We start from the raw sequence: 72,089 nt of genomic DNA on the forward strand, positions 1-72,089 counted from the left end.
GTCCTGGATGTCTGTAAGCCTACACTGCAGCTCCGTCAGACACCAAAACAGAATTATAGTTATGCTTTAGATTAGACCTAGGCTTGGAAATTTATGCCTATCAACTTGTATCTGGACCCAAAATGCAAGGGGTCATGATGGCAGGACTGTCCCTATTATTTAATTTGCTTTTATACTTTAATAGCTAATCGTTGTAACTCTTAGTGCTCCGATCCCAAATAAGTAGTGCATAAACCTAGAATACCACAAGCAAGACCTACATTTGGGTCTTGGCTAGGCCAAGGTGGAGTGAATGCATCCAGGCATCTGAATGTATTTCCCTGCATTGCAATGGCAAATGCTATCATCTTAGATGACCTGGAGTTTAAGCTCTGCCCCTCCCTCACCACTGTCCATCCTTCTTTGGTTCAGCTCTTATCCAGCCTCGCCTCCCAGTATTTTCTACACCCACCTGCCATTCTAGATCAACTCATACTCTTGATGTTCCAACTCTCCACCCTTGAGTCTTTGCAAAAACATTTCCCCCAACCATGAAGATATCTCCTCTGCAAAATCTACCTGTCTCTGAGATACAATTTGCTCTTGACACTTTCTAACAATGGAGATCCACATTAATTACTCCTCTTCCTACAGCACTTGGCCATCTGTACCACTAACGTTTGATCTCCTTCTTTCCCAGCTCACCCAATAATTTGTCTTTTTCCACCAAGACTAGGAGTTCCTTGAAAGCGGTATGTATAGCTCTTTCCGTCCCTGAAGCTAGGTGATATGGTCAGAATTGGTTTGATACTATTGCCAAGCTATGTAGGAGGCACTAGACAGAAATGTCCCATTTTTGTGGCGCTTAGACTGTATTGGAGACTCGATCAACCAATAAATGCATCAGGTTAGTTAGTGGTGAGTATTGTGAAGGAAAATGGAGGGTACAGGTGTAAAGAATGAGGTGGCAGATGTTATTTTAGATAGGAAGGTCACGGAAATCTTCGGAGGCGATAGTTACCTGATAGGCGGTCCATAAGTGCTGTACCTGCTGCATTCACCTGAATTAAATCTTTTGTGTTACGGGTGGTGGAGGGCAAAGCTAGAACTCAGCATCAAAACTAGGTTCACCTGGTCTGGCTCTGCTTCCCTCAGTTGTAATGACAGTTCCAGGTTTTTGCCTTGGGAGCCTTAAAGAATTACAGGAAGGATCAAACATAATGAATGTGGACGTGTTTCGATATTGTAAATCTGTGCACAAAAAGGGACACAAGAACGGAACTTCCGCTCGATTCACTGTTTACACAAGGGCCAACTTTTTGCCCGTCCCGAGCACTCAGGATTCAGAGGGATGTGAAGGCCCGCGAGCTACTTCAGGGACCTCCCCTCCGGGCGTTCCGAGACTATCGGCCGCCTGGCAGCTTCTCCGCTACTCCCGCTGCTCCGCTACTCCCGCATCCCAGCGGTGCGTCCGCTCGCACTCACCAATAGGCTTGTCCAAACGCATGAGGCGCAAGTAGGGCTGCAGGGGGCGGGGCGCCGAGTTCACAACCGCGGCGGCCGACAGGCTGAGCCGACGCCTGCGCGGTCCCGGCCCGGCAGAAGGCTGCCAGTGCCTGGCGCGGGGCGTGCCGGCCGCGCGCGCGAGGGCCAGCGCGCCGGAATCCCGCAGCCACGCCTGCGTCATTACCCGCAGGCTCCGCGCGAGCCCCGTGCCGCGAACACCCAGCATGGCGATCGGGAGGGCGTGGCTCCATACAGGCCTGAGGTCGTTCTCTGGCGTCAGGTCGCGGCAGGCTTGCGCAGTGACGTCAGTGGATGACGGTCCACGCCTGCCGGACTGGGTGGGGTTGCGGTCTGAGCCTTTCTAGTTATGGTGAGGTAGGGATTGTCGTGGTCGCTTTAACCCAGGGCGGTTTCTTAGTTAAGGGGAATTCCCATTATCCGCTTTCTCAATAAATGAACAAGGATGGTGTTCATTTATTGGGAACGGTTATACCAGGAAAAAAAGAAAGCCTCGGAAAACCTACCAAAACATTGATTGCGGGCAGGTGTTTTCTTTTTAAAGCTAAAAGGGCGCCAAACGCCAAATGTAAGAATGTAAATTAAAACCGCACTCAGAGTTAAGGGACATTCATTACACAAGTGAAAATCCTAACTGTGACAGTCAATTCAGAGGACTTTTCTGTAATCAAGAGGCAGTGAGCCTTGTGGGATGGTAAGAGGCTGCCGCTAGAACATCTGGTGGTGCTCTTAATTACAGCCAATTCGTGGATAGCGCTGTCTGCCAGGCACTGTTACGGGCACTATGCACGTATTATCCCATTTAACCACTTAGTGACCATGGGTAAGTCACTCATCTGCATTGTAGTATTGTAGAGAATTGCGTTAGTCTTTTTTTTTTTTTTAATGTTTATTTGTTTTTGAGAGAGAGAGAGAGCACAACCAGGGGAGGGGCAGAGAGAGGGAGACACAGAATCCGAAGCAGGCTCCAGGCTCAGCTGTCAGTACGGAGCCCGATCCCGAGCTCTAACTCACAGACCGTGAAATCATGACCAGAGCTGAAGTCGGAGGCTCAACCGACTGAGCTACCCAGGCACCCTCAATTGCTTTAGTCTTTAAACCCCTTTCCTTAAAACCAGAACAGTGATTCTGTGATATCGTGAGGATCCAGTGGTGGTGGGGAGGGGACAGTCCTTGATAATTCTACAAAACTAGCTCACAACTTGTTCACTGATTGCCGACAGAGGGATCAAGGCATCAGGAAGTTTTACTATATAATTGTAAAGGAAAAAACACACTTCCTCCTGTATGTGTTACCTCTACTCTCAGTACTCCGCTACAACACTACATCACTTCTGAAACCAGATGTGTGGGCTTTCCGCATATCAAGTACTTCCGTTACAAAATGTGGACTCCTATCATTTAACTCAATTCTGGCACCTGCTATCTAAAGATACCATCAGATCCCCCAGGTTAAGGGCTTGGCCCCACAGGACAGTTCCTTGCCCCACTTCAGATGCTAAATGCAAGTCCAGGTTATGACCTGTGCTTCTGACCTATTGGCTGTAGATTGGAGGTTCTGAAGACCCCTTCTTCTCTTTGATTAATTTGCTAGAATGGTTGACAGAAGATAGGAAAATATATTACTTACTGTATTACTGGTTTATTATAAAAGTGTGTAACTCAGGAACAACCAGATAGAAGAGATGCTTAGGGCAACATATGTGGGAAAGGGCCCAGAGCTTCCATTTCCTACTCTCCCTAAACTCTCTTCATGTGTTTGCCAACCCTAAAGCTCTCTGAACCTTGAGGTTTTGGGTTTTACTGTGGACACTTCATTACATAGGCATGATTGATGAAATCCTTGGCCATTGATGACTGAACTCAATCTCTAGTCCCTTTTCCTTCCCTGGATGTTGGATGTTGGGCTAAAAGTCCCAATCCTTTAATAACACGCAGGTTGGTTCCTCTGGCAACCAGCTCCCAGCCTTCAGGACTTTCCAAAAGTCCCCTTGTTAACAAAACCTCAGGTGTGCTCAAAAGGGGCTCCTTATGAATGACAAAAGACACTCCTATCACTGAGGAAGTTCTAAGAGTTTAGGAACTTTGTGCCAGGAACTAGAGAGAAAGACCAAGTATATTTATTATACCATAGTTATATATATATATATATATATATATATATACACATATATATATAATATTATATATATAATATTATATATAATCTATAAATATTTATTTAGAGAGAGCACAGTGGCATTTTGAAGCCTAACTTGTACCTGCTCACTTTGCAGCTTGCTCTCAGAAGTTAGAAACAGATAAGCTCACTTTTAAGAACAGGTAACTGGAGCATATTGATGCACAGTAACCCAGAGACTGCCAGTCTTTTGAAGCCAAAATAAATACATTAAGCACTTCAGTTAGGTAAAACAGATAAAGCACTTCAATTAATAACTTGTAAACCTGCCTCTGGGGATGAGGAAAGCTCTAAAGTGACAGCCCTTGCTGATCCAGCCATGTGGCATCGACTTTTCCTACCTATTCTCACCCAGTTATAAAAGTTACAATATTTTGCTGGATCAGATTTGTGACAGAAGGACAGAAGGTCTTGGAGGTTATTGGAGGACAGTGAAAACCGTCTGAGGCTGCATTAGTCCTGGGATAAGGGTGCTTTTGGGGGATCTGCATCTTTGTGGGATGTCTTGGGTAGTTGGAAGACAGGGCCAGCATTACTGGAGGGGAACTCCTGGCCATTCAGCCATTCTTATACACGTCTTGCTAAATTAATTAAGCAAGGAAGCCATTAAATGGATGTAGCTCCAGTGCTGTGACAGCCAAAATGTAAGCCTATAAAATGCCATAGGATTATGAAATCAAAATACTAAGAACAACCAATCACAGATAGCCAATTAGGCTTTAAGCTATAGCCAATCAAATAATTTCTTTGCTTCTACACTTTTCCCATGTAAGACTTTGCCCTGGCTCCTGTCCAGGGAGCTTTCCTAACCACTTGCATTTGGAGCTGCCCGATTCAAACCAGTAAAGGCTCAAATAAACTCTTAAATATTTTAATGTGTCTCAGTTTCTCCTTTAACAGTTTCAGTGCATTTTACATCTGAATTCTTAAACTCAAGCCCAACAAAGACATTGCTTTGGCCTTTGGAAAGATGGGTTTCTGTAGGCATATCAAGGACTTAGATTGTCCCTGAAGCGGAATATACCAATATAATGTGATCCTTAGTTATACGTCTTAGAAGCCTCTCAGTATATATTTAGATTTGGGGGAGAAAATCCCACCTTTTCCTTTCCTTTTCATCATTTTTAGGAGATTTAAATTTGGAGTGAAAATGATACACATTACCCTGTCTTTGATGAAAAGAACCCAGGGGAGATACAAAGAAAACTGAAGCCTCCAGACAGTCTTTTTCTTGCAGCTCAATGCAAAAAAGTGCTCACTGCAGATGTGGTCCCACAATTGTCATCATCAGTGAGTGCCCTCATCTGGAGCTAGGCTTCCAGCTTGCTTGGTGGGCTCATTGCTCTAGAGCAATCATTAGACTTGTGAGCAGAGCAGGTTTTATGTTTGTTGGAGAAACAGCCCTAGAACTGGATTGGGGTCCGGGGGAAGAGATGAAGGGGAAAGTTGAGTTTCTGAGTTTTCTATTTTGTTTGACCACACTCTCTACCACTGAAACTCATGTGAGAGAGCAGTGACTTTCCATTACTATCACTCTGGCTTTCAGAGTTATAGACCTAGTCCTTCAGTTATATGCAATTGTTCCCTCCTTAAACACCGGGAGAACTTTGCTTATTATTAAATTTACAGAATTTAAGTAATTTTCCTTTGTATTATACTAATTTTATGTTCTCATTTTGATTGTAAACCCCTTAAAGTTAGGTATTTAACAAAATTTAACAAGGTGTTTATTGAATTCTTTTTTTATGAAAGCACTGTGCGTAGCACAGGGTATGTCAAGGGGGAAAGCGCTATTGTCAAGGAGAACAGACTAGAGGGGACAACAGACAGCATTTGATACTAGGTGGCAGTGCTGTGTTATATAGGCCCAGGGCACTGTAGGCGCGCTCGGGAGGAATATCCTGTTGAGCTTGGAGTGGTGAGGTCAAGAAAGTCTTCCAGAAGTGATGTGTGGTCTGAGATCTGAGGTTCAGGTCCAAATTAACTAAGCCAAGATGGATAGGAGGAGGAGAGGAGATGGAGGCGGGACGTGCTAGTCTAACAGCACATACAGGGGCGCCTGGGGGGCTCCGTCGGTTAAGTGTCCAACTTCGGCTCAGGTCGTGATCTCACAGTTCATGGGTTCGAGCCCCACATTGGGCTCTGTGCTGACAGCTCAGAGCCTGGAGCCTGCGTCAGATTCTGTCTCCCTCTCTTTCTTCCCCTCCCTCGCTTGCACTCTGTCTCTGTCTCTCTCTCTCTCTTGAAAATAAATAAACAATTTTTAAAAATAAATAAAATAACACATACAAAGTTCTGAGAAGTAGGGAAATAGATCCTCCTGAATTTCTCAGGGCTCCTATGAAAAGAACTGGCCTTCTGGGCTACAGAGATGTGTATAGTATAATGATAGAGAATGTTCACCTTCATCCCTCCTAGAAATATTTTACTTTTTATGTACCATGAAGATCCAATCTATAACCCTTTGTCTAGTGAATTGCTCTGATCCAGAAAGATAATAAAATTTCTTATCTCCCTGAAATGGACACATGGTTAAGCCCAAACTAGGCTCCTAGGTTAAGCTCTGTGTTGTTTCCCCAATAATTCCCAATTCTATTCTCTGAAACCAACTGTGTGTCCTAAATTCAACTCATTTCTGTAATTCACTAGACAGAGTTAGTGCAGACCCCATTATTTAAGTCAGTCCCCCAAGACTACCCCTACTTCAGATGCCAGCAACAAAGGTCTTCAGGATAACTCTGCTTCTGCCTTATGGATTACATATTTAGGCATTCCTGTGATCCTCCCTCAGGTTTGAAATCCAGAACTCAAGGAAGCATCACATTTATGATTATATTTTATTGTAAAAGATATAAATGAACAGCCAGATAAAGAGGCCTACATAGGGCAAAGTTCATAAGGGTTCAAAACACAGAAATGTCCCTATGGAGTCAGATTGAACCACTCCCCCACCATATCAACATGTCCAACAACCAGGAAGCACTCTGAATCTTGCTGTTCCAGAGTTTTTTAAATCAATTCTTCACTATAAAGGCACTATTGATTAAATCATTGATCATCAGTGATTGGTCTTAGTCTCCAGCCTCCCCCCTCTCTCCTGTCTCCTGGGGCTCTTTCCTGGGTCTCTAGTTTGCTGCCCTACTCTGCAAATGTGGGACTTGCCAGCCTCCATACTCATGTGAGCCAATTTCTTAAAATAAACCCTATATATATGTATATCATGTATATCCACATATATAATCTGGTTTTATTTTTCTAGATACTTAAAACAGGAGCATAATACCTAGTAGATAGCGAATAATTCATTCACTCCACAAATATTTGTTTAAATGATGAGTTAACCAGAACACTTCATTTTATGGTAATCTGCTCCCCCTCCAACCCCTCTGTTCTCCATGCTTTCACTTTCCAGTGGTTTCACTTACCTGAGGTCAAATGTCATCCAGAAGCAGATGATTTTCCTCCTGACAAATCATCAGAAGGTCAGCCTCTGATGTAGCCTCAGGCTACATCACAGTGCCTACATAATTTACTCCATTTCATCTCATCATGCAGGCATTTTATCATCTCCCAAGAGAAGGGTGCCCTACAAGAAGAAGAGTGACTGCAGTACGGTAAGATATTTTGGGAGAGAGAGGGAGACTACATTCACATAATTTTTATTATAGTATATTGTTATAACTTCTATTTTATTATTCGTTTTTAATATTAACTCTACAAATTTTAAATTAAACTTTATCATAGGCATATGTGCATAGAAAAAAAAAAAACAGTGTATTTAGGGTTTGGTACTACCCATGGTTTTAGGCATTCGCTGGGGGTCTTAGAAAACTATCCCCTGTGTATAAGAGAAGACTACTATATATGTATCCTTTATTTTTACAGATTTACCTATTTTAAGTACTTCTATGTTCATCATAATATTTGATCCTTAGACCAATTTTTACTTCTCTACTACATTTCATCTGATTTTGGGGTGAGTCCTAGAGATGTTTTAGATTTTTTAAAAGATATCATTTGACTCCCCAAATGGGACAGGAAAGTTGTGAAAGTGACTTTTGAGCTTAAATAAGTAGAATCATTATCTGTAATTGCTTCAGGCCTTAAAACAATATTACTTGAAGTCGATATTCCTTACAGAAATTGTAACTGGCAATTAAGGGACTATAAAATGATAGCTGCTGAGGAATATGAGAACAATAAAAGAAAAACCCTGGGATGCACCCCGTGTGCTTCTCACCAGTACTGGCAGACCTGTGCTCTTATTGCATAATGTAGTAAACTCAGCAACAAACCCTAATTTCCATCTTTCCCCCTCCACTCTCCCTGATCTCTCACCCCTGCTTCCTGAAATCTCCTCCTTAAAATTACCTACCCTAAGTCCTCATCTCAGGCTTTCTTTGGACAATCCCAGCACCTGACACCTAAGCATGAGAAAGGGCTGAACCCAATATACTAGTGGTTCTATATCCTGTTTCTAGACTCTCTAAAAAGCTGATTGTTGCCTTACTCGGAGCAGTGGACCTGAATTGGTAATTCTGTTAATTCTGGCCGGCGGAGTAAGTTTATAACTTTGCGATAGAGAAATGATATTTTTATCCAAGATGTAGTTATATAGATTTTACTCTCATTTGGTTTTCTTTTTTAATATATGAAATTTATTGTCAAATTGGTTTCCATACTACACCCAGTGCTAATCCCAAAAGATGCCCTCTTCAATACCCATCACCCACCCCCCATCAACCCTCAGTTTGTTCTCAATTTTTAAGAGTCTCTTATCATTTGGTTTTTAAAGATGTTTACATGTTTAGGGAGCTTAAACAAAATAAATGCTTAGGACACTTAAATCTACTAACTTTGTGTGTGATTTATTAGATGTGTAAGAATTTTAAAAATGTGTTTGAAATAATATGTTAAATATGTGAGTTTGCCTTACTAAGTTTGGAGTGCTGTAGAATGGGATAAATTAGCCTTGTTATTGTCCTTTGAAAGGTCTATGGGAATTGAAATAGATAGGTAAGTTGGATTTAACAAAGTAACCTATCCCCGAAAAAAAAAAGTAACCTAAAACCAATTAAAAAAAACCAAAAAAACCTAGCTGGCTATCATCAAATGTATGAAAATAAAGAACAAATCTGATTTAAATCAAAAGTGTCATAAAAACCTATGCATTTAATATTATGATAATAATGACAATAATAGAAAAGGTTTTTTAAATAATGCTAAATTTTTAAGTATCTAAATTTCTCCAGGGTTTTCCAAGCCATAAGTCTGTAAAATTGAGAATGTTATAAAATTGGAAAAGGACAAGACCAGAGTATTTTATCCTTGAAAGAAACCTAAGTCTCTAACCCAAACATGGAGTGTGAGTTGGTCTGCACCTCATCAGTAACATTTTCTGAAAGATCACTAAAGATATCTGCAATTTAAAGGAGTTATTCGTGCTGCTATTTAATTTTAAACACTCCTGCTTTGATTTTGTATTGCACTGTCAGATTAGACAAGTGGGTGTTTGTGTTAGTTTTGTTGGTGATCAAATTAAGGCCAGAAGGACAATTAAAAGATTGACCAACCATGAGGTGATTCAACAGATTGATGACATACATCAGAGTTTTTAAAAGAGAAAAGGAAAATGAGTAAGTACCATTACTGAATGGACAAGCGCTGAGCACGCAAGTTTCACAACAGGACTTAGAACGTACCAATATCAGGGAGATGAAGTGATAAAGGACAAAAATATGTTTGAACCAATATAAGAAGATGTAGGAAATAAACGTATTTGATTAATTAAATACCAGTGAAAGGGCGTGGGCTTAAAATGTCTCACTGACACTATAAGCAAGAGTTTCCTCTAAGGAAGCTTAAGAAAACCTTAATGTTAATACATTTAATATTCATCAATATTTAAGAGCATTCCTTTCCTCACATAACCATGTCCCCATAACCATCTGCCATTAGTAAGAGCTCACCAGTAATCATTTTTAAAAGACTCTCTTTTTTTCAGATTTTTAAAAAACATTTATTTATCTTTTGAAAGACAGAGTGTGAGCGGGGGCGGGGCAGAGAGAGAGGGAGTCACAGATTCCGAGGGAGGCTACAGGCTCTGAGCTGTCAGCACAGAGCCCAACATGGAACTCAAACTCATGACCATGAGATCATGACCTGAACTGAAGTCAGATGCTTAACCACCTGAGCCACCCAGGTGCTCCTTTAAAAGACTCTTGAATGTTAGTAGACAATACCTTCTCAGATCAAAGTATCATTAACTTTTTTTGCATATTAAAAATTAAAATGCCTAGGCTAGTTTCAAATTTGTTCTTTTCTGTCATTAAGGAAACATCTGAGTGGCTACTGTGTGCCAGATAATATGATAATTACAGGAATGCAAATATGATTTAGATATTGTACCTCTTTCTTATAAGCTTAGAGTCAAGTTGGAAAGATATATGGATCCAATAAAATGCATCATAAGTGACATAGTAAATGTTCAACTGCCAAAGGAACAGAGAAATGGGACTAAAGCTTCTTAAAGGACAGGGGAGTTATGGAAACTGGTGTTTGAGAAGGTCTTATTTATTTATTTATTTAGTCCATGCGTGTACATGAGCAGGGGAGGGGCAGAGAAAGAGGGAGGGAGAGAATCCCAAGGAGGCTGTATGCTGTCAGTGCAGAGCCCAATGAGGGGCTTGATCCCACAAACCATGAGATCATGCCTTGAGCCAAAATCAAGAGTCAGAGGCCTGACTGAGCCACCAGGTGCCCCAGAGAAGGTCTTAATAAACATGAAAGTTTGATTTAAAGAAGAGTTAACACCTATTTTCTTGAAGCTGTTCCAAAAAACAGAAATGGAAGGAAAACTTCCAAACTCTTGCTATGAAGCCAGCATTACCTTGATTCCAAAACCAGACAAAGTCTCCACTAAAAAGGAGAACTATAGACCAATTTCCCTGATGAACATGGACTCAAAAATCCTCAACAAGATACTAGCCAACCGGATCCAACAATACATTAAAACAATTATTCACCATGACCAAGTGGGATTTATACCTGGGATTCAGGGTTGGTTCAATATCTGCAAAACAATCAATGTGATGCATCACATCAATAAAAGAAAGGACAAGAACCAGATAATCCTCTCAATAGATGCAGAGAAAGCATTTGACAAAATACAGCATCCTTTCTTGATAAAAACCCTCCAGAGAGTAGGGGGATAGAAGGATCATACCTCAAGATCATAAAAGCCATATCTGAAAGACCCACTGCTAATATCATCCTCAATGGGGAAAAACTGAGAGCTTTCCCCTGAAGGTCAGGAACAAGACAGGGATGTCCACTCTCACCACTGTTATTCAACACAGTATTGGAAGTCTTAGCTTCAGCCATCAGACAACACAAAGAAATAAAAGTCATCCAAATCAGCCGGGAAGGTCAAACTTTCACTCTTCACAGATGACAGGATACTCTATATGGAAAACCCAAAAGATTCCACCAAAAACTGCTAGAACTGATTCATGAATTCAGCAGTTGTAGGATATAAAATCAATGCACAGAAATCGGTTGCATTCCTATACACCAATAATGAAGCAACAGAAAGAGAAATCAAGGAATCAATCCCATTTACAATTGCACCAAAAGCCATAAAATACCCAGGAATAAATCTAACCAAAGATATGAAGAATCTATACACTGAAAACTATAGAAAGCTTATGAAAGAAATTGAAGAAGACACCAAAAAAAAAAAAAAAAAAAAAAAAGGAAAAAATATCCCATGCTCCTGGAAAGGAAGAACAAATATTGTTAAAAAGTAATCTACATATTCAATGCAATACCTATCAAAATAATACCGACATTCTTCACAGAGTTAGAACAAACAATCTTAAAATTTGTATGGAACCAGAAAAGACCCTGAATAGCCAAAGCAATCTTGAAAAAGAAAACCAAAGCTGGAGGCATCACAATCCTGGACTTCAAGATGTATTACAAAGCTGTAATCATCAAGACAGTATGATACTGGCACAAAAACAGAAACTCAGATCAATGGAACAGAATAGAGAATCCAGAAATGGGCCCACAAACGTATGGCCAATTAATCTTTGACACAGCAGGAAAGAATACCCAATGGAATAAAGACAGTCTCTTCAGCAAATGGTGCTGGGAAAACTGGACAGCAACATGCAGAAAAATGAACCTGGACCACTTTCTTACACCATACACAAAAATAAACTCAAAATGGATGAAATACCTAAACATAAGACAGGAAGCCATCGAAATCCTAGAGGAGAAATCAGGCAAAAACCTCTTTGATCTTGGCCGTAGCAACTTCTTACTCAACATGTCTCCAGAGGCAAGGGAAACAAAAGCAAAAATGAACTATTGGGACCTCATTAAAATAAAAATCTTCTGCACAGCAGAGGAAATAATCGGCAAAACTAAAGGCAACTGACGGAATGGGAGAAGATACTTGCAAATGACATATCAGATAAAGGGTTAGTATCCAAAATCTACAGAGAACTTATCAAACTCAACACCCAAAAAACAATCCAGTGAAGAAATGGGCCCAAGACATGAATAGACCCTTCTCCAAAGAAGACATCCAGATGGCCAATGGACACATGAAAAAATGCTCAACATCACTCATCATCCAGGAAATACAAATCAAAACCATATTGGATACCAACCACCTCACACCTGTGAGAATGGCTAACATTAACAACCCAGGCAACAACAGATGTTGGTGAGAATGTGGAGAAAGAGGATCTCTTTTGCACTACTTGTGGGAATGTAAGCTGGTGCAGCCACTCTGGAAAACAGTATGGAGGCTCCTCAAAAAATTAAAAATGGAACAACCCTACAACCCAGCAATTGCACTACTAGGTATTTATCCAAGGGATACAAGTATGCTGTTTAGGAGGGATACATGCACCCCAATGTTTATAGCAACACTATCAACAATAGCCTAAGTATGGAAAGAGCCCAAATGTCCATCAATGGATGAATGGATAAAGAAGATGTGGTATATATATATATGATGGAATATTACTCGGCAATCAAAAAGAATGAAATCTTGCCATTTGCAACTACATGGATGGAACTAGAGGGTATTATGCTAAGCGAAATTAGTCAGAGAAGACAAATATCATATGACTTCACTCATATAAGGACATTAAGATACAAAGCAGATGAACACAAGGGAAGCAAAAATAATATTAAAACAGGGAGGGTGACAAGACATTAGACTCTTAAATATAGAGAACAAAGGGTTGCTGGAGGGGTTTGGGGTGGGGGATGGGCTAAATGGGCAAGGGGCTTAAGGAATCTACTCCTGAGATCATTGTCACACCATGTGATAACTAACTTGGATGTAAATTATTAAAAAAATAAGTAAATTACTAGATTAAAATAAATGAATAAATTTAGTGACTAAACAAAACAAAAAACATGAAAGTTTGCCACACAGAGAGGAGAGTTAGGAGACTGGTCTGGGTGAAGAACAGAAGGAGCAGCACCAAAGGTTCAGACCCCCAACCAATGCGTTGGCGGAAGAACAGAATTCATGGTCAGAGTAACAAGAGTTGAGGCTGAAGAAAGAGGCAGGTGCCAGGTTATGGAGCACCTTATTGTGACTATATGAAGTGGGGAACTATTTAAGAATTTTAAGCAAAGTCAGGGAGAACAATTAAGAGATTATTATAATAATACAAGTGAGAGCGGGGCGCCTGGGTGACTCAGTCGGTTAAGCATCTGGCTTCGGCTCAGGTCACGATCTCGCAGTTCGTGAGTTCAAGCCCCGTGTCGGGCTCTGTGCTGACAGCTCAGAGCCTGGAGCCTGTTTCAGATTCTGTGTCTCCCTCTCCTTCTGCCCCACCCCTGCTCCTGCTCTGTCTCTGTCTCTTAAAAATAAATGTTACCAAAAAAATAATACAAGTGAGAGATTAGGCTTTAAATTTATTAAGTGGCAGAGGGGACAGCAAAAAGAAAAACTGGACATGACTTTGTTCATGATTGAGTTGACATGATCAGGGAGGAAATGGTGTTTGTGCCTGATGAGCTCTTTTCTTCAAGGTCAGCTCTTCTGATGTGGGGGAAGCTGAAGGGACAGAAAAGTAGGAGGTATAAACAAAGTGCTGAACGAAAATAAGGCTTGCAAATGGAGGGATCTGCAGGCTTTTTTTTTTTCCAGGCTTAAGTTTTATTAAAAGAATAATCATGCAATATTGAGGTTATAAAAATTACTTTATTTCAAATGTGAAAATATAAAAAACTACTTATATATAAAATCTAGGGGTATTGAAGCATTCAGACTCTGGGTTGTCTTTATCTCTTTATAAATGTACTTAAATTTAATAGAGACAATATTCATAGCAGACATAAATATAAAGAGAATTCTATCTCTAGAAATTAAGATATAGGAGAAAACAATACCTTCTGTCACTGATAAAAGCACAGAAACATAGTGGTCAGTGCCATGGACTTCCCAACACGTTCTCCATTCCAAAAGACCACTAGGAGACAATTACAGGGATCTCACTGATGTTGGAGTAACTGGGGAGAATGGCCACGTGACCCATTCCTGACCAATAAGACATGAGGAGACACGAGGTGAGGTTCGCTGAGAGAACCTCTGAGAAAGGGTTCTGCAAGTCTATGAAGGAAATGCAGAAAAAGTTGCTCATCTTCTTTCTCTGGCTGCTGCTGGGTCCGAATGGGTCTATGGCATGGCTCCAGCCATCACGTCACCAGCTGGAGAATGAAGCCAACACTAAAGGTGACAGACCAGAGATAGAAAGGACCTGATTCCCGGATGACATCCTGAGCCCGCCCTACTTCAACTTCTTGTTATGTAGGATTATAAATGTCCTCATGGTCTAAGCCATTTGAATCAGGGTTTTCTGCCACTTGCATCCGAAAGTTTCCCAACTAAAACAAGAACTAAAGGTGGATTAAAAGTAAACATCGTGGGGCGCCTGGGTGGCTCAGTCGGTTGAGCGTCCGACTTCAGCTCAGGTCATGATCTCACGGTTGGTGAGTTCGAGCCCCCCTTCTGGCTCTGGGCTGATGGCTCAGAGCCTGGAGCCTGCTTCGGATTCTGTGTCTCCCTCTCTCTCTGCCCCTCCCCCGTTCATGCTCTGTCTCTCTCTGTCCCAAAAATAAATAAACGTTAAAAAAAAAATTAAAAAAAAAAAAGTAAACATCAACAGGTAGTTATAATGTATCGAATTACATTTTCTCCTCTTGGTAAGTAGGTCAATTTCAATTACAGTCGCTTTAAAATTTCATTTGAAGTTTACATAATCCAGTCCCTCTGAATTGTCGTTAATTCTTTTTTTATACTATCACTTCTAACCATCTGTCCTCTCACGCAGTATTGTTGACAAAGAACAGCGAAAAGAGAAGCAGCAGATAAATCTAGCTCTCTGTTAAGGTGAAAAGAGACCCTCTCATTTATAGACAATTTGAAGATTGTGGCAGTAAACTTTTTCTGACGGGAGCCCATAGAAACAGCATATAAAGAATCCTGCAGTCTTTTAATAACTGTTTTTTAAAATAAAAACAAGGAAGCACTTTCTTAAAAATAGTGCTGTATCCCTCACTTACTTGCCTCCTGGCTATATTGGGAGCATCCATATACCTTTTTAATAACTTTAAGTAAAAATAGAACATGCAAAGCACTGAGCGTAGTGTTTGGCACCAGGTATTATTATTAGCAGTGGTCTACTTAGAACAAAAGACTGTGCTAAATCGAGCACCGGGAGTGTCCTGGTGTCCCTAAAGCTTCCCTAGTTGATCTGTAATGTATCTGCTTGCCTTCCTATAGCTTGGGTTTTGCTTTCCTCTTATCAATACACTTGAAAAATTCAATCTCAGGGATGGTGTATGCCTTTCATTTTCAGAGGCAAGCGGTAACTTTGGCATTTCTTATCACAAAAAATCCATATGAGAAAGCTGGCAAGCCCAGTGTACTTCCTGGGCGGAGAGGTTTTTCTGTCAAAGCCGGGAGGGTATGATCATCTACCATCTTCAGAGTTTGACCGTTGAGTTGGACAGATCTGCAAAGGGGAAAGATAAACCCAGGTTAGCCAAGTGGTGTATGCTCTACCTTCTTTGCAAAAGTTGTGACATCTTTTTAAGGCCAAAAAAATGGTGACAGCCTGTATTATATAACTTGTTTCAATTCTATATTGGGTATTTGACCCAGATGATCTTTAAGCTACACTGGGAGAGCTGAGTCATTCTGACAGAGACCATATGGCCTGCAAAGCCTGAAATACTTACTATCTGGCCCTTTATAGAAAATGGAACACACATAATCTATACAGTAGGCACCACTATGGTGGTCTAAAAAGGATAAACATGACATAACTTCTGGATTTGTGGCAATTTTATTTGATGGTAAGTAATTGAAAACATTTTTAGATAAAGCAAATAGGTAGAAGGGAATGTAAATATCACAAATTTAACATGCAAAATGACATAAAATTTCCCACTTGTCACCGTGCCCATAAACCTTCTCACTCCCTTTCTGCCAGGCGATATGCATTCATTTTGCATTTCTTATGTTGTTAAGATATTCTGGTAGAATATATATTGCTGGAGTGCAACAAAATTATTTTGTAGGTTAGGGTTAGGTTTAGGGTTCACTAAACCAAAAGCTTCCAAAAAATAGATGTTTTCTTTGCATTCCACTGTTAGAATTCAAATTCAAAACCAAGTCAAGAAATGTAAAAAATATCTTGAGGACAAATGTTATTTTTTATGCACATTTACTGTTGTTTAAATCAAATTAATACATGCTCACAGCAACAGATCCAATATAAACAGAGACTTAAAAAGAAAACCTTCAGTCTGCTTTTAGTTCCACTGATAGTTAATTCCATAATTCTAAACATGGCTTACATTTCTATGATCTTGATCTCAAGTGATTTTAACACTATGAAGTTTTTACAATACGAAAATAATTTTTATTTTATATTATTTTCTTTTTGAAAATATTTTGAGAGAGAGAGCAAGCAGGGGAGATGCAGAAAGAGAGGAGGACAGAGGATCCAAAGTGGGCTCTACACTGACAGCAGAGACCCTGATGCAGGGCTCGAACTTATAATCCATGAGATCATGACCTGAGCCAAAGTCAGACACTCAGCCGACTGAGCCACCCAGGTGCCCCCCTCCCCCAAATTTTATTGTTGAAAATTGGTTAATGTCAGAGTTATATGTATGTAATGCATGTAATATATGTAGAACACTTGTAAGATTGCCTTGCATATAGTAAGCACTACAAAAATATCTATGATCACCATTATTCTGATAAATGTAACTGGTTAATTCATCATAACCATTTTTTTCTTTTTCTTTTTTTAAGTTTTTATTTTGAGAGAGAAAGAGCAGGGAAGAGCAGAGAGAGAGAGAGAGGGAGAGAAAGAATCCAAAGCAGGCACCATGCTGCAGCACTGAGTCCAATGTGAGGCACAATCCCACAAATCTCGACATTATGATTTGGGCTGAAATCAGGAGTCGGACACTTAACTGACTAAGCCACCCAGGTGCCGCTCATCATAACCATTTTTAATATATCCTTCGTCTCTTTTATGTATGTACACCCATATTTTCATTTAAACAAAAATGAAGATATAATACGTAGTCTCTCCCTCTTTTTTTTTTTTTATGTTTATTTTTGAAGGGGGTGTGGCAAAGAGAGGAGGACAGAGGATTCAAAGTGGGCTCTGTGCTAACAGCATAGACCCCGATGTGGGACTCAAAATCACAAACCCTGAGATCATGACCTGGGGCGAAGTCGGGACACTTGACCAACCGAACCACCCAGGTGCCCCAGTCTCTTAAAACTTGATTCTTTTTCCCTTAGCACATCTTAACATTTGCTCACACCATTAAACATTCATCCACCACATCATTTTAACAGCTGTACAGGATTTCACTGTGTGAGCATATTAGCTTGTTAGTTGTCTAGTGTTTGGTTGTTTACAATTTAGAATTATCAAAGATCCCTCAAACCCAGGGCACCTGGGTGGCTCAGTCGATTAAGCATCCAACTTCAGCTTAGGACGTGATCTCACAGTTTGTGGGTTTCAGCCCTGCGTTGGGCTCTGTGCTGATAGCTCAGAGCCTAGAGCCTCTTCAGATTCTGTGTCTCCCTCTCTCTCTGCCCCTCTCCTGCTCGTCTCTGTCTCTCTCAAAATAAACACTAAAAAAAAAACAAACCAAAAACCAAAAAACAAAGATCCCTGAAACTCTATCCTAAGTATCAGTCAGCAGAAAAATTAGTTTCCATTTAACCTTTGTTAGGTGCCCCGCTCTGGGGGCTGTACCTAAAGTCTTAAATAAAAGATAACCATGATTGTGCTAGAGGCCATCAAGCCTGCACTGCATTTACACTCGGTCCACATGCGCATGAGTTTTGTTTTAGTACCTATATCACATCAATTTTTAGAGGAGATTGGGGAGGAAATGCCATGACCATCATCAGGAAACCACAAACAAAAATAGGCCTTGAAAACATCTCTATGTCAGTAGTAAGAGCTGTTCTGCACGCAATTGAGAACCATTTTCAAGGGTACATAAAAAAGTTTCAGAAATGCTTTAGGGAGAGGCCATCAAGCTTAAAGGTAAACTTCATCATTATAAATTAATACTGCTGTGGGTTAAGATGATAAAACATGGGCAAGATAATACCCTATACCATCTGGCTATGTTGTTTAATCGGCTGTAAAAATCACTAAAGTATGCTATCAATATATTGAGTATAAGCTTAAAGCATGCTGATTATTTCTGCATCAGGCTGGGTAAATCAGGGTAGGATTTTATTCAAGATTAGTATCTTGTTTCATATTTTGAAGTCAGTAACATGATGATAAGAAATAGAAGGCATGCTTGTCAAGTTTCAGGTGAAACAGAGCTGAACACAATTAGCAAGCAAAAGTAATCTGAATTAGGGATTCTGGACAAAATTGATCTGAGATAAATATAGGATACTGCTTTTATATTAAAAATATATTCACTCAACGCTTACTATGGAGGACCTTCTGTCGGTATTATACAAGTTGTTCAACTAAAAAATGATTTTTTGGGGGGCGCCTGGGTGGCTCAGTTGATTAAGTGTCCGACTTCAGCTCAGGTCATGATCTCACGGTTGGTGAGTTCAAGCCCCGCATCAGGCCCTCTGCTGACAGCTCAGAGCCTGGAGCCTGTTTTGGATTCTGTGTCTCCCTCTCTCTCAGCCCCACCCTGCTCACACTCTGCCTCTCTCTCTCTTTCTCTCAAAAATAAATAAACATTAAAAAATGATTTTTTTTTTTTTTAAGATGATCATCGGGGGCGCCTGGGTGGCTCAGTCGGTTAAGCGTCTGACTTTCAGCTCAGGTCACGATCTCGCGGTCGGTGAGTTCGAGCCCCGCATCGGGCTCTGGGCTGATGGCTCAGAGCCTGGAGCCTGCTTCCGATTCTGTGTCTCCCTCTCTCTCTGCCCCTCCCCCGTTCATGCTCTGTCTCTCTCTGTCCCAAAAATAAATAAACGTTAAAGATGATCATCGTTTAACCCTCTGAGGTCATTAGAATGCACAAGTGTACAGACTGTATACTCATCAAAGTTATCTGGGGTACTTTCGCAACATTTTATTTTATTTTTTGCAACATTTTAAAGAGATAAAAGTATAAGTAATATACACTCATCACAGAGAATTTAGGGTAAAAAAACATAATCCATAATTTCACGAATTTTCCATTAATAATTGATAAGCATGAAATGTGTGATCAGAATGCAACAGGGTCTGATAAACAAAGAGAAGAATCATTGAAGAAATGGCATATTTAGCCTGGAGAGACGACAATCCAATTGTCCTTCAGATATTGGAGTTATTCTGGAGGAAATGAGGTATTTGGTATTGTTCCAGATTAAGGGTAGCAAACTCAAGGGCCCACAAGAGCCAAGGAATTTATATGTGCAAGTGCAGTAGGACAGGGTCATAGAGGTAACAGGATCATGGAGGGACTGTGAAGAACCTGTCTCAAGTAAACAACCCCAATTTAACTCCATCAACTTGGGGAAATAAGCCCAGAGTTGCTAGAGTATCTATCTTTTATTTTTTATTTTTTTATTTTTTTTAATTTTTTTTTTTTAACGTTTATTTATTTTTGAGACAGAGAGAGACAGAGCATGAACGGGGGAGGGTCAGAGAGAGGGAGACACAGAATCCGAAACAGGCTTCAGGCTCTGAGCTGTCATCACAGAGCCCGATGCAGGGCTCGAACTCACGGACCGCGAGATCATGACCTGAGCCGAAGTCGGACGTCCAACCAACTGAGCCACCCAGGCGCCCCTAGAGTATCTATCTTTTAAAGAAAAGATAGAAATCCAGATATTTTCATAGTTGTCAATTTTAAAATGTTCATAATTTAGTAAAAATAAGAATACGGAGCACATGCCAACCTCCCCTACCACGAGAAAAAGAGGGAGAAAAAGCTCTCTAAACCCACTTGTCCATAGGCATGAGGTGCAGTTTCCAACCTCTGCTCTCCAGGACAGAACTCAAAACAGGAGATGAAAAGCAGAGAGAGGCTCACATTACCCTTGAGAGGACAGCTGCCTGGAGAGGCTTCGAGATCCAACAGATGAGCCATCAAACAGCTGAATGGCTTAAACTACCCATCTAAGGTTGGACTAAAATATCTCTTAACACACTTCCAACTCTACAACTATTATTCAGTTACTTCAGAAAAGCTTTTTCCTTGTCAGCATCAGATACAAATATGCTAAAAATACCCATTTCCAAAACTTAGAACCCAAATAAAAAAAAAAGTATGGGTTACCCAAATATGTATTATTTACTTTACAAAAAAGAAAAGGTTTAAACAGCAAGAAAATGGGTAAGTAAACCATGATATTTCATAAAACATGTAGCCCATTAAAAATGTCTACAAAGGCTATGTATGGAAAGACATTTTGGAAAACTTGTGGGTGCCCTCCCTTTTTCTTTTCCCATTAGGCATTGTGTGATTACAGTTGTGGTAAAATAAAGCATAGGGGAAAAATAAACAATGGTACCCAATGTTAATGATGTTTGCCTATGGAAGATAGGTCTTTGTAGAAAGCATGCTTACTGTCCTTTGGCAGGTTCTGATGCTAATTATCACTGAAAACATCACTCATTTGCAGAGACAGGAGGAGATGATGAGAATGTTGTTAAACTCTTATAATTTTTTATTCTCCAATGTGAGAAGAGTCATGATGAAAAGAGCTCCTTCCAACACACATTGGACAGAATCTTACAATGGTTTTGGGCCTGACTCTTCAAGGGTCATAGTTATTTAGGGTATTCTGTTGAATACGGTCTCTTATAAGACATATCCAATGACTGGCTTTTAAAACCATAATGATTATGACCAACTTCAAATAATTCACCTCAAAGCTATACTTCTGGACATTTTATTTTCTTACTCTAGCCAATATAAAACTACTTTAACACGGTAAGAGAGTGACACTCAGCTTACATGGTGTAATATTGTGCCCTTAGTACAATCATACTTAGGTATGTTTTGCTTTACTGACTCTGTTACCAAGAATTATAACTCTTTTTTGAGCAAATAATCTCAATGTCTTGAGGGGATCTTGAAGTATCAAGTTGTTTTGAAATGCAAAATATTCCCTAAGTTAACTGCTAAATGTTTTCATATCCTTCTGTGTTGGACTCTGAGTGAGTTATACCTGTATGGATAAGTATTCATCTATAAACTTCATGAATATTAAGAATTGTTAGAACTTGAAATCATTGACATTTTTTTTTGCTCCCTATCAACACTCTCTATTCTGATAAATACCAATGAATTTTGTGAAAGTTCGAAATGAAGAAAGGAAAATTACTCACTTAGAAAGTAATCCATCAGGCCCTAAAGGTTTTACGAGGTATTTGTCCACTTGTTTGTCAAATAAATGATACGGCAACTGCAAGCGTTTGGTGACATTATGGAGGTTTAAGGCATACAGGGTTAAATCTCCTTCTTTATACCTTGGGCTAAAAGCAAATAGATTAACTCAATAAAAATAGTTATCTAACTTAAGCAATTAAAAACTCAATTACAAACATAATCATGGAGACTAAGTATTAGTATCTATAATGATGATGGGCCCTCTTTTTATCCTTCCTTTCATGATTACATTGGACAACTCATGTGGTCCTATTTGAAAAGATAATTTAATTTTTAAAAAAATTTTTTCTTAATGTTTTTATTTATTTTTGAGACAGAGAGAGACAGAGAATGAGCAGGGGAGGGGCAGAGAGAGAGGGAGACACAGAATCCGAGGCAGGCTCCAGGCGCTTAGCCATCAGCACAGAGCCCGATGCGGGGCTCGAACTCACAGACTGTGAGATCATGACCTGAGCTGAAGTCGGACTCTCAACCGACTGAGCCACCCAGGCGCCCCTGGAAAGATAATTTAAACAATATTTTTCTTCACACTACCATTTTCTGGGTGACAGCATTCTGAGATCTTTGCTGCTTAGCCAGACTGAGTTGCCAGGAAGCTGGTCAGCCCACCCATGCTCAGACACAGAAAGGTTAAATAATAAAGTGAATTTTGTGGGTTCCTATGAATTCAAATTATAAACCATACAAACAGCAGCTTTTTCTATCATTACTTTAAAAAAAACTAAAACAAACAATAAAATTAAATCTATTGACACTTTTCAGAATTTCCATCCAGACCCTTCCCCTACTTCCTAGTGGGTCCTCACTATTTAAAGAGTTCTCATTCACCAGAAATGACAGATGGCTTTTTTTTTTTTGTAGCTATAGTTATTACTTTATTATCATCCTATCAGGAAGGACATATTACTGATTAAAACTTGACTGGAAAAGGGTGTGTTACATACTTACTGGTTGATGTTGGTACAGTGAAGGTATACTCGAAGTTTCCTGCTGTCTGGACCTTTCACGCTTGCCCTTAATACACTGGTGCCCACCAATTTCTTGAACAGAAGAGATAGCCAATAATCCTAGTTGGGTGGTTGGGGAGAGGAGGGACAAAAGTAGACCTTTACTTATTTCTTTATTTATCAAAAACAGTGTGAGCAAATAGTTAACCTTACAAAGACTGTGACTGTTATCCTAGAGGTATTTAAATGGAATACATCTTTTGATCCATGTTCCCACCATGAATCTGAGGGCAATTTCTTGTTCGCTGATTTTTATCACGGGAGGACTGTATTCCCACAATTCTGAAAGCCATGACCACTAGGGAGTTATATCTTCAAGAATGCAATTCATTGCTGAGAGAGTTTAAATGTTCTTTATTATCTATCACCAAGAATTCAAAGCAAAGCTCAAAGCAGAACTTTTAGGTATGCACATGTACACACACACACCTACACACAAAGGCAGGTTTTTACAATAAAACTTCTATCTGCTTAAGAGATTAAAATACTTTATTTCTTTACTTTTTTTTTTTTTTTTGGTTTTTAAGCAATCTCTACACCCAATGTGGGGCTCAAACCCACAACCCGGAGATTGAGAGTCACACACTCCACGGACTGAGTCAGCCAGGTGCCCGTAAAATAATTTCTTTTAGAACCTTATAATCCCCATTCCTGAATGGGTTAGGCAACAATCATCGCTAGCTATCAAGTTTCTTAAAAAAAAAAAAAAAAAAAAGGAGAGAGAGAGAGACAACCAGAGATCATGTGCCTGTTGATGGAAGCATGCCACATCTCCTTTGAAGAATTATTGCAGGGGCGCCTGGGTGGCTCAGTCAGTTAAGCGTCTGACTCTTGATCTCAGCTCAGGTCATGATCTCACAGTTCACTGAGTTCGAGCCTCGTGTTGGGCTCTGAGCTGACATCATGGAGCCTGCTTGGGATCCTCTCTCTCCCTCTCTCTGTGCACCTCTCCTGCTCTCTCTCAAAATAAATAAATAAATAAATAAAACACATTTTAAAAATTCTTTTAAAAAAAAGTTTTGTATTGCAAAACAAAACAAAAACCAAAAATCTGAATAAGCTCAAGCCTCTAGATCTAACTGCCAGTTTACAAGAAACAGAGGAACATACTAAAGGACAGTGCAGGAAGAAATGTAGCAAAATTCAGAATGTGGGAAACACCACAGAACAAATTGCCTGCTCCCTTTCAATAATTAATTCCATAACACAAAAAAGGAGTGGGAAGGGAAAATTCAAGATTAGCAGACTTAAGAGATATTTCAACCAAATGCAATATATAGATGTTGTTTGCATCCTGAAGTGACTAGGCCAACTATTAAATACATTTGAAAAATAAATAAATAAAAACATTTGTGACAGTAAGGAAAATGTGAAACACCCACCGACTAAACATTTGATGATATTGAGGAATTATTGTTAATATTTTAAAGTGTGATAATATTTTATGTTTGTCTAAGGGAGATACATACTGACCTACTGATGGATAGTGATACATCTGAGATTTGCTTGAAAGTAATCCAGTAGGTGGGAGGTGAGGAGTGGGTAGAATTATGGATTAAACAAAACTGAGGATTAAATGCTTTTCTCTCTACTTGAAATTTTCCGTAATAAAAAGTTTGTTGGGGTTTATTTATTTATTTATTTTAAGAGAGAAAGAGAGAGCACACACATGAGTGTGCACACAAGGGAGGGGCACAGAGAGAGCAGAGATCAATCTCACAACCTTGAGATCATAACCTGAGCTGAAATTCAGAGTTGAAGGCTTATCTGACTAAGCCACTCAGGTGCCTAGTTGTTAATTTTTTTGAAGAATATACTCAATGTATATTCCAACTCTTCCTTCTTGAGCTGAGGAAATGTAGACTCAACAGGGCAAACAGCTTTTGTTTCTCTGCTTACATTCAAATTTTTCACTGGAGACAAGAGCAGAATCAACTAAACATTTAAAAAGGAGACATAACTTCAGCGTGGTTTGGTGACTGGTAGGATAGAAAGCATTCAGGCCTCAGAGCCAGGATTTGTATGGAATTCTAGAGTAACATGGGACAACTGTGTGACAGCCAGCTTATCCCAAAACCTTGTCTCAGTTTGAACTTCCTCATCTGGACAATTGATCTAAGATACCTGCTTTGCCAGCTTCCAAGATTGTTATACAAATCAAATAAGAAAACAGCCATGTATGTTGGATTTAAGACTGATTCCCTTGGACCCTGCAGATGTTAAGGGTACCATTTACTCTTGCAAGTTTTTCTAGATGACTGTGAATCTTGAGGAAGGGGGTGCCTGGGCGGCTCAGTTGGTTGACTCTTGATTTCGGCTCAGGTCACGATCCCAGGGTCGTGGGATCAAACCTCTCTTTGGGCTCAGCACTGAGCATGAAGCCTGCTTGGGATTCTGTCTCTCCCTCTCTGCCCCACTTCCCTGCTTGCGCTCTCTCTCTAAAACTAAAATATTAATTAACTAATTAAAAAACAAGCAAACAAAAAAACACAAAGGATCTTAAGCCAAAGATTTATGTTTGGGCACTGAAAAGATATAGACAACGTGGTACTATTTACAAAGACTGACAAGATAAGCTGGCTAATTTCTAGGCAAAGTAAATTTTGTAGAAACTATTTATGTACCTTCCTTGTTCAAGGTCCATTTCAGAAAGGGCCAGCAGCAGATTTGGGATATTTGTCTAATGAAATTATCATGTTTGGTTTAACTCTATAGTTGATTTATAATATACTTGGCAAAGATATATTCCACTTGTTACAAGGTCATTTTGTAAAAATTTTTTAAAAGTTATGAACCAGGTGCTTTGTGAGTTTGGACTACTATAGATTAAAAGCAACTTTGTTGGGAAATCTATCTACAAACCACAAAAACCTAGCTTATATTTTGGCATGTGCTTTCTGCCAAACTTTCTTAGCTTTCCTACAGTATTCAAATAATTCCCTTAGGAATTATTCTTTGAAAATACATATCTTCAACTGCCACTTTAGACTACAAAAATCAAGGTCCTACTTCTCAGGGCTGTATCTATACTATTCCAAGTTTTAGACATATATTTCCAGGTAGCTTTTTATATAAAAAGTCTACATCTCCTGATTTAGCACCAGATGCAGTCAGAGATAGGGTAAAACTGACACTGTATTCATAAATATCTTGAAGATTATTAACAAGATAGCCAATTCTTAGGGTGAGATTTTTGAACAAATACATAGTACTGATTTATCTCAAAGTTAAATAAATTATAATTTCATGCATAAAAAACTTTTGAAGCTTTGGATACTGTAGGTAATTTTAACTTTGATTTAATTTGCAAAACATTGTTTTTGACCCAAGTTTGTTATCTTGTAAAATCGGAGTCACAAAGTTTCAAATTGTCCCTTTAAAAAAAAAAATCCCGGGGTCCCTGGGTGGGTCAGTTGGCTAAGCATCTGACTTTTGATTTCTGCTCAGGTCATGATCACACAGTTCACAGGTTTGAGCCCCACACTGGGCTCTGTGCTGACAGCATGGAGCCTGCTTGGGATTCTCTCTCTCTCTCTCTCTCTCTCTCTGTCCCTCCCTTGCTCACTCTCTCACTCTCAAAATAAATAAATAAACATTAGGAAAAAACCAAATCCATAACACACCCCAGGTGGCACACATTAGAATGGATGATCTCTAAGTTTTCTTCCAATTCATCATTTCAGGGTCTACTTGTTAAGAATACTGAATTTATTGACAGGATTGACTTTTATTAGGAGCTTGATACAGGGGTGCTCAATATACTCTATTCTACTCATAGCAATAGGAAAATAACAATCACTTACAGGTAAAGGTTCGAAGTTTTGATCCACTAAGTGGTAGTTTCCGGCTCCAAAGAGCACTTGCCTCATCACCACTTCTATGCCCATTCTAGCCGACAGGCCCAATTTATCCAGCCACCTGAAAGGGAGGGAGGCCCAGCTTTCTTCAGGTTTGGAAAACAAAAAAACTCAATTCTAATTACACACTATTCTGATTTATTCATCTATGTGGGAGGAATTGACAGGAAACCAGAAAAGTGGTATTAATTACAAAGAAGCTATTCAGATGAAATGGAGACTATCCTTTCCTTTACATGTTCCCACACTTGAGCATGATAATAAATCCTAGAGTACTATTAATATGCCATATGAGTTTCTTTCGGGGTAAGAAAACTTCTGCAAAGCAGAGTAGACAAATTCTCACCCTACAGGCAATCGTTCTCCATCTTGCTGGATACCCTCCCCACTTCCCCACTCCCAGACCCATGTAAGGGCTAAAGAAAAGCCTGCTTGTAGTCCACAGTAGTACAATGTGAAATAAGTAAAATCACACCTAGACTTTTATGGCTGTCCCCCTCCACTCCCTCCATCTTTGGTGGATGGCAAAACAAACACCTTTATCCTTCATTCTCCTCCTCATGCCCCTCATGAGCAAAAATGATTTTTTTTATTATGGATTTATAAGAATGAGGATAGGAGAGGAAAGAGAATAAGTCTCAGTGTGAGGATATAGAACTATAGATTAACAGTGTTAATGGAGTTATGGAATATAAGTAAACCAGTTGTTTAAAGCAATCAGATTTGTAATAGGTACTTGTCCAAAGGATACAAAAATGCTGATTCAAAAGGGCATATGAACCCCAATGTTTATAGCAGCACTATCAATAATAGCCAAAGTATGGAAAGAGCCCAAATGTCCATTTACTGATGATGAATGGATAAAGAAAATGTGGTAGATACATACAATGTAATATTACTCAGTGATCAAAAAGAATGAAATCTTGCCATTTGCAACAACGTGGATGGAACTAGAGGGTATTATGCTAAGTGAAATAAGTCAGAGAAAGATAAATATCATATGACTTCACTCATACGTGGAATTTAAGAAACAAAACAGAAGGACATGGGGAAGGGAAGGAAAAATGAAATAAGATAAAAACAGAGAGTTTGTTCTCTGTAGAACAAACTGAGGGTTGCTGGAGGGGAGGTGGGTAGGGGAATGGGCTGAAGGGTGATGGGTATTAAGGAGGGCACTTGTTGGGATGAGCACTGAGTGTTGCATGTAAGTGATGAATCACTGGGTTTTACTCCCGAAACCAGTACTACACTGTATGTTAACTAACTTAAATTTAAATAATAAAAAAAAAAAGCAATCAAGTTTCTGGTGGTTGGATAAAGAGGTGATTTAGTAAGTCTTGAAACTCATTGGTAGTTCCTCTGGTGAGACCTCACACTTCCGACTCTAAACTCCTTGGGAATCTATGAATAAAGCTACTATAAAAGTACACTAAGAATCCTTCTCAGACTCAAACCTCTAGAGGCACTCTTTTACATTCGCTTTCTGAGGAAGGAATCCTTGGCATATTTATGGGCCATAATTAAGGAACAACACATCTAAAGCAATTCATTCATACGATGATTAATTAGGGACACCCATTAAAGATGCCCAACAAACTTGAATAAAATGATTTCTTACAAAACGCGGCATGAATTTTGGGTCTCAGCCCTAGAAACTTTCTTTGATCAGCTTTTTGGCTGATGAGCCGTCTCAGCAGAATCTGTTTAATAAAAGGCCAGGAGAATGCTGCAGCCTGGCCCCTGAGGCGGTGCTGCTTCACTCACATAAAGCCAGCCGCAAAGGTGTTGGACAGCAATGGCGCTCCACCCCCGTATGCAGAGCTTGTTTCTCCTAACCAAACTTTCTTGTGGGGTCTGGTCTCCTCAACAACCTGTGGAACAGGAAAGTCCCCATTATATTTGCAAACAAGCTGACCAAATACGGTGTTGAAGATTAATGACGTTTAAAACTCTGTTCCCAGACTGATTTGTCCAATATAGTTACAACAAAACATGTTCGTGGTCATTGAGGTCTTGGGCAATTTACTTTTATTGGAATACTAAATTGTGGAAGGAATTTAAATAATCCCATTCCTATGGCCCGTGAGGCTATTCCACAAGGAGGTATTTTTAATTTTTAATCGATATGCATGGATAACATCTGATGCTAAGGGGGACTGATGGTGAATTAGTACCTGTTATCTAAAATTGGAAAAACATGTAAATTTATATACTTATAGAATTTAGAATTAGCTAGACTACACAATAAGGACTGGTTTTACAGACGTGCCTCCTTATCTGCGATTTTGCAGTTTCGGTTACCCATAGTCAACCGTGGTCTGGAAGCAGATGATCCTCCTTCTGACCTATCATCAGAAGGTCAATAGTAGCCTAATGCTATGTCACAATACAATTGTCATTTGCCTCACTTCCTCTCATCACATAGGCATTTTATCATCTCACATCACCACAAGAAGAGTGAGTGCAGTATGAGAAGATATTTTGAGAGAACACATTCATATAACTTTTATTACAGTATATTATTATAATTGTCCTATTTTATTATTAGTTGTTGTTAATCTCTTACTGTGCCTAACTTATAAATTAAACTTTATCATAGGAATGTATGTATAGGAAAAAGTATATTTAGGTTTTGATATTACCTGTGGTTCCAGGCATCTACTGAGGGTCTGGGACCATATACCCTACAGATAAAGGGGACCACTCTACATTAAAAAAAAAAAAAAGACTATTACCTGGAAAATTTTTTGCACAGATGAAGCAAAAGTGTCTAACACATCAGGGTTTAGAAAATCCTCCTTGGTAGCAATTCGTCCATTCAAGTAGTAGCTAAATTATTCAGAAAATATTCAGAAACAAACAAACAAACAAACTTTACTTTCTGCTTTTAAGTTAGTTGGCTCCCTGGCTCTCCTTCCTACCTCTTCCCACCCCTCTGTTATTAAGAAGAAGAAGAAGAAGGGGAAGAGGAGAAAGAAGGAGGAGGAGGAGGAGGAGGAGGAGGAGGAGGAGGAGGAGGAGGAGTTGTTGTTATAGTAAGAAGAGACCAAGATGGAAGGGAATCAGTTACTCTGTTTTGAAAAGACATAGTCACAGTGCAGGTACTTACGGGTTACCCGTTCTTTGGCAAGCATATTGATCTTAGCTACTTATCTGCTCCATGATTTAAATGATAGTATGCCTTGATCTTATAGAACCTACCACATTATTTAAAATAAAGTTAAAACTTTTGTTTTATTAATATTAAGTGTGTAGTACAGTGCTGCTTGAGGTATTATTTGTTTCTTATTGGAACTATGCATTAGCAGTTAAATGAAAACACGTTTTTGAAAACTAAGTAATAAGTAAAACTAGCATTAGTTTCTTAGTACTAAGAGCAGGAGACATACTTACTGGTGCCATGTAACTGAATCAATCACTTCTCCCCCAGCCTTCAGGAAACTAGAAAAAGAAATCTATTATGATCTTCACTTAATCCTCATATGCACAATATATATATGTACACAATATATGCACAGGAGTTTCATTTCTTAGAAATGGGCTGGTTACTGCTTTAGCATCAGGCCAAGTACAAACTTCCTAATTCTTATACAAATTATATTGTAGGTTCCATTTGCCCCCAGATTCTTGGTATTCTGAGCCAGTCAATCTTTTCCTCTTTTGGTAAAACATTTGCTTAGGTAGCAAATGGTTTAATAACATGAGGATTCTCCACCAGAGAGCAATATTATTTTTAAGAAAAGGGGTTCTGCTTCCTCTAGTTCCTACCTCGTTAGCATCTTGACAGTCTTTCCTCGAGGCTGGCCAATATCAGGACCATAGAGATTCACAGTTTTGAAAGTGGATTTTGCTAGAAGTTTATGCAACTTGACAAAATCTTCTCCTAACTGCAATCCATCGATGAAAATACCAGCCTTCTTCCGGAAACTGTTAGGTTCTGAAAGACAGCAATTCTCAAAATAATCACGTATCTAGAAATTTTGCATTTAAAAGCAAACAAAATGGCAGCATATAAAAGCAGGAAAACATTTCCCAATTACAAAAATTTAGAGTCCAAAGGCAAGAATAGTAAAACCTCCCTTTTTATAAAGAAGATACTTCAGTAAAACAAAAGTTTAAATGACAAAACTGAAGTGTGAGAGAGCATTAAAACAATTTGAAGTTAATTAATGGGGATATTAAACTAATGGGTATTGTGGAAATATTCTACATCCAGTATTTAATAAACTAATTTACTTTAAAAAGACAAAAAGTTTGGGTAGGAGGGGAAGACATTTAAAAATTGATTTCTCAATGCCATTAAAGGCCTTATTAAGACTGTTCATTCACAGCCACCTGGGTGGCTCAGTTGCTTAAGCCTCAGACTCCAGCTCAGGTCATGATCTCGAGGTCTGTGAGTTCCAGCCTCACGTCAGGCTCTGTGCTGACAGCTCAGAGCCTGGAGCCTGCTTCAGATTCTGTGTCTCCCTCTCTCTGCCCTTCCCCTGCTCTCTGTCTCTGTCTCTCTCTCAAAAATAAATCAACATTTTAAAAAATTGAAAAAAAAAGACTGTTCATTCACAAATCAGATGTACAGGTGAGCTTAGAAATGGCCATGCTGAACACAAGGGAGGGGGACACAGAAGTGTTCAATCTACTTCCCCAAAACACCTTGCCCAGGCTCTCCCTTCTCCTTGTCTCTGGAAAACAGACCTCTTCCTTGCAAAATGGAGCCCAAGGAAAAGGAAAGCATGATGGCATAGCTCTTTTATCTTACTCTGAAGAGCACGGGTGGGGAATGGGTACAGTAGAAAAGTAGGGAGGGAGGGATAGATATATAGAGATGCGTAAGGATGGGTTCAGATGACCCATTGTCCACGTGGCTGCCATTATTCAAAGTTGTTCAGCATCTAGCTAAGATATGGTTACGGTTACCTCTACCCCTATATTCTATGTTTTGTGCTTTACTTTGCCAGTAACTCTCAGCAACCTGATCTCTAAATCTGCCTCTAGACATTACTATAATACATACCACTATAGACATATATCTTATTTCTTTGCTTGCCTTCTTGTTGATCTGCTTCCCTTCCTCTAGAATGGATCTCCCAGGAAAGCAGGGACCTTGCTCAGGAGCCAGACTACCTGGGTTCAAATCCCAAGTCCTCCACTTGGTAGCCCAGCATCACACAGTTATTTATCTAAATTTTTGTGCCTGCTTTGGTCACGTGTAAAATGAAAGCCATAATTGTATCCACCGCAGGGTGGTTATAAAGATAAAATAATACTTATTAAATGCTCAGAGCTGTTCTGGGAATGGAGTATGTGTCCGTGATATCACTACATCTCATTTCCCATTTTTTTTCAGTTCCATTGGCTCATGTGTGGAAAAAGCACCATAAATATGTTTAAATGAATGTGGCTGATCATTAGTACTTTAGTTAGAATTTACAAGTTCCTTGCAAAAAAGTGAAGAAGGAAGGAAACAATCAGGAGCTTGACCTGGGTAGGATTCTATACTAGGAATTTCTAGCTTAAGCATATCATGACGGTTAGGATGGAGTTGCTAAGATAAACTGACAAGTGGAGAAATAGAGAAAGAAATGGAAGGGGGTAAAAGCAAAGTGCCTGCTTTACAGTTTTGCTGAGTCCAGCCTGCCATCCATAATAGGATTAAGTGACCCTAAAAATGTCAAGTGAACCTGGGAGCTGTGGAAGTTTCTGGGTCCAACTAGTTGTCTTCAGCTCAAGTAAAACAAAACTGGGATTAACAATAGGTTCTGGGATATATAAAGGAGTTTTCTGCCATAAGCAGAAAAGTTGCACTGCTGAGCACGGGTACAAGTGTGCCAAGCCAGAAGAATATTTGCTAATATTAAAAAGAATGTCATAAACAGGAACAACTAATGCCAAAGGGTAATCTCCTTATTAGTGAAATGTCCCTGGGGGCACTTACCATTGCCTAGTTCCCAAGAAATGTTATAATTCTTGGAAGAGCAATAATCCAGGAGCAACTGAGCATTAGAACTGTTCCACTGCAAATCTGCTGTTCGTAGTAAGGCATTTAGACCAAAGATCAAGTCCAGTCCTGAGCAATTTGCAAAAGTATACAGCATATCCACAGAGCTCCCTAAAAAAAAAAAAAAATAGTGGCAATTTAATGGTTAGGTCAGCACCACAATAATGAAGGCCTCCAGATTTGTTCTCCAGTGAATTACCATTTTGGTTGTAAAATTGAGGGAATTACAATCCTGAGTTATAAGTGAGAGACAAAAAATGCACAGGCAAATTAAAAGATTAAAAATTAATATGACTTAATTACTTCAGCTTTTGAATCAACTTTCCATGCTGAACCATGTAAAGTACCAGAAGCTTTGGTCTGGTACTCAGGTTTTGTTGATTCAAATGACCTCAGGTGACTTCATGCACAGGCCAGACTGTCATTAGTCAACATAAGCCCCACTCCTCATAATTTAAACATGTCTACTCACAAACTCAGTCACAAAATATTTTGGTAAATTTAGCTATATTTAAAATTATTTTTTGGAAAATTCATGTATATGACTTATTAATTTTAAATAATTAAAATTAGACTTTAAAAATTGGCCTAGGACTATAGATCTGTGGTTTCCAAACTATGTGCCAAGGGATCCTGGCAAACCTCAATACATTCACTACATGGTTGTCAGATTTAGCAAATGAAGATACAGGCATCTGGTTAAATTTGAACTTCAGACAAATAATGAATAATTTTTAATGCAGGTCTATGCAATATTTGAGAAATACAATAAAAAAATTCACTTATCTGAAATTCAAAGTTAACCAGGAACCCTACTCACAGGGGCACTACAGGAGCCTTTAAACATATGAGGGAAACAGGGTTCCTGGGTGGCTCAGTTGGTTAAGTGTCTGACTCTTGATTTTAGCTCAGGTCATGATCTCACAGTTTGTGAGTTCAAGCCCTGTGTAGGAGCTTTGCACTGAGTTCGAAGGCTGCTTGGGATTCCTTCTCTCCTTCTCTCTGCCCCTCCCCCCCCCCACTCTCTCTCTCAAAATAAATAAATAAACTTTAAAAATAAATAAAGAGGGACACCTATGTGGCTCAGTCAGTTAAGCCTCCGACTCCTGCTCAGGTCATGATCTCACGGTTCGTGGATTCGAGCCCCGCTTCAGGCTCTGTGCTGACAGCTCAGAGCCTGGAGCCCGATTCGGATTCTGTTTCTCTGTCTCTCTTTGTCCCTCCCCTGCTCACGTTCTGTCTCCCTCTCTCTCTCTCTCCCTCTCCCTCTCTCTCTCTCTCAAAAGTAAACATTAAAAAAAATTGTTTAATAAAAATAAATAAACAATTCACAAGGGAAATATCAACCGTGTTGGACACAATGAGAACTATTACTATTAGGTTGTTTGGACCTAACAACTTAGTAATTGAAACACTCAGGTATTTCCTTGGGGCTAAGTAAGATGTGAAAAAAACTTACTGAGTCACTACAGTGCCATAAACTTTTGGGAACTTTTGAACTCCGCATTTCTAACCATTAGCTTGTCTAAAATCACTTCTTCAGAGTGGCAACAATGTCGGTCTGAATATCATCTTTAAGTCAGGTATCATATGCAGAAGTCTGTAATTTTCAGGTATAGTTAGAGTCATCTGCTGAATAGAAATTCACTCTCAAACTCTCCTAGTTTAAAAACATCTAAGTGAGGGGCACGTGGGTAGCTCAGTTGGTTAAGCGACTGACTCTTGGTCTTGGTTTCAGCTCAGGTCATGATCTCTCAGTTTGTGAGTTCAAGCCACAAATCGGGCTCTGTGCTGACAGTGAGGAGCCTGCTTGGGATTCTCTCTTTCTCCCTCTCTCTCTGCCCCTCCCCACTCATGCCTTCTCTCTCTCTCTCTCTAATAAATAAACTTAAAAAAAAATCTAAGTGAATTCCTTGGATCAGCATAACAATGAAACCTAAATTTAATACTGCCAATAAAGGCTGGGGGCAGAACGGCTCTAGCAAGTTGTTTGAGTTATTTAGGGTGTTTGCTGTGTCACCCACTTCCACAGGACTGCTGCCTATCATCAAGGAGTTACAGACAACAGGGGCTGAAAAGCTCTCCAGTCCTGTGGCTCAGCATTCCACTGGATCTTGAGCCACACTTTGGGCCAACACAGAGCCTCCAGGGTTATTGACTTCTCTCCAAACCTCCATCCCCATTTTTCTCTGAGGAAACTGGCACCAAAGAAATGAAGTGCTTTGCCCAATACACATGGCTATTTGGTGGCAGTGCCATTACGAGAGCCTGTTGTCAAGGGGTGACTCGACTGTCTTAGTCACAGCACCATGTTAGACTTGCGTATTGCAAAATCATGCTGCAGAAAGTTTCCTGGATCAGGAATCCTAACACCTGAGTTCCAGCCCTGCTCTCCCGCTTACAGATTGTACAATGAGGTGACCCCTTTGCCCTGCATGAGCCTCAGCTATGCATCCACGATCCTGGAACTAGCACCATCGTGTGCCTACTCACAAAATTGAGGTTGAGACAACATATGTGAAAACTCTTTGTAAATCATAAAAAGCCCTTATACATATTAGGCACTGTTATCACATACTCCCTCTATGGCATTTTCACAAAGCCTGGAATGTTCGCATTTTGGAGTATTTATTCAACTTATACTTTGCTCTTTTTCTATTTCCTTTTTCCAAATGCAATTGGAATTTACATAGCTTAAAATTCTATTGTACACCTCCTACAACAGAATAGTAACATCTCCTAGAATATGGGCTGTATACTACTCAGTTAGACTCTACTCTTAAAAATAAAACCAACCAAAACACCATCCAGCCTACTCCCTCCTCAAAATAAGAATAAGAAAACTCACAGCTAATTTTCTAATTCCCAATCGTTACCCAGTCTCTTGTCTCTTACTTTATGAGAGTGTAGAAAGACCCCTGGGACAAAAATAATCTAAATGGCACATTAAAAGCTGGCATTGAATAAAAAAAAACAAACAAGAAGAAACAAAACAAAAACACTGGCACTGACTCTTTCCCTGGCATTATGCCTTGTCCGTTTATATAAATGTGTCCAGTTCTAGTGAGTGATAGAGGTGGAGGAGTCAGGCGATGAGGAAGAGAGGTAGAGAAGAAGGAGAACAAAGAATTAGCTCATTAAATATGATTATTGTAATAAGGAAGTTCATTATGCAGTCAGCCACCCCCAGAATTACATCTATAACATTGCTTCCTTTTCCTGCCTAAACAGGTTTACAAAGTTTGTAGTCTTGTGACAAATGTTTCTGTCATCTTCTACTTAAGTGAAACCCACCACCTAATGGGTACTGTAATTAGAAAACTTACCTATATCTTCTAAGACACCTGTTTTAAGGGTGCAGGCCACCGACTAAGCAATTAACCTCTCCTTGCCACAGTGGACTTTTGCTATTTCCTCCATTGGACAATGCCAGCCCAAGGTACTCACACATTACCAACCTCAGTCATCAGTGTGGAACGATGTGTGAAAACATCTATTAGCTTCTGAGATACTTATCACTATATGGAGTTGGTGCCCAGATGAACACAATAGCTTCCCATCTATATGTTTCTAAGACACGTATATTAAAATAAAAAAATTCAAACCAGGAGTCAAATGTTTCCAAATACAAATCAACAATCTGTATTTGTTAAATATTTGAGCATTGCCAACAGGGTAGCTGCAATTATAATGACCCAGTTACATAGTTAGTGAAGGAACTTCTTCTGGGACAGGAACTATGAAGGTCCTAGTCCCAGAGGCAGGGGAAGATGGTAGAAACTTCTATCTTGTACTAGGTACTAGGTACTATCTTGATTCCAGATCTTGATTCCAGAAAGATCATGTGAGCTAGGAAATCTTTTTTTTTTTTTTCAGAAAAATTGAAGATAAACTAGTATAAAGTTTAACATGATACAAAATTAAGTAGAAATCAATAGATTATCTAATACCGTGGAATCTTCTCTTAGCAGACCTGTATCATGATTTATTACAGGTGAGACCTTACTGATATGGGTCTCCTGTCACTCCTTTCTTGGGATCTGAAACAGGCCTGCCTTATGCCAAATTCCATTCAACCACAGGTCATTGAATTAAAATGTCAGAGTAGTCCCCCTCCTTTAAAATGTAATAAACAATTTAGAGGACTCTATTAACATGTAAACTATTTTCTGATTTCTTATGTGTCACATTTCTTTCTGTACCTTATAAATAAAAAATACAAAAATTAAAATCCACTGGATACATTGAAATCCAGACAGTATACAGTAAAATCCTACAAAGATAAATAATCTACTTTCAGTAATGTACTCTTAGAAATGCCGAGGGACCCAAATTAACTTCAAGATAATTTATTTTTCAAAAATCAAAAGAAGACAGTTGTATCTGAGCAGATTATTTCCTTAACTGAGATCTGGGGCAATATCATCCCTTAGTTGGGTATAAAACATCAACTTTCAGATAAAAATAGTTCTCATAGTTAAGTAAGGATTGCTTGGTTCCAGTTGTTTTGAAGCCCTGCATGCCAACATCATCCCATTTTGAAGACTGGATAACTGTTTCAGTGAATGGAAAGAAATTCCTGGTTAGTCGAGCTAGGTCTACACAAAGCCACAGAGGAAATAAAAAAAGAGAGCGCTTCTTGATGGCCAAGACTGTCTGATATGACTCAGTCTTCCACTACCTAATGGTACACCTACTCATGTAGGGGTTGCTTCTGGGAGGAGAGAGAGAGAATGGATGACGAGGTGTGAATGGTTTTCACAATTTACTCTTTAAAAAAAAAGAAAAGATTTTATTTTTAAGTAACCTGTCCACCCAACGTGGGGCTCGAACTCACAACTCCGAGATTAAGAGTTGCGTGCTCTACAGGGGCGCCTGGGTGGCTCGGTCGGTTAAGTGTCTGACTTCAGCTCAGGTCATGATCTCATGGCTTGTGGGTTCGAGCCCCACGTTGGGCTCTGTGCTGATAGCTCGGAGCCTGGAGCCTGCTTCAGATTCTGTGTGTGTGTCTCTCTCTCTGCCCCTCCCCTGCTCATGCTCTGTCTGTCTCTCTGTCTCTGTCTCTCTCTCAAATAAATAAACATTAAAAAAAATTAAAAAAAAAAAAAAAGAGTTGCGTGCTCTACAGATTGAGCTAGCCAGGCACCTCCACTATTTATTCTTCATACTTTTGTATTTTACTGTTCCATGAGGAATCTATCCATGTCTTCCTTGACTTCCTAGTTCTTCAGAGCAGGAAAGGTCACTATTAGTTCGTGAATGAATGATTTTTCACTTCATGGCTAATAGGCAAAGTCAGGTGAAGAAAAGAAAAACAAAACAAAACAAAACAGAAATTCAAGATTTCCCATTAACTCCTGATAACATTTGAGTATTATGCAGCTTTATACAACTGCGGTAGGGCTTATGTGATTCAAGCCCAAGTTCAAACTATCCATGTATTCTGGGGGCTGGGACACCTGCAGGTGCCTTTCATCTCTTACTTGAGTAAGTGCTATTGTTGAACTTTTTCTGATACTGTTCTCTGAGAAGCAATTGCTCCTGGAAGGGCCATTCCAACTGTAATCTCTTCTCTATGTCGGAAGGGATGGATCCAGATTCACACATATCTGCAAAGGGAAGAAATAGTTTAGAGAATCTGTTTTCACGGTGATAAGGTTGAAGGCCCACACATTTATTTAGTTTCCTATTTATGTGACTAAAGCAGGATAATTATGTTCCTGGTTTTTAGGTAGGAGATCAGAAAAAGATATATTCTGTTACATGTCAAATTTGCAGCTAACCAATCACCACACACACACACACAAACAACCAAGGGCAGGTTTCCTAAGAAACACTGGACATACATTGGGCACAGATCTACTGGACATAACTTCAAGTTATTTAACAATTCAGAAAATTCCTCAGAAACTTGAAATTACTAGAGAATCCCACTGAAGAAAACAGTTCAGGGGCTCCTGGTGGCTCAGGTGGGTAAGCATCCGACTGTTGATTTCGGCTAAGGTCATGATCTCACAGTTTGTGGGTTCAAGCCCCATGTTGGACTCTGCACTTCATAGCGAGGAGCCTGCTTGGGATTCTCTCTCTGCCCCTCCCCCGCTTGCGCTCTCCCTCTGTCTCAAAATAAATAAACATTAAAAAAAAAAGATAACAATTCGATTCTCTTACAGTTCGCTTTCAAAATACATAAAAATTTGTTTCGCTGGACTATAGCTGCTTTGTGATGATTTCCTCTTGCCGTAATAGTAGGACAGGAAATGGTGACTTTTTCTATTCCTTCAAATATGTTATCCTCAAAGCTTCTGAGACCACAGCACGTGTGCTTGGAAAACTCAGCCACTAAACTGTCGGTTGACTGTGCTTCTTTATCACAAGGCAGCACAGCCGCTGCACGCCTGCTGCCAGGACTGGCAACCTGCCCATAACTTCCTTTCTAGGAAGCTGCACATTCTGACTTTCTGGCAGCTGGTGCCTCATCCATCCCCAGGCTCACAAAGGATGCTTCAGAGGCACTGGCACCTCCCCTCTTCCACCACATATACACACAGGATGGAGAAAATTGATGGGGAAAGGCCAGTTTCCTGTCTGAACTTAAGAGACCTTGCAGATACACATGACAGATGGGAATGGTCAAGTCCCAACATCAACTATTCCCATATGTTATGTTAAGAGAACTCTCCTGGTTTTTTTTTCATTTTTTTCTAATTAGTCTTCTATTAGTTTTGGCCCAAGTACTGATGAACTGTTCTGGAAACTTCCTAACTGAAGAAAACAGAGGGAAAAATATGTAATGTATGAAATAATGACATATTATTCACTAATATATACATTATACTGACATTATTGTAATTCAATGATGCACACCTTATTTCTCATAATTGGTAAGATAATGACTCAACTTCCATTTGATGTCTGCCTAGCACTTATGAAAGACATAGAGCAAATCCTCATCGCTCACTAAGGCAGGTTTCTCAGGGGGAACCAACAGACCTCAAATATCAGAATCACCCGAGAAGCTTCTAAACTCATAATCTAAGGTTGGAACACAAAATCCAAATATTCAAACTCACCCCAGGTGACTGTGGATTGTCAATAACGTTTGACAATCGCTGCCCAATCAATGAAGTCTTAAAATCCATTCTAAGAAGCAGAGTGAACCTCCACAGCCTCTTGTTATACCCTTCATCCACATTCTATTTTCAAAATAAATGGGTTTCAGTCGATCACTTATGTCTTCAGCTGGAAGTACTCTTTTCAAATTGACACACTTCTACCCACACACTCCTGCTAAGCAGCTGTGTCCTTCAGCTACAACCATCGTCCTATTTACAGCTCAATTAACTCTCAGTTATGCCCAGCACACATTTTTTTGGTGAGGTTTCACATTCATGAAGACACCAAGAGGAGGAAACCTGCCCACTGCCTCCTCCTTTTGTGTGGGTGCCTTCATTGGCCAGTTGGGAGCCCTTGATTTCTTATTAATTGTTAGATATCAGCAATAACACTTCTCTGAGAATGCTCAAGCCTGACTCAAGTGAATCAAAACATATCGTGAATCTTTAAAAAGTTCACCCTGGTTGACTTGAGACTGCCAGTAACTTCTCTCTTCAAAGGTTGGTTCTTTCTTAGGATCAAAAATGAGAAAGTCTGTCTTGGTGCCACCAAATCTCAGGTATGCAGGAGACAAACCTCTGGCCAAAGTACGAAGTTTTGTAGAACTGTTGGAAGACAAGCAAGAAATTAAAGTTATTTTTTTCCAAGACAATCCAGTGAAACATGTTTACTCTCTTCTCTCTAGATGGACCTATTTCTTAATATCTAGCTATACAGGAGGGAGGGAGGGAGAAGTCCAATGGCTATCACCGGGAAATCTTCTCAGTCTGAATCTTTTTTTTTTTAAGTTTATTTATTTAGAGAGAGAGAATGCGGAAGGGGCAGAGAGAGAAAGAGAGAGAGAGAGAGAGAGAGAGAGAGAGAATCCCAAGCAGGCTCTGTACCATTAATGCAGAGCCCAACGCAGGGCCAGAACCCATGAACCGTGAGATTATGACCTGAGCTGATATCGAGAGTTGGATGCTCAACCAACTAAGCCATACAGGCACCCTTTAGTCTGAATATAATTGCAAGGTCACACTTCTGGGCACCTGCAGGCAACTGGGACCTCTGACTCTGGCAAGAACTTATATTTTAACTTACAAGTAGGCTAGCATTCAGTACTTTCAAAAAACTTGTAACGTTTTATGATTGATGGAGGAAAAGAGGTTAAGAGAGTAGAAACTATAGGAAAGATGACTCTGTGTTTTTTGAAAAATAGACTGTCTTCAAAAATTTATGTTCCAGAGAAGTTCATAAATGACTTAAGATTCTTCCTCTTCTCCCTAGCTCCAGCTTTCAAGGAAAACCATACTTCTAAATTTAAGTCAAATGAATTAGATAGATAAGATTCTAATTCCTATCATCAACAACTCCAATTTGAGCAATTTTTTTAATTTTTATTTATTCATTATGTATTTATTTATTTATTGAGAGACAGACAGAGTGTGAGCAGGGGAGGGGCAGAGATAGAGGGAGACACATAATCCAAAGCAGGCTCCAGGCTCCAAGCTGTCAGCACAAAGCCTGACTCGGGGCTTGAACCCACCAACCGTGAGATCATGACCTGAGCCGAAGTCAGATACTCAACTGACTGAGCCACCCTGGCACCCCTTCAATTCAAGCAATTATAAATGCATATCTCATCAAGTCAAAAATGCTCCTGATAGGTGCCTAGTATGTGCTCAGATGGTACCAAATGCTATAGAATGGAAGTAGAATGATTTATAATCCTTTCTCTCAGAAAGGTGAACATGTCATGAATATTTAAACAAAATTAAGAAAATAGGAGAGCCAGATAACAGGGACGGCTGCCATACATTTCTGAAGTCTCATACATGTGATTATGGCCACACTGTGCTCTGAATTCTCTTAAAACACATAAAACCAATGTTGTGTAGTTCTTTGGAATGGTCCAATTAATTAACTTACATGTAGGTTCTTTCAAATTGGAAAATCATTCTAGGAGGACTAATTGACAATACCTCTTAACATCATAATAGAGACCTTACCTAAAATTAAAAATTTTTTAAATCTAAAATTTTAGGATATTGCTTAACTATATACACTGCTTTGTAAAATGTTTGAAAGATGTCTTCAGGGATGTCTGGGTGGCTCAGTCAGTTAAGCACCCGACTCTTGGTTTTGGCTCAGGTCCTGATCTCACGGTTCATGAGTTTGAGCCCCATACTGGCCTCTGTGCTAAGAGCACAGAGCCTGCTTGGGATTCTCTCTCTCCCTCTCCCTCTGCCTCTCCCCTGCTCGCTGTCTCTCCTTCTCAAAATAAATAATTTTTTTTAAAGATATCTTTATTTATGCTTAGCAAAGAGAAATTCAAAGATGGAAATAGACCAAAGGATAAGTCTCCTGCATTAAAAACTTCAGTGATTCCTCCTCACCATTTTTACTGTACTACAGGCACTTTTGCCTTCATGGTCCAATTCCTCCACTAAAAAATACTGAAAATTATATTTTATGATGATATTCCTATAAAGACAAACACTATTGTATTAAAATATTTTCTTTGACCTAAAAGTTCATTTTCTTTGGATCTTAAAAGAACTTAGAGGAGCTCCTAGGTGGCTCAGTCGGTTAAGCATCAGACTTTGCTTAGGTCATGATCTCAAGTTTGTGAGTTTGAGCCCCACATTGGGGCTGTCAGCACAGAGCCTGCTTGGTATTCTCCCCCTCTTCATCTCTGCCCCTCCCCTGCTGAAGCTTTCTCTCTCAAAAATAAACAAATAAATCTTAAAAAAAAAACTTAGAATATTTTCATGGGTGCCTAAATATGTCGTAGGTCCTAGAATGAGGAAATGCAGCACAAAGTGAGGCTTCCAAAATGTTATCAGCCTGGGATTTGGCGCTGACGGAGACATCTGTTGGCACCAAAGAACACCAGGAAGGATGGCCTCTGCCATGAAATCCTCAAACCACTTGAAAATAAACGGAAATGCTAACTTGGACTATGTAAGGATCAGAAGAAACCCACTTCCACTTTGCTACAAACCCCAATAAAAAAAGCTGTAGGGAGGGGAAGAGAGCACTGTTGTTTGACGGGCACAGAGTTTTAGTTTGGGAAGATAAAGTTTGAAGATGGGTGATGGTAATGGTTGCACAACAGTGGATATACTTTAAAAAAAAAACTTTTTTAATGTTTATTTTTGAGAAAGAGAGAGACAGAGTGCGAGCAGGGGAGGGGCAGAGAGAGAGACACAGAATCCGAAGCAGGCTCCAGGCTCTGAGCTGTCAGCACAGAGCCCGATGTGGGGCTTGAACTCACAAACTGTGAGATCATGACATGAGCTGAAGTCAGACACTTAACCGACTGAGCCAGCCAGGTGCCCTAACAGTAGATGTACTTAATGGCACTGAGTTACACACTTAAAATGGTTAAATGGTAAGTTTTATGTTTGGTATATTTTACCACAATTAAAAAAAAAACTGCATCGTGTGATTTCAGCAATGAAAATAATATATATAGAAGGAGATAACGGGTCATTACTATGTACTGAGATGGATGGTAGACTCTTTTCTGATTTTATGAGTTTTCCATAATAAGCAAATGACATTTTAATTTATACAAGGTAGTTTTGTGTATATGTTTCTATTTTTTTAAGACTAGGTGAAGAAACCAAAATTTAGTGAAGGGACACATAGCTATCCATTCATTAATCAATAAATATACATGGCAGGCCCACTCTGCCAGGCATTATGCTAGTTTCTGGGGATACAATAGCAAATAAAACAGAAATTGCTCTCATATAATTTACAATCTTGCATATACATATACATACATACATATATATATGTACATATGCATACATATATGTACATATATATATACATATACACGTATATATATATACATATATACTAGCATTATGCTAGTTTCTGGGGATACAATAGCAAATAAAACAGAGATTGCTCTCATATAATTTACAATCTTGCATACATATATATACATATATACACATATACATATATATACATACATACATATATACATATGTATACATATATACATATACATACATACATACGTATATACATATATATATATGTATATATATACGTATATATATATAAACAAGTAAGTAGGCAATTCCAAAACAGTGTTATGAGAACATACAAAGGGGACCCAGACTTTGGGCTGGGGATCATGTGTGGTTAGGGGTTTTCGGGAGAAGTAGTTTCAGTGTTAGACATTCAAAAGGAATAAATCTAATCCAGATCAAAGATAGATGGGATTGAAGCAAGTGTTCCAGGTGTAGGGAAATGTCCATAAAGACCAGAGGTAGAAGAGAATATGGCACCGCTGAAGAGCTAATGGGTGTAGTTACAGCCTACAGATTGAGAGCAGGGAGAAGACAGACTGGAGAGGCAGATAGGGCTGTACCACGTAGGGACTATGAGCCCCCATGTCCTGGAATCCAATTTTCTGTGAGGGCAATATAGAGCTATGGAAGGATTTAAAGCAGTGGAATGGCCTCACTAGCCTTCCATTTTAGAAAAGAATCTCAGGCTGTAGTGTAAATAACTGAAGAGAAGGACCAACACTGTGGTCACATTTATATAAACTGAAAGTGATGGGCTGAGGTAAGAGAACAGCAGTGGGGATGGAGAGAGGTGGATACATTCAGGACACCTGTGGAGGTAGAACTAGATTCGGTGTTTAATTGGATATTGCAGAAGAGTCAAGGATTACCCCTGGGAAGCATGTTGGAAAATGGTAATATTTGCTGAGATGAAGAACAGGTGATAGACTGGAGATGGCCATGAGGGCGGGGAAGGCACGCAGTTTTGTAGAATTTGAGATGCTAAAGGAAAACCAAAAAAAAACATACTTCCATCTGGCCCTTGGTCATGTGTAACAGGAGCTCAGGGACACATCTAGGCGAGGTGCAGGATGCACAGTCCTCGATCTAAATGTCGGTGACTAGTAACCCCCAGCCCACAGGTGCAGAGACACAGCCCTAAAACTGATACAAGGTACTTCCTCAGAGTCTCTTGAGACTGGTTCTTTTCCCCTGCCTTTGGCCAGGCACTGATTTCAGTCCTCGGCATTTTGATTGCATTGGATGACAGAGGAAGCTCATTTAGATTTGTTATGTAGCTGGTATTCGCAAGCAATACCAGACACTGGTGCTCTCTGGGAAATGGAGGGAAAACCAGCACAATGTAGAAGGAGCTATGGTACCTCAAGATACATATCTGTGCACAGCCCGTGTCAGATGCCTGAGTCCCAGAGCCTGCTTCCCAGAGATAGTGACTATACCACCTCGGGTCACTCTCGGTCACATTGCCCTGCATGTTCTTCAAAGGATTCACCACTTTCTGAAATTAACTTACTTATTTGCTTGGTTTACTACCTGTCTCCCCTCCACCCCTGTAAGCTCTTATCTGTCTGGCTCATCAGAATCTCCTTAGCACTACATAAGTGCAAGGCACACAGCTGGCGCTTAATAAATATTTGTTAAGTGAATGAATAAGCGAGTGCTCCCTGGTGAAAGGGCAAGTAGAGCCAGACAAAGACTGTTTTCTGAGCACAATAGAAACTCAGTGCTATAGCTCCTGCCAAGTAAAGGAAGTCACGTGTTGCAAAGTGTTGGTATTAAAGACCTTTTTCACTATCTCCTTTGCAGGGGAACATTTCCTTATTTTGAGAATACAAGACTGATGTCCTCTGACAAAAACCAGACTTTAAACAGCTGCAAAACGAGTCCTAAAAACAAAATTGATCAGAGATACACTGTTTCTATCACAGACAGAAAAAAGAAAAGGGGGCGGGGCCTCTACCACCACCACAGCGGTATGGAAATAAAAGGACACATAAAAGCAGCCGCAGATATTCTATTTACAGAGCAGTTTGTTAACAGAAAGAAAAGACTACAGGTATTTTTATCTTACCTTACGTGTAAAAATAAACTGCTTGTCTCTGACACAAAAGCAGAGATGCGCTGGAGCCAGCTTGTACTGGCTCATACCAGCTGTGAGAGCCAGTTGTTATATTTTAATTTTTTTTTAATGTTTTTTATTTATTTTTGAGACAGAGAGAGACAGAGTATGAACAGGGGAGGGGCAGACAGAGAGGGAGACACAGAATCGGAAGCAGGCTCCAGGCTCTGAGCCATCAGCCCAGAGCCCGACGTGGGGCTCTAACTCACGGACCGCGAGATCGTGACCTGAGCCGAAGTCGGATGCTTAGCCGACTGAGCCACCCAGGCGCCCCGCCAGTTGTTATATTTTGAGAACAAGCTGTTAAACTCTTGGCAGTTTGAAACCAGCCATGGTGGGAGTATATATACCACAGAAATCAGAAAAAAAGAAAAACAAAAACAAAAACACAAAACACCGTAAATCAGTTTCCTCTCGTCCCCAAGAGCCAATTGCTAAACACTTCCCAGCATACCACTGCATGAATTCGAGCCCTGAAAGTGGGTGAGACCACTCAGGAGATTCCGTGATGTGAAAAGAAGGCCTAAGCCAGAGGCCTGAGGAACATCCAACATTTGAGACAAACTAGAGAAAGAGACGAAGTGTTAAAGAGGCACGGGAAACCCCCAGAAATGGAGGCAACATAAGAGTTTCAATCGTCAACCTTGCCAAATGCTTCCAAGAGCCTCCATTACTTTGCTCGGGCTGTGGTAACAAAGTACCACAAACCAGTGGCTTACACAGGGAAATTTACTTTCTTTAAAAAAAAATTTTTTTTTTAACGTTTATTCATTTTTGAGAGACTGAGAGAGACCGAGCACAAGCCAGGTAGGGGCACACAGAGAGGGAGACACAGAATCTGAAGCAGGCTCCAGACTCTGAGCTGTCAGCACAGAGCCTGACGAGGGGCTCAAACTCGTGCACTGTGAGATCATGACCTGAGCCAAAATCAGACACCTAACCGACTGAGCCATCCAGGCGCCCCATAAATTTACTTTCTTTTAGATGTGGAGGCTAGAAATCTGAAATCAAGGTGTTGGCGAGGCCGCGCATCCTCTAAAGTTACCGGGGAAGGATCCGTTCCAGGTTCTCTCCCAGCTTCTGATTTCCCTGTGGCAGCGTTTACTCCAGTCTTCACACAGTGTTCTCTCTGTGTGCATATCGGTCTCCAGATTTCCTCTACTTGCAAGGACATCAGTCATAATGGATTAGGGCTCCTTCCATTCTGGTACGACTAGTTCTTAACCAATTATATCCTCAGTGGCACTATTTCCAAATAAGGTCTCATGCTGAGATACGGGGTTAAGACTTCAATGTATGAATTGTGGGGGACACCGGGAAATTAAACCCATGACTGAGACCAAATAAGATACAGACTGAAAGGCGTTTATTGGATTTTGCAACAAAAGGCCATTGTGATACTGGAGACATTGATTTTATGACACCACGATAGGGACATCGTGAAGGTGGACCAAGGAAGGAGTGGGCAGGCAGTAAGGAAGGCCACAAAGGGGAAGAGAGAAAGAGGGCAGTTCCTGCAGAGGCATACATACAGGGTGGCGTTTGAGACAGGAAAGACTTGAGATTTTTCTACGCTGTGGGGAAGGACTCAGTCAAAAGGGAGAGATTAAATACGGGGGAGAAGAGAAGAGATGACTGATAGAGCAAAGTCCTTGGGGAGGCTACAGGGCACCAGAGCTAGAAGCGCTGGTGTGAGGAGAGAGAAAGGAAGAAAGCTAGATGTGGCCATGGTATGTATGCAGATTTGGTGGCAAGAAGAAAAGGAAGTTCTTGTCCAGTGACTTCATTTTCTTTGGGAAACAGAAAGGTGGTCATACATGGGTTAAAAGTGATGAGGTGGAAATGGGATCAGAGTTGTAAGGACGTGGAGAATGAGAGAGGCAGAGAAATGAAGAATTAAGGGGTAGCCCTAGGGCCAAGTAAGTCTGGAGGCCACGAATTTATAGGGCAACCCATGTGGCTGGAACATTCCCCTCTGCCCCAAGAGCTAAGAGCCCAGCTATTTAGGGAGGCACACTAAGACAGGAGGCAAAGGCAAATACAAAAAAGTGGCTTATTAATAGGCACTATAATTCATAATCAGGCAATATTTTTCCTCCCCAGACTTCATGGTAACCTTCCCCTGAAAAGGGAAACTGTAGCTAGGTTCGGAGCTATAGGTTTGGGTTTGGCAGGAAGAACCATGGAGCAGCAGTTTGGGGGTGTTATCACAAGAATGATTCATGTGGCAAACCAAGAAGCCCAAATGAGATGTGGAAGAAGTAGAGACAGGAAAAGGCTGTCCAGTGGAGGTTAAGTAACAAATAGTTGTGGTGGATCCACAGAGTGAAAATGTAAGAGGGTAAAGAGTGTGGTCCACGAATGGGAGATTTTCATTTACGACTTCAGATGTTAAAAGGTTCTTAATGATGAAAAGAGGCATGGCCGTGGCATGAAGTGGTTGAAATGGGGTGAAGCGGTGTGTGCTAGCAAGCTGGCTCCCTAAAAGCAAGTGCCCTGTTTTTTAGCACTTGCCAATTTCCGTGGTGTAAATACCCACCAGGGCTGATTCAAGATGGCAGCATTGATGCCAGTGAATGTGGAATTGGGAAGAGCTGCACACATTTCATAAGATAGTACAAGCTGGTTCCAATATAACAGTGAGTGACGAGTATTATGAAGCATGGGTGTGAAGAGATTGAGAGACAGTTTATTCAAGTGCACTTGAAGTCATCTAGGATGATGGTGGAACGTGGGAGGGGAGAGAAAACTGTGAAACCAATGCCAATCTTTCATCGATAAGGAGAATGAGTCAGAATAAAGCACAGCGCAGTGATAAGGAGCATAGGATGAGAGCCAGACATAGAGGAGTGTACCTCACACTGGAGTCATGACCGTCATCTCTAGCATGCACTAGGTTTGTGCAAACTCAGTGTTTTGGACACTTGGCATAAAATATTTTACTCGATCCCGAAACAAACCAGAGAGGTAGGTATCATTATTATCCTCTTTTTACAGACAAGGAATCTGAACAAAAGGAGGCTATTGCCCAAGGTAACAATCCAGTAGGGATTTGAACTACATTCAAAATGGTGGGCAATCACCTAGAAGGTGCATTGGTGAATGGGAAAAGGGCTGCAATATTGGAGAATGCATAGTTTCTACCCCAAAGGGCTACCTCAGGGAAGTAGGCACGTCTCTTTCTCCACTTGGGTCTTTAGAGAAGAGCCAAGTTTTAGCTAGGGTGGGAATAGTCTGTGAGGAGGATAAAGCAGGGGTACTATGCAAAGGGCTCCAGAGAGCACAATGAAAGGTTTGGGAGAGAAGGGAACAATGAGCACTTAATCAGGGAGAGAGTGCTTCTTGGGGGTCAGGAAATGTGAGTCTATGGCTTGTAACTGTTCTCAGTTCTGTTTCTCTGGCTGTGGTTCATTCTCTCAGCAATAGGCACGCAGAGGGCCTGAGGTTATTTCCAACATCAGTTTTCAAAACGTGCACCTGACGTTGATTATAAGTGACTTTCCAAATAAGAAAAGCAATTTTGTCCATGAAGATGCAGGAATCTGATTACTGAAAGTCATTATTAATAACTATTCATCAGACTGGCAAAAAGGAATGAACTTTGCTGGAAAAAAATAAGCAAACCTTTATGAAAAGCAAGCACAACTGCATTATTACTGCTGTCGACATTTAGCACCACCTTTCCCGCTCTGTAGTCCCTACGAACTCTAGCACTGACTCGCACTCTCCTTTTTTACCTCGTGTTAGAGGACTGTGCTTGTGTCTGTATCTTGTTTGCAGTGTGGGCTTCATTGCCAAGATGGTAACCACTAGCCAATGTGGCTAGGATTTGAAATGTGGCTAGTCTGAATTGAGATGTGCTAAGAGCATAAAATAGACCCCAGATTTTGAAGACCTGATGTGAAAAGGAGTGTAAGAGATCTCATTAATATTTTTATATTGATGACATGTTGAAATGATAATACTTTGGATATTTTGTGTTACATAAAATATATTATTAAAATTAACTTCACCTGTTTCTTTTTTAAATATGACTTACCAAAAAATTTTTTTTATTTTTATTTTTTTTAATGTTTTTATTTATTTTTGAGAGAGAGAGACAGAGAGCAAGCAGGGGAGGGGCAGAGAGAGGGAGACACAGAATCCAAAGCAGGCTCCAGGCTCTGAGCTATCAGCACAGAGCCTGACGCTCAAACTCACAAACTGTGAGATCATGACCTGGGCCAAAGTTGTATGCTTAACTGACTGAGCCACCCAGGCATCCCACCAAAAAGTTTTAAATTGCACACGTAGTTTGCATATGAGGCTCACGTTCTATCTGTTGAGCAGTGCTGGTCTCAACGCTCCCTTCTTTGAGGGTCAGTGCCTGTTCAGAGCTCTGCACATCAGCTTAGGAAGTTTTTGATCAGGTTGTTGATTACCTCTGGGAAGAAGGCAAACTGAAAAGATGTTCCTTTCCAATTCTAGATTGTTCTATCATTGGCACTTAAGTTCTGTGCACTCTACGTTCTCTAACTGCAAATGTGGAAAAACAAAACAAAACACATCTGTTTGCTGTGATGGGAAACCAGACCACGCCATCTGATTAAATTTGCTTAGGATTCTGTTGAAGCACCTCAGAGGTTTGGGCCCTGATTCTCCTACTCTCGGGTCAGTGCTTCTTTTCATTATATCAGTCTCCTCAATTTGTTTCTGGACAATCTTTTTCCTCTATACCCTACCCTACTGCTTTAAGAAATATAAACTGCTTACTTTGTTTTTGTATACTCTTGTCCCTGCAATTAGTATCTAGGTCCAGACTCTGCTCCTTCATGAATAGCTGGCTGACTAGGGGCCAGTTACAGAGTTTCCCTAAACCTCAATGTTTTCTTTTCTTTTCTTTTTTTTTAAATTTTCAATGTTTATTTATTATTGAGAGACAGAGCGTGAGCAGGGGAGGGGCAGAGAGAGAGGGAGACACAGAATCCGAAGCAGGCTCCAGGCTCTGAGCTGTCACCACAGAGCCCGATGCGGGGCTCGCACCCACGAACCATGAGATCATGACCTGAGCCGAAGTCAGACGCTTATGCAACCGAGCCACCCCAGCGCCCCTCTTCATTTTTTAAAATGGAGATGATAATATCACTGACCTCATAGTTTTGTAGGAAGGAATAAATGCATTAACACCTAGGAAATGCTACAAACGGGGCCTGGCATATGACAAAGGCTCAATTATTTTAATTACCCTCTCCTTATTACTGGAGCTTTGCTCTGCTCAGCCGTTGCCATCTTTGCCTGAGCGGCTTTCCCTTTGAGGAACGGTACCAGAACAACACCCATCTCACAGCTATTAAGCTTAGTGTTGCCTTCTGAGATGGCCAGGTCACTTTGGGCACTGTGCTAACCACCCTGGCAAGAGGGACTCTCAGACCCTCATTCAGAAGCTAGGTCTTAGCTGAGAGCAAGAGGGAGGGAGCTCCTGCTTATCTGAGCCTCAGTCTTTTCAGATCTCGGCTGGGAATAGTATGGAAGGGCTTGCAGATGCCCCTGAGGAACAGGCATGGACGACAGCCGCTGCCAAGGGAGTGGACTGGCGTGGTCAGGAGCCCGTATGAGCAGGACTACACGGAGTTTTATCTACTGCACAATATAGTCTTTTGGTTTTCATTACCCTCCAGCCTTCAACCAAAAGGTGGGGCCAGCGGGGAAGAAAGAGTGCTATGGAAGACAAGAGACAAAGGTATCACCCTAGCTGAACTGCAGACTGGAAGTTCTGTGTGTGTTGGGGGTGGGGAGGATGAGGATGGCGCTAGCCCATGTGTTAGCTTGACTGCAGGGCGATCAGGCCTGGACCCTAAAAGTCATGCTGTAGGTTTTTTCCTTTGGATGTTTTTCTCCGGGAAGAATCCCCAGATGCCCTTCCTTGGGGAGGGGTGGGCACAGGCTAGCTGCAGCAGCAGAACAGGACTTGAGTTCTCCCGTTTCAGGAAAGTGGTTTAGTCAGTGCCTCTGTTTTTAGCAAGGCACCTCCACACCCTCTCTTTTCCTATCATCACCCCCCCACCACCTCCCAAGCTAGCCTGAGGTGCTCACACAAGGGGCCCTGTAGTTCAGCATTTCTGCAGAGTAATCTGTCTCCAACCACCTGCTGTGTGGTATTCAGCTTCCTGTTCCCAAGGGGAAGGGCAAAACATGGGGGTTCCTCTCCACCAGGAAATTCTCCCTCTGCTACCACAGGGAAAGATGGAGGTTAACTCTGATGGAAAGAAACACACAGAGAACTGGTGAGTGGTTAGCAATACTCCTCATTTTCCAAGAAGAAGCAATGACCTTAAATTTTGAACACTCTGTGTCAAACACTGTGCTAAGTACTTCTATACTGTCTCATGAAGTCCTCAGAACAATCCCACCAAAAGGCTTTAGAAGTTCTATTCTACAGGTGAAGGAATTGAGGCTTGGAGTTGCCAAGCAACCTGTAACAAGCAAGCCACCCAACTCTGGCAGAGATGGGAATCAAGTTAGTGTGGTCAGACTGCCAATCTCTTAACCATTAGGCTACCTGCTTTTATGGGCAGAACAAATGACTGAAATTAGCAATGGCAGTTCAGCTGACAGAGTGGGCGCAGAAAGGACAGGGTGTGGGTGTTTGGCAATGATGAGATTCTCAGCTGTGTGTGTTGGTTGAGGTGTGGCCATCTCTGGAGGCTCTCATGATCTAGATGAGTGGCCTAGATGACCTGGGACTGTCCCTGAAGCTCCCTGTCCTGGGATCAGCCTGCATTTAGGAGGCGGGGGCCAGTGAACATGCACCAGTTTGTCTCTTTCAGGGGAGAAAAAATTACAGCTGATTTTCCAGTCTCGTGTTGGAAACATATCTTTTTATTAAGGCTCTGTAAGTCACTGCAATAGTCTCCTAGGTCTCCTTTACTTAATATTTAGATTTTTTTTTTAAGTTTGTTTCTTTATTTTGAGAGAGACAGAGGCAGTGAAAGTCGGGGAGGGACAGAGAGAGTGGGAGAGAGAGAGAATCCCAAGCAGGCTCTGCACTGTCAGTACAGAGCCCCATAAGGGGCTTGAACTCATGAAACCGTGAGATCATGACCTGAGCCCAAACCAAGAGTCGGAGGCTTAACCAACTGAGCCACACAGGTGCCTCTAATACTTAGATTTTTTAAAAAAATATAGTGTAATCCTGGAAATCTCTGTACCTTGTGCTCAACTTTGCTGTGAACCTAAAACTGCTCTTTGAAAGTTTATTTTAAAATATATAAAATTATATTTTACACACACACACACACACACACACACAGCACACACACTTACTCTTCTTTGAGACTTTTAACATCTGCCTTCTTTTTTCTTTTTTTCCTTTTAACCTTCCTAACAGAGTTTAAGCGAAGGACGCCTGGTCCACAATCTTACCTGTCCTACACTGTGCTGCAAATTCAAGGGCTCACAGGCTCCAGGTACACTTGCCCGAGTCCCCTCCTCCAGAAGTGTTTCTGGGGCAGGTGGCAAGTTTCTTTTCCAAATTTCCCCGTAATACCTGGCCCTCAGTTGGCGCTCAGGCAGCACTCGCTGAATGAATGCAGGCGGGAACGAGTGGTTTGGGGGCGGCTGTCACAGGAGAGGGAGGGAGGAAAGGCGGGATGGAAGGAGAGAGGCAGAGACAGAGAGATAAAGGTTCCCGGGCGTGGCTGTCAGGAAGGCAGGACCCAGGGACAGGCAGAGGCCGGCGCTTACCCCAGGAAGGTGAGGAACCGCGGGTCCGTGGCCAGGTTGGCGTCGATGGTGAAGGACAGGAAGGCGGGACTCACCAGGTGCACCGGCCGCTCGGTGGAGAAGTCCAGCTCCGCGGCGTCGTCCGCCTGCGCGAGTCCCGCCGGTGCGCGCGGGGAGAAGGGGCCGAGCGGCCCCAGGAGCAGCAGCAGCTGCGGCAGCGGCGGCCCTGGCTTCCAGCGCAGCGGCATCTCGGGCTCACCTGGCCGGTCCACCCGCGGAGCACCTCGCAGCGGGAGCCGGGACCTGGCGCACTTCCTCCCGCCGCCCCACAGCGCCCTTTTCTCCCTCGCGCCTCACCCCTCCCACCGCGCCCTGCAACCCTCCCATTCCAGCCCTGCATCCCTCCCCCGGCTCCCTGTTCTCGCCGCCCCGCCTCCCCCGCTCACTCCCACTTCGTAGCACGCTTTCCCCTCGGGGCCGGTCACGCCCACTTTCGAAATCACCCACCCGCGCTCGGAGGGTGCGGACGTGGCCGGATCCGTGAGTCCAGGAGGCCTGGAGGGGGAGCGCCCGCGGACCGGCGCTGGGCATCCCGAACCCCGGAGCGCAAGGTCGTGGCCCGCGTGCCCCACTTCCAGGCGTCATCGGGGTGGCGCCGGGTCTTCTGACCCTCAGCTAAAACCTCCAGTTGAGCCTTGGCCATTCCCCCTCGCATCTGGCTCAGCAACACTTGCTTGTCACTTGATTAACCGTGTGTCCTCTGACCAGAGAGCTGTTTCCCAGGCGTGTTACTTTTACATGAAAAAATCTGACCCGGGCGTCGGTTCACCTACAGCTAGAAAGAGATCAACCCTGAAAAATTCCTTACCAATTTAACCATGGAAACAGTACTGGGCAGAGCCTTAACGTGTCAGGTGCTCCAGCACCTGAAACTCAGGCCGTGAAGCCTCCAGACAAGTCCGGGGTAGTGACTGTCTCTTGGATTTGGAGCCAATGCCAAATTTCCCCTCTGTACATTTATGTTTAGCTGTTGGGCAAACTCTTTCAGTTTTCCCCTGATGCCTTACACTGATAAATAAGGGTGACTAGCACCTCGCACTTAGGGCTTATTCTAGGCCAGATGCCCTAAGAAGTGCTTTACTTGTATTCTCTTCATTCCCACAACTCTGCCAAGTGCACTTTATGCCCCGTTTACACATGAGGGCCCGGACTCTGTCCAAGTGTCAAATTGGGATGTGAAGAAAGTTACACAAACCCCTAGCAAATGGCATCCTGTCTCAGCTGAAACATAACTTCCTCAAAGAAGCTATGACTGAACCTCCAGGCAGCTGAAAGTCCCCATGACATACTCTCACTGCACCCCGAATTGGCTAGAACTTACCACATTTGCTTGTATTGTGACTATTGCTCCCATATTGGGCTCATCTGCTACATTACAGACTCCATGAAAGCAGAGATGGGGTTTGTCTTGTCCATTGCACTCACTAAACCTCATGACTTTGTGCTTGGCACTTAGCGGGCTTCCAATAAATATCTGTTGAGTTAACAAGTGACACCAAAACCCTTAGAATTTTCTAATGAGATTGCACCACCTATAAAGCAATAAATAAAAATGGATTGGGGGCACCCGCTTGGCTCATTCGGTAGAGCATGCAACTGTTTCTTGATCTCAAGATTACGAGTTCAAACCCCATGCTGGGTGAAAAGCTTACTTTAAAAAATAGGTAAATAAAAACGGATTCTTTTAAAACGTGTATCTAATTTGCATAGATGTGTATATTAGGGAACTTAAATTTAACTATATAGTTAGTTGAGGAAGGTGACGGTTTCAGAATTGTGTGTATCAGTTACTACTTTGCAACTTGAATGAAATTTATATCCTGCAACTATACATAAGAAAAAAATTCATACATAAACCAAGTTACCAGGACATCACATGCAAGTGGAAAAGCAGATACCTTGGCTCTTTCTCTGCCTTGCCACGACATTGACCCTACATGCCATCCCAAAGGGCAAAAGTCACAACAGTTTCTTTGAAATATTTGGGTGATTTGAAAAGTGGATCATTGCCAGTTTTCTAAACAGTGAGTCCTCGTGACATCCTGAGATGTGGACCAATGCAGTTGACATACAAGTTACTAATATAGAAACTGAGAAAACATAAATGAGGAAGCAAAGGAGAGCAACTTGCACGTGTGATGGTCTGTGTTGTAGATGACATGAGTTTCTGGCTCCTGGATCTAAGTTAGTTTGATCCATTATGCCAGAGGAAGGGACTACATAGGCACATAGCAGGGAGGGAATATGCAGTGAAATTAATAGAAATTATCATTTCAGAGACACTTTGTAATTGGATACCTTTCATTTTTATGGCAAGTTCCAGCTTATATACATCCTAGCTAGAGCCCTTCTACATGCATCCTAGACCTGCAGCTTGAAAGGCTGGGTCACTTTTTCAACCTCCCAGAGCCTCAATTTCCTCATCGGTAAAGTGGGAATAATAATGCATATTTCACAATGCTTTTTTTTTTTTTTTTTTTTTTTTTTTGGGACAGAGAGAGACAGAGCATGAACGGGGGAGGGGCAGAGAGAGAGGGAGACACAGAACCGGAAACAGGCTCCAGGCTCCGAGCCATCAGCCCAGAGCCTGACGCGGGGCTCGAACTCACGGACCGCGAGATCGTGACCTGGCTGAAGTCGGACGCTTAACCGACTGCGCCATCCAGGCGCCCCTCACAATGCTTTTTTTTGAGAATTTACTTAATATGTGTAACACTTCTAGCTCTGTATACAATATGAAGTAGGTGTTGGACAGATATGTTTTTATTATTACTTCATGTAATCTTTTTTTTAATGTTGATTTATTTTTGAGAGAGAGAGCACAAGCAGGGGAGGGGCAGAGAGAGGGAGACAGAATCTGAAGGAGGATCTAGGCTCTGAGCTGTCAGCACGTGGGGCTCAAACTCACGAACCACGAAATCATGACCGGAGCTGAAGTTGGATGCTTAACCGACTGAGCCACCCAGGTGCCCCACTTCATTTGATCTTGACAATAAACTTGTGAAGTAGATTTAGACCCAGGTTTCTGATTCCAAGTCCAGAGTTTTTCCACTATGTCGCACAGATTTGGTGACTCACAAATTATGTGATGATAATGATTTAGAAATAAAAATCTCAGGGGCGGCTGGGTGGCCCAAGTGTCTTCAAGGACACTTGAAGTCAGTCAAGTGTCCGACTTCAGCTCAGGTCATGATCTCATGGTTCGTGGGTTTAAGCCCTGTGTCGGGCTCTGTGCTGACAGCTCAGAGCCTAGAGCCTGCTTCAGATTCCATGTCTCCCTCTTTGTCTGCCCCTCATCTGTTCATGCTCTATCTCTCTCTCAAAAATAAATAAATATTAAAAAAAAGAAATAAAAATCTTCAAATGAACTAGGACAGTTCGTATGGATTATTTAATAATTATAAAGTGGTATCATTTCCATGTGGTATTTGGACTGACTTTCTCTAGTGGCATTGGGTTTTTAGGGACTCACACAAGGTTTACATGGTCAATAACTATAAACACTCATAAGACAATAGGCTGATTTCAGGGCATCTTCAGAAAAGAATAATCTCTTCACTTGTCTATCTAGAAAACTAAGATTTTTCTGACATAGAAATCCCTCAGTAGGGGCAATTTCTGAAGCATATTTTGTTCCCTCTAGGCTGTATAAATTGTTCACATAAGCTATATTGTTTTGAGTTATTGGGTTAGACTTACTAAATTTAAGTTTTTGTTTAAATTTTCTGGTTATTGAACTATACTCTGAAACAAGGAGAAACTCCAAGTAAATGTGTGGTAGGGGCTGGAAAGAAGGACATTAACACGTATTCGGTGCATGCTGTTTGTTCTTCAAGGTGCTTTCACGTATTTGTCTATTCATCTAATCAAATATCTGTTGGGTGCCTACCATGTGCCAAGCACTCAGCTAAGTAGCAGTAAGCTTACATTCTCTTCTATTAAGTTAATGTCCATATGTATACCCTATAGATATATATTTCTCTGTAGGAAAGTGGCTACTTGGAGCCAGTAAGTAAGCCAGAGTGTGCCAGAGAAAGCAGGAATGTCCCTAGAATAAGGACTCCTAAGTTCCAGGGGTCACACACACACAATAGCCAGGTGGGTTATTATGGTGTAGGCTGAAAGATTATTCAAAAGTCCCCAGAGAAGAGCTGACTGCCCAATTCTGGTCACCTGTCTCTGGGATGATGAAGGCCCTGGAGACCCTATTAATTAGACTCATGCCAAAAAGACACAATAACGTGAATTAAGCGGGATGTTATTTGTTGTTACTCCCAGGCTTGGTAAATGGTGTAAACAATATAAACATGGGGAAGAGAAGGGAGAGTTCCAGGAAATGCATTGGAAATAGAGAAGTGGTTGGGGTGGGGACATAGGGAGGAGATGTCCTATCCTAGTATATGTAGGCAAGACTCTCTATTCTGTTCTTCACTTTTGACCAGGCAGCTAGGTAGTTTTGGGCTCCCCCAAGAAATGACTGCTATGCTACTGGGTATTTACCCAAAGACTACACAAACACTAGTGCAAAAGGATATATGCACCCTTATGTTTATTGCAACATCATTTAAAATAGCCAAATTATAAAAGTAGCCCAAGTGTCCATTGATAACTGAATGGATAAAGAAGATGTGGTACATATATACGATGGAATATTATTCAGCCATAAAAAAGAATGAAATCTTGTCATTTGCAACAACACGAATGGAGTTAGTATAATGCTAAGCAAAATAAGTCAGTCACAGAAAGACAAATACCATACGATTTCATTCATATGTGAAATTTAAGAAACAGAACAAACAAACAACAGCAACAACAACGAAAAAGAGCGAGAGAGACACAAACCAAGAAACAGACTCTTAACTATTGAGAATAAACTGATGGTTACCAGAGGGGAAGGTGGGTGGGCAGATGGGTGAAATAGATGATGGGGATTAAGAGTACACTTATCATGATGAACCCTGAGTAATGATGTACAGAATTGTTGAATCACTATATTGTACACCTGAAACTAATATAATACCGTATGTTAACTATACTAGAATTAAAATGTTAAAAACTTAAAAAACAAAAAGAAAAGAGTGCTATGAAGAGAGCTGAAAGTATTTCCTGCTTTGTTGGCTCCAGTTAATCAGGAAGATGAGGCGTATAGGAAATAGTCCTTGCAGTGGAAGCAATTTAGCAGGAGTGACTGAAGCCTTATAAGAGCTACTGTTTACATCCAGCAGAAGTGCATGTTGACTGGTCAATGAGTTGGGCAGACAATTGCTTCTACAACTTTTATTGAACAGTTGGTTCAGGCATGATTCTGCAATTACTTGAATATTGCACAAGGCTTTGTCCTTAGTTAATAAAATGAAAAGAAAATGGAAAATACTATGCATGAGAAACATGGTCTCATTCACTTCCTTCTTTGAAACAGGTGGGAAATCATTAGGTGTGCTGATGGAGACAAATCTCTATCCTTGATCTGATGTTCTTCAGATGTAAGCTGACCAAATGTGCATTTACTTCTGAAGGAAAAACTCATATTAAAGTACTTACTCAAAAATGCTAGGGGGCACCTGGGTGGCTCAGTTGGTTAAGCCTCTGACTTCGGCTCAGGTCATGATCTCATGGTTTGTGAGTTCAAGCCCCACATCGGGCTCTGTGCTGACAGCTCAGAGCCCGGAGCCTGCTTTGGATTCTGTGTGTCCCTTTCTCTCTGCTCCTTCCCTGCTCACACCGTCTCTCTCTTTCTTTCAAAAATGAATAAACATCTAAAAAATTTTTTTAACGCTAGAAATCACCTTATTATAATTTCAGCTTAGACAAATAAACTTTATTTAAAAATTTATGAGGCAATTGGGGAAACATGGACTGGATAGTTAATGACATCAAACAAGTTATTGTTAATTTTCTTAAGGTGGGATAATGGCATTGTGGCTATTTTTCAAGATTCCTTATCTTTTAGAGATGTAGGCTGAAGTGTTTGTGGGTACACTGATGTGGTGTTTGGGATTTGCTTCAACATTAGCTCAGCAGGAGAAGGGAAGTGGGTACGGGTTTGGGTGAAAGAAGACTGACTGTGGGCAAACAATTATTGCAGCAGGACAATAGGTATGTAATGCTTGCGGCATCTCGGATACCTGTGCGTTAGGAGGAAGTATGTGTTGTCTTTTCCCCAAATGGAAATGGCTTTGTTTTGGTTTCTGTTTATGAAGTGAATCTGTGTTCTTTTTTAAAAATTAGTATACCTAGAAGCAACTCAAATGTCCACCAATGGGTGAATATGATATAAACAAATGTCGTATATACTTACAATGGAACATTACTGAGTCTTAAAAAGGAAGGAAATCCTGTCATGTGTTACAACATAGATGAGCCTTGCAAGATAAGTGAAATAAGTTGTATGATTCCACTTATATGAGGTTCCTACGTTAGTCGAATTCATAGAGACGGGAAGTAAAATGGCGGTTGCCAGGGGCTGGGGTGAGTGGAGAATTGGGAGTTGTTTAATGGGTACAGAGTTTCAGACTTGCAAGATGAAAAAGTTCTGGAAATCTGGTTCACGGCAACATGGATATCCATATCACTACTGGACTGTACACTTGAAGACGGTTGAAATGGTGAATTTTATGTGATTTTTTTTTACCACAATAGAAAAAATTTAGCTAGTACTTTTAGAAAAGGAATAAAGAAGAAATTAAGTATCTCCCTAATCTTGCAGCCTAGAAATAATTAGCATTAATGGGTATGTATCCTTCCATACATTTTTCCTGTGGATACACACACACATACATATACACACACAAACACTATTTTAATTAAATATGGGATCATACCCACTTAACAATAAAGAAGATACCTTTTCATTCTGTAAATAGGTTTCCATGCTCTATTTCAATGGTTGCAGAGTTTTCCACCAAATTAGATGTATGGCAGAATAAAACTTTGGCAGTTGTTTCCAAAATTTTTGTTCTCAGGACTCCTTTATGCTATTAAAAATTATTGAGATCCCAAAGAATTTTTTGTAGGTTATATCTGTGATATTTAATGTACTATATATTAAAACTGATCAAGTAAAAAGACTTATTAATTAATTTAAAAATAACTATAATAAATACATTTCATATTAATATAACTAACATTTTTAGGATAAATAGCTATCTTTTCTAAAACAAGAACATTAGTGTGAAGGGTGGCATTGTTTTACATTTCTACAAATCTCTTACCTAGCTTAGTAGAAGACAGCTAGATTCTCATATCAACATCCGTAGTCAGTTATGACATTACATATGCAGCTTCTAGAAAATTGCACTGTACTCTTATGAGAGAATGAAAATGAAAAGATCAAATAACATCTTGATATTATTATGGAAAGAGTTTTGACCTTGCAAGAGTGTCTGGGACCTTTCATGGACTGTGGATCACATTTTAAGAACCATTGTTTTTTAGATACTACTCTATGTCCTTAATTTTTTTTTAAATTTCAGCTTTATTAAAGTATAGTGACAAATAAAACTGTAAGATATTTATGGTGTACTATGTGGTTTTTTGATATATGTACACATTGTGAAAAAATCCCCCCATCTAGTTAATTAACACATCCATCACTGTACACATTTACCTTTGTGTCGGGGGGGGGGCATTTAAGGTCTACTTTCTAAGCAAATTTCAATTATACAATATAGCATTATTGACTATAGTCACCATGTTTCACATCAGATCCTCAGACCTTATTCATCTTATAGCTGAAAATTTGCATCCTTTTACCAACCTTTCCATGTCCTTTTTTTCTTTCTAGCCTTCTCTTTTGAACAAGTAGCCAGCCAGGCTCATTGTGGGGGCTGCGGGTTGGGGGTGAAAAGGCAGGAGAGAGGAAAGAAAGCTTTCATTTCCAAAAGTCTAAACCTAAACCCATGAAGGAGATCGTATGAGGGGCATCAGAGGTGACATTTCACTATGGTGCAGTCTTCCGACCTTGTACGCATCTTGACATACATAGACAATTACAGCATTTGCAGGGCATTCTGGGGAAAGTGAATGCCCTGGAGGAAATCTATATATACACTTGGTGAAAAATGCATTCTATTTTGGATATTATATAATTACGGTAAGAAAAATAAGTACAGAGCATATGTTTGCTAAATATCTGATTTATATACAACTTGCAAATACTGTCTCTTCCATTTTTTTAACAAAAGACTGGAGTTTGATTTCATGGACAAAACTTTTGAATATGCACGTTTGTGTTTCAAATAGCTTCTCCCCATCTTGATCAAAAATTTTAAATGATAATCTCTTCAAGTTATTTAAAAAAATTTTTTTAATGTTTATTTTTGAGAGAGAGAGAGAGACAGAGTGTGAGCTGGGGAGGGGCAATGAGAGAGACACAGAATCCGAAGCAGGTTCCAGGCTCTGAGCTGTGAGCACAGAGCCCAATGTGGGACTTGTACTCATGAAGCGTGAGATCATGACCTGAGCTGAAGTCGGTCGCTTAACGGACTGAACCACCCAGGCGTCCCAATTCAAATTCTATTTTTATTGAAATATAGTTGACACACAATGTTACATTAGTTTCAGGTGCACAATGCAGTGATCTGACAAGTCTATATGTTATGTTGTGCTCACCGCAACTGTGACTACCACCTGTCACCATACAACGCTATTAGAGCACCACTGACTATGCTCCCCAGGCTGAACCTTTTATCCCTGTGACTTATTCATTCCATAATTGAAAGCCCGTACCTCCCACTCCCCTTCACCCGTTTTGCCCATCCCTCTACCTCCAAATTCTTGATAAAAATTTTTGCTAACACAAGTAGATAAGAAGCAATTTTCATTTTTTTAAAATTTTTAATGTTTATTTATTTTTGAGACAGAGAGAGACAGAGAATGAGCAGGGAAGGGGCAGAGAGAGAGGGAGACACAGAATCTGAAGCAGGCTCCAGGCTCTGAGCTGTCAGCACAGAGCCCGACGCGGGGCTCGAACTCACGAACTGCGAGATCATGACCTGAGCCGAAGTCGGATGCTTAACCGACTGAGCCACCCAGGCGCCCCGCAATTTTCATTTTAAAAACAGTTGTAATTATATTTAAAGAATCTCACAGCAATTCCTTCTCTTTCATGGCAAAGATAATGTTGGAATTTTCCGATAAAGAGAGTGGACTTTTAGATACAAAGAACTTTTTCACAGGAAGCATTTCAAAATAATGATGAAGCTGCAATTGGCAGAAAGAGCTTGCGGATGACCAGGCAGCGATGGCCCAATAGATGTTCCGGCTGACATCAGGGTGGGCGGATGCCTGGAGGACACGTCTTGCCCATCCCCAGTCTGCTCCCTACATGCACCGCACCTTGGCATTGCCTACAAACACCCAGCACTCAGATATTACCCACAGAAGAGGGAAAAGTCTTAATTGACAAGGATTGCATTTACCCACCTCCTATGCAATGGGTTCAAAATAAAAGTTGTTACAGAAAATGTTCTGAAGTTTTATATTTAGTGCACACCTCAGTTTGTGCTCTGAGACTCATTTCTGCCACAGTGTTTATTTAGCTGGTTTCCGAACATTTTGTTATGATAAACAACACTTTGGGAAACTTCTTTCCACACACTTTTTTTTCAGCTACATTATGATTATTTCCTTAGATTCAGTTGCTGAAGCAGATTTGCTGGATCAAAGGTTTGTGGCCTCTATCTATCATCTATCTATCTGTCACCTATCATCTCTTTACATTTTGCTTTTTTTTTTTTAAAGGTCTTTGTTACATGTTGGTCAAATAATCTTAAAAGTTAACTACTGGGTCACCTGGGTGGCTCAGTCAGTTGGGCATTTGACGCTTGATTTTGGCTCAGATTATGATCCCAGGGTCGTGGATTAGAGCCCTGAATTGGGCTCCTTACTGAGCATGGAGCCTACTTAAGATTCTCTCTCTCTTTCCCCCTGCCCTTCTCCCCCATGTGTGCTCTCTCTCTCTTAAAAAAAAAAAAAGTTGTTAACTGCTTAAAAAAATAAAAATAAAAATTTAAGGAGCGCCTAGAGGGCTCAGGTGGTTGAGCACCCAACTCTTGATTTTGGCTCAGGTCATGATTCCAGGGTTGTGGGATTGAGCCCTGAAATGGGCTCCTTGCTGAGCATAAAGGCTGCTTAAGATTCTCCCTCTCTCCCTTTCTCTATCTCTATCTCCCTCTGCCCCTCTCCCCAACTTGTGCTCTCTCTCTCTCTAAAATAATAAGAAAAAAATGTTTTAAGTTGTTAACTACTCATATTTTTTTCTATCATTTTATTGAAATTTTGCAGATACATAGAAAATTTGAAAGACTTATATAGTAAACATACATGTAACCACCACCTCAGTTCTGCAATTAACATTTTGCTTTTTGTTCTATCATGTCTATCTGCCTAACCATCCTTCCAACAGTCCATCTTATTTTTCAATTGGGATACAATTCTCATATCATAAATTCACCCTTCTAAAATGCACAATTCAGAGGTTTTTCGTATATTCACATAATTGTGTGGCCATCACCACTAATTGCAGAATATTCTCATTACCCCATTAAGCAGTTGCTCTAAATCTCCATCTGCTTTCTGTCTCTCTGGATTTACCTATTTTGGAGATTTCATACAAAATAAATCATACAATATGTGACCCTTTGTGTCTGACTTTTTTCACTTAGCACAGTGTTTTCAAGGTTCATCGGTGTTGTAGCATGAATCAGTACTTTACTCCTTTTCACGACTGAATAATATTCCATTGTATGGATATACCACTGGTACTTGTCCTTTTATCAGTTGACAGACATTTGCATTGTTTCAACTTTTTGGCCATTATATATGATGTTCCTATGAACACTTATGCAAAGTTTTGTGTACTTATATGTTTTCAATTCCCCTGTGTATATACCTTGGGAGTAGAATAGATGAGTCGTACAATAACTCTATGTTTAACGTTTTGAAGAATTGCCAAACGGTTTTCCACAGTGACTATATTACATTCACATTAGCAGTAAATGAAGGTTCCAATGTTTCCACATCCTTTCAAACACTTGTTATTTTCTGTCTTTTTGATTATAGTCTTATGGAAGTGAAGTGATATTTTCTCGTGGTTTTGATTTGTATTTCCCTAATGACAAATGATGCTGAACATCTTTTCATGTTCTTATTGGCCATTTGTATATTTTCTTCGGAGAAATATCTATTTAAGTTCTTTGCCCATAATCTTGTTCTTTTTTTTTTTTTTGATATTACAATGTAAATTGCAGAATCCAACATGCATTATAATCATTACCTAGAGTTCAGTATTTGTTTATGGTTCTTTTTCTTTTTAGGTAGAATTTACAACCAGCATGTTAAAAACAAGACAATAGGCCTCAAATGGAGTCACTTATACTAAATCCCATATCACCAAATCCAGACTTAATTGCAGTTTCAGCTTTCCCAGAGACGGAATCTTAAACCAATTAATCAGGAATCACATGATTGGCACTAGTTAGGTAACCTGCCTGAGAGACCCCTAGTATCCCCTAAAGAAGAATGACCTTGGGGCGCCTGGGTGGCTCAGTCGGTTAAGCATCTATCTGACTTCGGCTCAGGTCATGATCTCACAGTCTGTGAGTTTGAGCCCCACGTCGGTCTCTGTGCTGACAGTTCAGAGCATGGAGCCTGTTTCAGATTCTGTGTCTCCCTCTGTCTTACCCTCCCCCATTCATGCTCTCTCTCTGTCTCAAAAATAAATAAACGTTAAAAAAAAAAAAAAAGAAGAGTGACCTTGCAATAACTAATGCACTTTTTTTTTTTTTAACCTGGTGTATGTTCCTTGTTGCCACTCTTTCTGCCTATAAAAGTCTTTCATTTTGGGGACACCTGGATGGTTCAGTTGGTTAAGCATCCAACTCTTGATTTTGGCTCAGGTCATGATCTTGCAGTTCTGGGTTTGAGCCCTGCCTGGGCTCCATGCTGAACAATGAAGTCTGCTTGGGATTCTCTCACTCCCTCTCTCTCTCTGCCCCTCCCCTGCTTGCACTTTCTCTCTTTCTCAAAATAAATAAATAAACTTAAAAAAACAAAAAAAGGTCTTTAGGGTTGCCTGGGTGGCTCAGTTGGTTAAGTGTCCAGCTTCGGCTCAGGTCAAGATCTCACGGTTTGTGGGTTCAAGCCCCACATCCGGCTATGTGCTAAGCTCAGAGCCTGGCACTTGCTTCAGCTTCTGTGTCTCCCTCTCTCTCTCTGCCCCTCCCCTGCTCGTTCTCTGTCTCTCTCTGTCTCTCAAAAATAAATAAACGTTAAAAAAAAAGTCTTTCATTTTGTACTGCACCTCGGGATCCTTTCTATCTGCTAGATTGGATGTTACCCAATTCATGAATCATTGAATACAGACATTAAGATCTTTAAAATGGACTCAACTGAATTTTTTTTTCCACAAATGCACAAACCCTAAGTGTAACATTGGATGAGTTTTGACAAATCTGTGAACCCAAACCTCTATCACTTCAGAAATTTCTTCAAAGCCTTTCTGGACAAACCCCTGCTCCCATCCCCAGAGGTAATCACTCTTCTGCTTTTATTCATCTTATATTAGTTTGGCCTGCTCTATAAGCACATATTACATAGTCCTGTGTAATGCTCCTCTCGCTCAGAATACTATCTTTGAAATTAGGCTGTCGCATGTATCAGAGTTCAGTCTCTCTCTCTCTCTTCTTTTTTTCCTAAGCAACCTCCATTATATGAATCTATCCCAGATTGTTTATCCATTTTCCAATGGATGGGCATTTGAGGTTGTTGCCCATTTGGGGCTATTATGAATAAAGCTGCTAAGAACATCCTTATCCCAGTCTTGTTGTGGACATATATTTTCATTTCTCTAGGGAAAATAGTTGGGAGTGAAATTGGGTCATAGAGTCTTGAGGGAAACTGCCAAAAGTTCTTCCCAGTGATTGTACCATTTCACACTCCCACAAACAATGTATCAGGATTCTGGTTCATTCTATGTCCCCACCAACACTGAGCATTGTCAGTTTTAAACACTGTAGCCTTTATATGCCTGGACAAGACAGAAGTATAGTCCTATCTCATTGTGGTTTTAATTTTCATTTCTGTGATGACTAATGTTTTTATGTGCTTGTTTGCTATTTGAATAGCTTCCTTTGTGAAATGACTGTCCAAACTTTAGTTAATTGCATAGCATTTTAACATATGTTGGGTTGTATGCCCTTCCAGATAGTAAAAATTAAAAAAAGAATACATGGTGCTATGAATTCACATTTTTAAATGTCTGAAGAGCCAAAGAAATGCAAAATGTATTGGCAAGATGGGCCCGCCTAGGTGGCATGTCAGAGTTCTGTAAATTAATGTTAAGAATTAGGGCCTGATAGAACTCACACCCAAGGATGTGGACTGTGACTAGAGTTACATTAGGACTTTCAGAGAATCTGGGGCACTTTTACCTTTGTGAGAAAAAACATTAGAAATTGTATTCTACTATTGTATTGGTGTAAAGATGACTACAATCCAAGCTTGATTTGGTATTACATATTCACTATTATTACATAAATATTTTTCTTCTTATTTTAAAAGAAATTCCAATTAAAGTATATTTGTGGGCACTCAAAAGTATTGTAGGCCTTAGACCCCGTGCCACTCTCAAAAATGAATGTCATTCTTGTTATTGACCACCTCTTTCTTAAACAATGGCAGAGAAAACTATGGTAATTATAAAAGGGAACTCACCTTAGGTCTGGGTTGTCAATATATATATATATATATGTAATATACATATATATATATATATATGCGTATACATATATACACACACACACATATTGGCCTAGAGGTCTGTAGTTCAGGCTCACTGTCCAGGCTGAATCTTCTGGTTGTTCTGCAACCTTTCAAGCATCTAAGAAGGTAATTGCCTAAAGGGTGGGACAATGTAATCTTTTCCTTGGTGGGGAAGCATCAGTATCAGAAAGCATCACGTACAGGAATGTTTAGGAAAATCACACCTATACATGAATATTTTGGAGTGAGAAAACTGTACATATTTGTTACTTAAGGGTTTAAGTGATTTTGGCCTGTTGGAGTAATACTTTCAGCTTTGTAATTCCCAGTTAAATGTATCATCCAGCAACTGATTTAACTCATGATTTTAGTTTCAGATGTTGTACGGTTAATCTATTAGATTTTAACTTGCCTAAGAACATAAGTTTGTTGGTTTAAGTAGTACTTGAAAGAAAAATCAACTACATCAAATGTATAAATATAGTTGGAGATACTTAAGGGGATCTACTCACTCTAAAAGTCCTTCTTTAAGGTGAGGGTTAAAATTGTCTAGATTTATCAAGAGAATTATACATTTTTTAAAACTGTGACCTCTTAAAAGCTTAAGAAATCGATTTTGAATAATTTGGATACTAACTTTTAAAATGAGAATAACTCTCTGTGCACAAAAACCACCCATGAGGACATTTAAAAAATGGCGCTGACCATGTGCATTGTGACAATGAAGGAAACTTGCTATAGATAAGTGGTGAGGACAGGCTGAGTAAAGCAGGGATACCAGGAACCAAATGCAAATAGGAGCCTGCTCCTCCTCTTACCCAGGCCTCATATGTGCCATTTTTGAACCTTAGTCCCAAGCTCAAACACATGTATCTATGAAGTCATATGGCATATGCCCTAGATACTCACACCCCAATGTCAAAGCCCTGTGTCAATTTGCTATGGTCACCTTCCTACAAAATATATTTAAATCTTTCCATCAGTACCTGGTCTCTCAAATATGGCTTCCTTCTTGGCCCAGACTCTCTGCTTTTGTATTATTTATCTGGCTATTTATTCCACCCAAATTCTTCTTTTTACTCCCTGGGTACAAATTAGAGCTTTTTGAAGCAACCTCAAATTTTTGAGTCACTAGGGTCCTATTTACCCTCATTTAACAGAATAATGATTCCTTAAATGATGTCCTAGTGGCCTGAATAAATAGATGCCCCCTTCGAATTGCCTAATTTGCATCCTGAGCATGAGTTAGCCACCCAGCAACATCTAGAATTCTATTTTTATTTATCACATTAGTTAACTTTCTAGTTACTTCGAGAACTATTCTGAGTAGCCATATCATGTTGCTTGGATAAGGGAAATACTAAAGCCCCTGAGCCAATGTGGGTTAGTTTTAAGTTGCTATATGCAGTAAATGTATATGTATAATACATACATATTCATATGCAAAAAGTATCATTTTTTAAATGTGCTGGTCATGGTATTCCAATATGCAGGCACGTTAAGATATATTAATTTCACATTAAAGTTACCAAGTTTTTGTTCCCTGGGATATTGTCATGTGCACATACTCTTCATGCCTCTGAGAACTCCTCCTCCCACCTGTCCACAGAGTTGATTCTGTGCAGAAAATTTGCACCACATGATGGCCACTGTTTCTTGCCACAGTTGATTAACCAAGGATAAGAATGCAATCTCAACTTGGTCATTCCTTCTTGGGAAGTTTAGAGACACAGGAGAATGTTCTCTGGTATGCACGTGGAAGACCCCATGAACCGAGTTTGGAAGCTGCAACTGGAGGACAGCCAGCCTGTACCCCATCCATAGAGCCCAAGGAGCCCATTTACAGAGAGTGGGGGGAGAGAGAGAGAGAGAGAGAGAGAGAGAGAGAAGCAGATGTGTGGAGCAAAGTAAAGGCAGATAAGGTCAAGGCAGCAAGGGAAAGGGAGCAGCTAATTGCTGATGGTTTCATGGTTCACAATCCCTTGTGAACCTGAGTGCACATCCTGTCCTTGGAATCTATGAAATGACCCTGCATTTTATAATAAGTTCTCCTGTTCATCCTAGGTTACTTTGTTTGGGTTTCTTTTACTTATAACCCAAATAATCTTGACACAGAAATAAAGGCCACTTACTACATAGTAGGTACAAAATCTGAATCATTTTTTAAAGTTTATTTATTTTGAGACAGAGAGAGAGAGAGTGCACGCATGCATGCAAGTGGGGGAAGGGCAGAAAGAGAGGGAGAGAAAGAGAGAGAGAGAGTCCCAAGCAAGCTCTACGCTCATCGCCGAGCCCAACATAGGGCTCTATCCCACAACCCTAGGATCATGATCTGAGCTGAAATCAGGAGTCGGATGCTTTAACCCACGGAGCCACCCAGGTGCTCCAGAATCTGAATCCTTTTTAAAAAAAATTAACTTATTTAGGAGAAGACTAATGCAATCTCTTTCTGGTGTTCTGTAGGCTTTTTGTTTGTTTGCTTTGTTTTGTTTTTATTACATTTTTAATTTTAATTCCAGTACAGTTAGCATGCAGTGTTACATTAGTTTCAGGTGTACAATACAGTGATTCAACACTTCCATACAACAACACCCAGTGCTCACCACAAGTGCCCTCCTTAATCCCCATCACCTATTTCACCCATCCCCCACACCCTCCCCTCTGGTAACCATCAGTTTGTTCTCTATAGTTAAGAGTCTGTTTATGAGCAGTGCAATTTGAAATGAAAGAAAGATCATGATCTAAATGGTTTTATTAGGTTCAACTGTTGTTAGGATTTCCCTTCCTATCTTAAGGTAAATAAACTGCACAGTAAGTTCAACCTAAAATACTAGCGTGAACATTGCATAAATATAAGCACATTGTCATTTTCCCTCGGTTTCCTCAGAAGCTTTTCCTTTTCAGTGGAGATTTATGAACTCTGTAATATACCCTGTTCAACAGCAAAGTTCAGATCTTTTAGCAGACGCTTAATAAGCAGATAAGAGATTGTGCTGATATTGGGGATACAAGATGAATAAGACTGGTTCTTGCCTCTATAGGAGCACCCAACACATGAAGAAAGAACACCAATGCTTGTAAGGTCCCTTTCTCCCCTTTCTCTGCTGTTGGGGCTCTATGGAAGATGGGGTGTGGCCACCAATGTCAGCTAGCTGGTCTAAACAAGCCACCTTCCTTGGAGTCTGATCTAGCAGAAAAGCACTGAATTAAAAACCTGCTTAAAAAGCTGGGCTTTGCCAATACTAACACAGCTCTGTGAATCCTTTTCCTAAGCCAGTTTCCCTGTTTATTTTCACAACTCTAACTGGGGCAAAGGGAAATTGAGAAAGGGGCTCACAGGGTTCGGTTGTAGGAAACAAATGACTCCATGTATATTTTGCAGAAAGGGATTTTTAAAACGGCAAGTAAGCACTTACAGAATTGCTGCTGGGGCCGTAAGAGAGGGCTCTTGGCTGGACCTCTGGGATGATTCTCAAGGACATCTTGCAGAACTGGCTCACCAGGGAATCAGAGGCTGAAGTGGGACTTGTTGATTTCATGGACACACTTTTCTAGCCTGGGTCCAGGACTAAGTGCCTCTGGACACCCATGAAGCCAATGATGGACATAAAAATGCCGCTACGGAAAACCCCAGGACAGTACTTGCCAAAGGAAGAAGCTAGAGAGCAGGAAGATGGCCTGTACCTCACTTCCACCTTAAGGATAACGATTATAATAAAGCTAACACTTACTGATAACTATGCACCAGGCTAAGCAATTTGTAGGATTTAACTCAGTCCTCTTAACAACGCTATGAGGTAAATGCTTTCATTATCCACATTTTACAGACAAGGAACCTGAGGTAAAGAGTGAGTAAACATATTCGGGTCACACAGGTAGTAAGTAACAGTAGAGGTGTGCATGCATCCCATTGGTGCAATTGATTTCATGTCTGGATCCTAGCTGCAAGGAAGTCTGGGAAGCAGAGAATGACTTTTGTTTTTCCCACCCCTGCAGCTTTCGAGGGAGTCCGGAAGGCAGCAACAGGGTTTTTCACCACATCTATCCCCACAAGGCAGCTGCAGACCCAGGGCAAAAATGCCACAGCAACAGTGATTCAGCACAAGTAGATTCAATGTGTTGAATCTGTCATCTGTTACCCAAAGATTAGCTCCCCACAAAACCCTATCAAAGTGATACCAGCAGCTTCTAGATTGTTACCTGATGCAACTCCTGTTTGAACAAGGCTTCCTGTAGTTTGCTGTGTTTATTTCATTCATACAAAGTTACGAACTAAAATTTAGTGTTTCAAATTTACTCATTCTTGACAAAATATGAAGCGTTTTTCTTTAAAAACAAGCAAGGCAACTCTGAAAAACGATCACAAACTCATTGGATGTCAACGACTCCCCTTCATTTCTCAGAACCAAACTCAAAAGTTGTCTCTTTTGTGACGATTTCCTTCTAGCGTTGAGTACTTTTGTGCATTAATTATATTATCTTCTATGAAAATATAATGTCGGCATGAGTTTTCTAGGGCTGCCATAAAGTATTACCACAGACAGAATGGCTTAAAAACAGAAATTTGTTTTCTCACTGTTCTAGAGGCTGGAAGTCTGAGATCAAGGTGTTGACTGTGTTGGTTTCTATTGAGGCCTCTCTTTGTGGCTCATAGACAGTTGTGGCTTATAGACAGTTGTGTCTTCAGGCAGCCTTCGCTCTGCGTTTCTCTGTCCTAATCTCCTCTTCTAGAACCAGCCATATTGGATTAGGGCTCACCCTAATGACCCCATTTTAACTTAATTACCTCTTGAAATTCCCTCTCTCCAAATATAGTCATATTCTGAGGTACTGGGAGTTAGGGCTTTAGCATACGAATTTAGGGGGCACAACAGCCCATAACATGCAGCCCATAACAACGTCCTTTGCCGGGGCACCTGGCTGGTTCAGTTGGAGAAGCATGCGATTCTTGATCTCAGGGTTGTGAGTTCGAGCCCCACGTTGGGTGTAGAGATTACTTAAAAATAAAATCTTTAAAAAACAAACAAACAAGAACAACAACAAAA

The 72,089-nt window shown here is 40.5% G+C and overlaps 2 protein-coding genes across 4 annotated transcripts in view; both read right to left on the reverse strand.

Annotated features, from left to right (window-relative positions):
- The window catches only part of COQ2 (coenzyme Q2, polyprenyltransferase), a 21,328-nt gene extending 19,596 nt beyond the window's left edge, over nucleotides 1-1,732 (reverse strand). Inside the window, exon 1 of the mRNA XM_049630790.1 lies at nucleotides 1,465-1,732. Within this exon, the coding sequence (XP_049486747.1) occupies nucleotides 1,465-1,711 (247 nt within the window). The 5' untranslated portion in view covers nucleotides 1,712-1,732. The remainder of the gene's footprint in view (nucleotides 1-1,464) is intronic.
- Nucleotides 1,733-13,898: 12,166 nt separating this feature from the next.
- HPSE (heparanase) lies at nucleotides 13,899-53,574 on the reverse strand. Of its 3 annotated transcripts, XM_049630791.1 has the most exons (12): nucleotides 53,245-53,572; nucleotides 40,048-40,193; nucleotides 37,959-38,084; nucleotides 32,413-32,586; nucleotides 30,249-30,417; nucleotides 29,874-29,921; nucleotides 29,216-29,309; nucleotides 28,245-28,351; nucleotides 26,427-26,541; nucleotides 22,565-22,683; nucleotides 21,556-21,702; nucleotides 13,899-15,729 (listed from the first exon to the last, which is right to left on the reverse strand). In XM_049630791.1, exons 1-12 carry the CDS (start codon nucleotides 53,469-53,471, stop codon nucleotides 15,570-15,572), a joined length of 1,632 nt encoding a protein of 543 aa, XP_049486748.1. In that variant the 5' UTR covers nucleotides 53,472-53,572; the 3' UTR covers nucleotides 13,899-15,569. The 3 variants fall into 3 exon arrangements, with proteins under 3 accessions (XP_049486748.1, XP_049486749.1, XP_049486750.1); XM_049630792.1 differs by lacking the exon at nucleotides 21,556-21,702 and having other exon boundaries at nucleotides 53,245-53,574; XM_049630793.1 differs by lacking the exons at nucleotides 28,245-28,351; nucleotides 29,216-29,309 and having other exon boundaries at nucleotides 53,245-53,574.
- Nucleotides 53,575-72,089: the final 18,515 nt, after the last annotated feature.

Source organism: Panthera uncia, chromosome B1, assembly GCF_023721935.1.
Source record: "Panthera uncia isolate 11264 chromosome B1, Puncia_PCG_1.0, whole genome shotgun sequence".
Lineage (NCBI taxonomy): Eukaryota > Metazoa > Chordata > Mammalia > Carnivora > Felidae > Panthera > Panthera uncia.

Excerpts from the sequence above, each read along its gene's own strand:
- HPSE (XM_049630791.1), bottom strand. The coding sequence starts at position 53,471 with ATGCCGCTGCGCTGGAAGCCAGGGCCGCCGCTGCCGCAGCTGCTGCTG. Across the intron at positions 40,194-53,244 it reads CGGTTCCTCACCTTCCTGGG|TTCTACAAAACTTCGTACTT; the intron begins GTAAGCGCCGGC and ends GTCTTCCAACAG. Across the intron at positions 15,730-21,555 it reads CCTGATGGATTACTTTCTAA|ATCTGTCCAACTCAACGGTC; the intron begins GTGAGTAATTTT and ends TCCCCTTTGCAG.